Genomic DNA, 61,858 nt, shown 5'->3' with positions numbered 1-61,858 from the left:
TGGGGTGAAAATTGAGGGGCAGAATGTACTGGAAAGGCTGACCTTGCTTAGGAGTGGATAAGTCACCTGGTCAAGGTGGCTTGCATCCCAAATTGCTAAAGGAACTGGTGGTGGAGACAGTGAAAGGCCATTCAGTTTAACATCAGTGGTGGGTAAGGTTTTAAGCAACAATAATTAAGAAAAAAATTAGCAGGCACTTGGTTAGGATTGAGTTAATTAAGGAGAGCCAGCATGGATTTGTAAAAGTTCAATTGTGCTTGAGCAATCTAACTGGATGAGGGGAATGCAATGGATGTTGTCTATATTGATTTTAAGAAAGTACTTCACAAAATACTACAGGAAAGGCTAGTTAACAAAATAGTAGTTCATGGAATAAGCAGCTCAGTGTCAACTTGGATAAAAAAATTGGCTTAAGGACAAAAACAGTGAGTCTTGGTAAATGGTTATTTTTCAAACTTGAGGATGGTAGACAGTGGTGCTGGGACCATGATTTGGATATTGGAAGAGAGAGTAAAATTTCAACATTTGCCAATGATACCAAACATAGTGTGGCAAACTGTGGGAACCAATCAACTGTGCCAGGACATAGGCTAGAAGAATGGACAGACAAATGGCAGATGGAATTGATTAGAGAAGCAGGAGTTGACACCTTTCTTATCTCCTACCAAAATGTAATAACAATGGCAGAGTTCTAAAGAGTGCACAAGGAGAGGGGAACTTGGGGGTTCATGTGCATCAATTTTTGAAGGCAGGGCATATTGAAAAAGTGATTAACAAAACATAAGAGACTTTGGGTTTCATGAAGAGGTATGGAGTATAAAAGCAAAGAAGTTACGCTGAACCTTTATAAATCTCTGATCAGGCCAGAAGTGAAGTATTGTGTCCAGTTCTGGTCACCATACTTAGGAAGGATGCTAGGGTCCTTGAGAAGGTACAGAATAGATGTACAGAATGGCTCCAGAGATGATTCCAAGGTTAGATTGGGAAAGCTGGGGCTGTTTTGCTTGGAACAAAGGAGATTGAGGGAAGATTTGATAGAGGTGCACAACCTTAGGCCAGATTCTGGTAAAGGAGACAAAGCTGTTCCCAATGGCTGACGGTACAAGGACTAGGGGACACAGATTTAAGATTTTGGCAAAAGATGCAGGGGATTGAGGAAGAACATTTTCTACACAGCAAGTGGTAATGACCTGAAATTCACTGCCTACAAATGTGGTGGAAGCAGAAACAATGAATGATTTCAAAAGGAAACTGGATGGGCACTTGAGGTAAATAAACTTGCAGGGCCAGGGGGATAGAATGAGGGAGTGGGACTGACTAGATTGCTCTACAGACAGCCAGCTTGGACTCAATGGGCTGATTGGCCTCCTGGTGTAATGACTCTATACCATGTCCACTTCTGGTCTGACCCAACATGAGCACTTATACTTTCTGATCAGAGACAAGTGAAACATTCAAGCACCAGAGGCTGTGTAGGAAGAGCCACAAGGTTAATTCGCACAATTGGAGAAATGAAGATGGATTGGAGAAACCTGTGATTTTCAGCCTGAAAAGACAGTGTCAGGTCAGGAGACTGGAACAAGTAAGAAAAGAGAGTAAGACAAGTAAAAGGCAAACCTGATATCAAAAGGTCACTACATGGAATGGACTCCTCAGAAGAATAATGGAGGCATCTTTTAAAAATAATGAGGCCTTAGAGTATATTGAGGATAAAAGATGATTGGCTAAACGCCTTCCTCCAACATAATTTTTTTGTCATCCTGTGAAACCGAGAACATGTTTTGATTAGGAAACTTCCAATATCACATTGCAACTTAAAGATGATATGTTTCACAAGTTCAGCAAACAACAGCTTTCTCCTATTTATCCGAACTCAACACCAAAGGGTTACAACCCGAGAAGAAAGTGATTGAATTGGAATGCCAATGCTCAAGGCTTTCACAGTGAGCTGAGCGCTGCCAACTTTCAAAGAGACAGGAGGGCTGATAAATACACCATACAACAGAGGGCAGCCACACACACCACAATTATCTCCACAAGACTCTGAATTAGCTGATCTGAGTCAGGGAGTGACCTTAGCAAGATTGAGGGGGAAACCATGCAGGGCTCATGTTCCAAATCACTCACACAACCACTGCTGCTGAGAACGTGGTTATACAATCATCTGGCAAGTTGAGGACCAAGTCCAATTGTGGTGTCCCTTGATAGAATGCTCTGCTCATTCACTCCTGGACCGATGCATCAAGCACGCAAGAGCTAGATTACTGGAGAATTGTACCTGAACAACACTTAGTGGCTCCTTCCTAATGTCTGCACTGGAGAAGGTAATTGGCTAGTGTTTCTGCTGATTAACAAACATTCACAGCCTCAAAAGTTAAAGGAACACTTTTTAATTTTTCTGCAACATCCAAGTAAATGATCCCTTGATTCCAGCACCCAGCTGTTATCCAACAAATTCCAGCCAGTGTCCTGTGCATTTAAAATAACGCAGGAATACACAAGTCTGTCACGCACAGCCCAGTGCAGCCTTTAAATCAGGAAGTGGGGCAGTCAGATGACTTATATAAAAGTGCGAGGTTTGGCATGCGCCTGTTCACACCCCACTACCAGGCGAATGCTCTATTGAAATTTCTCTTCATGCCTCTGCCGTTCTGACCCCTGTTGAATCCTCCTCCTCTGTTGAAGGAATGCTTCCTGAACTTGGACCCTCCATCTCGTCTATCCTCCTCCAGCTCTGGTAACTTAGTTGCGACAGTGAGCTGCCAGCGACGACTGTCCTGCCAGCTTGCCTGTGAAAGACACCACAACCCTGTTAATATACAGCAAGTTCACTCAGAATATGAAGGATACCCTGCTTGGGACAGCGGTCAGGAATACTGGGAAACCCCAACTCATACCAGATACCATGAAAACCCAACGCACACTGGATACTTGGACTATCTTCAATGGGAGAGTTACAGTACTAGAGGGATTGGCTTCAATGAGAGAGTTAAGGTATGAGAGAAATGAGTTTTGACCGGCTGAATGGCCTTATCCTGTTATGTTGTAAGACACATTGGTTTTCACAATAAATAGTCTTTGATTAAATGATAACTGTGCCAGCAAAAAGCTGACATGTTGTCAAGAATTAACAGGTGAACATACCTTCAAGACTTCCAGAGAATCTTCGGGAATATCGAAACACACACCCTGAACAAGGAGATACATAAGGAGTTAGTCCATTCCAGCACACTGAGGAAGTGGGGCACTTATGCAAGATCACAATTTAGGTTTGGCTTCTTCTGCCAGGAATGCCCCATTCCAAAAAAATCTCAGATCCCAGTAAGTTTTTCCATTGAACTTGCACCTGAAATTAATATTACACTATTTTGTTTTTTAATGGTTGAGTTTTATTTGAAAGGTTGAACATACAACACAAATGCCCACAGGGAAAGAAAACCACCCAAATCACAGCACTGGTAATACAAGGGCAGAAAGGGCAAATACCACTGGGATCTGATTGATAAATCTTTGAGATACACTGACAGGAAGCTCTGTGTGCAGTTGCCATCCTAGAAAGGTCCCGTTTGAGCCCTGGTGTGGGAAACATGCTAAAATCATCAGCAATAAGCAGTCATCTGGGCAGTGTACTGGGCCCATGTCCGAGATCCACCTTAAAGAGTGCTCCACCACAACATGGCCAAGACACCATTTTTTATTTGCCAACCACAATACCAACTCCTAGCTTTCCCCTTTCCTCAAGAAATATGCAGAATGTCAGATTCTGCTTGACACCACAAACACAGCATTGTGTAACCATCCTGTGCACTGCCTACAAGTATCTGACATTTGCAGACTGTGAAAGTGAGCACCATGGAACTGCACAAAGTGTAAACCCCTGTTCTTGTTAACACCCCCCACCATTAAACCTATGTGTTCTCATTTAGGAATTATCCACCAATGCCATACTCGAAACAAACCTTTCCAAACCTCCAAGCCCCCGAAATTAAAACAGGACAGATTGCTTAGGTACTAGAAATGAGAGCTGAACTGAGCTGCTTGGTCATTCTTCCAGGGATCATAGACTGCATACAGCTCCGGCTTATAGCTACAGACTTGTCTGATTTGAAGGCTTTAAATGCTGCAGCACATTACCTGCACATTTCCAACGTACCATTTTACCCTTTAGGAATCTCATCCTCTTCACTTTGCTTTCCACTGTCTCGCCCAGCTGTTCCTTCAGCCCTCGCCATGCATAGCCGATATTGTGCATCTCGGTTGAACAAGCCAACACCATTGTTGTATACCCCTGAGACAGAATGTGTGTGTTAATCTCCAAGTTAATTAAGGCAAACAAACAGATCCACACATATCTAATAAGAGCAATCAATCATTTTTGGTTAGAACATGTTAGATCTGAAAGAAATAGCTTTGGCATGCTCATGAACTGCACAGGAAATTTTATTCAAGATAGTTCCTCATTTTGGATTTGCAAAAGGCCTTTGATAAGGTCTCATGACTAAGGTCAGAGCACATGGAATCACGGGGCAGGTAGCAGAATGGATAGCAAACTGGCTAAAACTAATCCAGAAACTGGGGTTAAAGGGTGGGAAGTGGTGTTTTACAAGGATTGGTACTGAGACCACTGTTGTTCATCATTTACAAAAATGATTTGGACTCAGGAATCAGAAGTGTGGACGAGACCAACATTGGGTTAGGGTACAGTTAATATTGAAGAAAACCATGACAAAATACAAGACATGAACAAACTTGCAGAATGGATACGAAATGGCAAATTAATTTTAATATAGGTTAAGTATGAGGTGGTATCAATAGGAGGAATAAGGAGCCATATACAATTTGCTAGGGGGTTGGAATCTAAAAATAGGGAAGCCCTATTACAACTGTACAGGGTATTGGTGAGGCCGCACCTGGAATACTGTGTACAGTATTGATCCCCGTATTTAAGAAAGGCTAGACTGGGATCACAGGCTGTTCAAAAGAGATTTACTGGGCTGATTCTGGGATGAAGAGATTGACTTATCAAGAACAGCTAAACAGGTTAGGCCTTTATTCATTAGAGTTTAGAAGAATGAGGGGTGATCTTATTGAAACATACAAGATTCTGAGGGGGCTTGACAGGGTCAATGTTGAGAAGATGTTTCCACTAGTGGGGGAATCTCGAACTAGGAGACATAATTACAGAATAAGGGGGCACTCATTTAAAACTGAACTGCGAAGGAATTTCTTCTCTCAGAGGGTAGTGAATGTCTCGAATTCTCCATCCCAGAGAGCTGTGGAGGCTAGATCACTGAAAGTATTTAAAGAGGAGGAAGGTAGGTTTTTGAAATTTCAAGGATTTGAGGGCTATGAGGAGCTGGCACGAAAAAGGAGTGGGACAGATCAGCCATGATCTTACTGAGTGGTGAGGCAGGCTTGAGGGGCCAAATGACCCACTCCTGCTCCTATTTCTTATGTTCTTATGGTGACTAAATGTCTAAGTGGGGTATAGAAGCAGAGGGATCTGATAACACAGTCAGTAATGATGCAAGTTACTAAGGCCAGAAAAAATAAAAAACATGGTGTTGGGGTTCATTTCCAGAGGGACAGAAATTAAAAGCAAAATACTGCAGATGCTGGAGATCTGAAATAAAAACCAAATGCTGAAAAACTCAGCAGGACTGACAGCATCTGTGCAGAGAGAAACAGAATTAACGTTTTGAGTCCAATATGACTTCTTCAGAACTGAACTTGAAACATTAACTCTGTTAGGGTGGTTAGAATGTGGAACTCACTACTACAAGGAATAGTTGAGGAGAATCACATTGATGTATTTAAGGATAAGCACATGAGGGAGAAAAGAAAGATATGCTGATAGGGCAAGATGAAATAAGATGGCAGGAGGGTTGACATTGAGAACAAACAGCAGCATGGATCAGCTGGGCCAGGTGTTGTATAATTTTCTGTTTCAAAGTCCATGTGTGAACCTCCCAATACTGCAAGTAGCCTTAATGAGCCAGGGTCAGCCAGAGGTGGTCCTCCTACCTCTGCAGGGTCATAGCTAGAGTGGTACGGTTTGCAATTGATACAGGGCAATGGCGAGAGAGAAGGGATTAGTTTACAGGAGAGCAGTGGGATTGATATGTTTGAAGGGGGGGGGAGGGGGGGCAGGCGGCAATGGGATTGGTTTGGGACTGATACAGGGAGCAGTGGGATTGGTTTGGGACTGATACAGGGAGCAGTGGTATTGGTTTGGGACTGATACAGGGAGCAGTGGGATTGGTTTGGGACTGATACAGGGAGCAGTGGTATTGGTTTGGGACTGATACAGGGAGCAGTGGGATTGGTTTGGGACTGATACAGGGAGCAGTGGGATTGGTTTGGGACTGATACAGAGAGGAGTGGGATTGGTTTGGGACTGATACAGGGAGCAGTGGGATTGGTTTGGGACTGATACAGGGAGCAGAGGGATTGGTTTGGGACTGATACAGGGAGCAGTGGGATTGGTTTGGGACTGATACAGGGAGCAGTGGGATTGGTTTGGGACTAATACAGGGAGCAGTGGGATTGGTTTGGGACTGATACAGGGAGCAGTGGGATTGGTTTGGGACTGATACAGGGCTATGTGGAGACAGCAGTGCAGTGCAATTGGTTTTAGATCACTGTGGCAAAAGGCTGGCACAGATATAATGGGATGAATGGTTCAGTGGGTGTGCTGTAAACTCTATGGCAGTGTCTCTCTGTTGCAGCATGCCTGGCAGGTGGTGGTGGCAGGCTGGAGTCCACACCTGTCCAGCAGGGTCTCTGGCAGTACAAGCTTTAAAGTGCAGGTTGTCAATAGGTTACAGAGTCTGTAATATCCTGCGAGATTGTGCACGTGAAGGACAGGGCAAGAGACTGGATCTTGATTACCACCAGGATACAGTTCCCCAGTGCTGGCAGCTCTCCAGTACCCTGAAAACTGCCCATTCATTTGTGTGGCCCTGTTCAGTGAGGATTGAGACTCTTCACCAGTGGACAGATCAAAATTGAGATATATATTTTGGTGAGGGACAGGAGTTGAAATCTGGTTCATATTCTTCTTTCCCAGTCTTGTGGTGGGGTGGAGGTAATGATCAGACACTTTCAGTGCAGGCTGCTATATCCGATGTAATACTGCATCACTAATGAAACTGCTCCCCATGCCCTGAAGGGGCTCTGTGCCACAATAAGGAATGAGCTTCATTCGGGTGCAGCCATGCTTACCGCATCTGAGTTAAGGAGGGAGCGCTGTTCAATGCTCTTTGCCCCCGAGATAAGTGCCAATGCAGCAGCTAAAGCCTCCAGTGCTCCTCGCTGCTCAATCAGGTTTTCTGCAGCTGGACGGAATCGTTCGATTGCTGCTGCCGGAATGGAATCCAAAGATCTTTTAAACACAAATGCAAAAGTGATTAGCTGGTGAAATTGACTGATTCTCCCACCAGCTTTATCACTCATTTACTTGTCAATATTTCTCATACTAACCTAATCTCTACCCCACCCAATCTCCACTCCCCCACCACCCACTTAAAACCCAACTCCCTAAAAATGTGAATTATTTTTTGTTCATTTATTCTTTGACATTTGGGCATTGCTGGCTAGACAGCATTTATTGTCCATCCCCAACTGCCCTTGAGAAGGTGGTGGTGAGCTACTTTCTTGAACCGCTGCAGTCCATGTGGTGTAGGTACAGGTGGTTAGGGAGGGAGTTCCAGGACTTTGACCCAGCGACAGTGAAGGAAGAGTGATATATTTCCAAGTCAGGATGGTGAGTGGCTTGGAGGGGAACTTCCAGGTGGTGGTATTCCCATGTCTCTGCTGCCCTTGTCCTTCTAAGGGGTCGTGGGTTTAGAAGGTGCTGTTGAAGGAGCCTTGTGGAGAGTATTACATCACACCCCTGACTTGTGCCTTGTTGATGGAGGAGAGGCTTTGGGGAGTCAGGAGGTAAGTTACTCTCCACAGAATTCCCAGCCTCTGACCTGATCTTGCAGCCACAGTACCATAGAAAAGTTATGGCACAGAAAGAGGCCAGTTCAGTTTAGTTTCTGGTCAATGGTAACCCCCCCCTCACCCCCAGGATGGTGATAGTGGGGGATTCAGTGACGGTAATGCCATTGAATGTCAAAGGGTGATGGTTAGATTCTCTCTTGTTGGAGATGGTCATTTCCTGGAACTTGTGTGGCACAAGTGTTACCTGCCACTTATCAGCCCAAGCCTGAAGACTGTCCAGCACTTGCTGCAAATTGACATGTTTCAGTGTCTGAGGAGTCATGAAAGATGAGCACTGTGCAATCATCAGCGAACATCCCCACTGCTGACCTTATGACAGAGGGAAAGTATTTTGGTGTGGCTCAATGGGAAACTATGATCACTTGGTATACCAAGTGTAGTGTACCTTTAAGAATAATACTTGTTAGGAGAGATCACATGGTCTGTAGTAACCAATAGGAGAGTAGCACGGGCTACCACAGCAGACAGTGCAGAGATGGAGTTGGAGTTGAAAGCACACATGTAGGTGCTGCTGAGTATATTGTAAATAAACTTAAAGTTTCCACCCAAGAAGTGTCTGTGGATCAACCCTATCATTGATAGTACAACGCAGCCACCCTACAACACTAAGCATGAACAGTCAACACCTACTGGTTATTCAGCTTGGCTACCAACCCGGATTCTGTCAAGCAGGGAAAGCCATCACAGATCACGGATTCTGAAAACCTACTTAAACTATAAGTGCCTAGCTGTAGCCTTGCCTTGCACTAATCACATTTTAAGCAACACTTTGGTTACCCTCCTTGCCAGGCTACAAACCTCTTTCCACCCTTACGACTGCCATGTTCAGCCTCCCAGCATTAGGACCCATTTATCCTCATCAGATCCCATTGATTCCCTCATTTCAAATACTGAACTCAAATCCTTGCCCAACTCAAGCTCTGGCCCCCTTTGGAACCCCTCCCTCTGACTGCCCATGTTGAGCTTCAGATCATTACAAAGGCAGGCATTGGCAGCCAGGATTCAGGAGCCCTGCAGGTATTAAGCTGAAATCCCATGTTACCGGATGGCATCCTTGTAGGAAGCTTCGACAATGTCAGTGGCCGTCGGAACTCCAACATGTTTGAATGTCAAACCCTTCAAGGACAAAGCACAAAATGGAATTATGTAAAAAAGCAACAAATCTCAAATGCTACAGTTTCCCTTCTTAATTAGATTAGTTTTTGCAAGAAATTTTTATCCACCTTGCTTACTTCAGAGAAGGGAAATGAAGTCAATCTCGTTTGCTGCGAATATTGAAAAATATCACAGCAGAAATTATGCCGGTAAAGGGGAAGTAGCGAAACTGTGGATTAGACACTTGCCTCTCAACTCTGACATCCAGGCTCAACTCCAGGCCAGCTCCATCAGGGAGGAATTCAATCTGCTGCCCATGACCCTGCACTGAACAAGTGGGTCATCTCAATCCAGCTCTTGGATGTCTGTAGTACAGAACTGCCTTGATTCACACACCAAAGCTGCAATCTGATTCAGAGAGGAAACAGGATGGCTGGTGATGGAAAGCAGGCAGAGTACAGGAAGACAGACTCTGTATCCAAGTTCTGCTGCATCTGATCCCACAGTTCACAACAATGAAATATCAACTTGCAGCTTGAAGGTCGCTCACCAAGACTCATGAACAACTCTACATATGTATAAATAGTGGGGGCAGATGTTTAGGGAAAACATCATATATCAGGTAACAAACATAATATTCAACTAAAAACAACAATGCTGAAGCATTACTTCACTATGACAAAAAAGGTCTTTGGTAAACTCACTATGCCAACCAGTCAGTAGCTGAGCTGTATAATCAGGAACGTGCCATGTCTAATGCCCCTCAGTCAGTGCAGATGTAACTGGACACGCTCAGGGCAGAGGTGTCACATTTACCCAATGCTCCAGGGTTACCCAGTCATCCTTCCTGGAAAGTGCAACCTGGGCATTAGATGAGAATGGGAGTAGGGAGGTTGGTATTGGCATTTGGGTGAGGCAATGAAGGAGAAGTAGCAGGCAGGGCACTGAACCTGAGTGATAAACACCTGAGAGGAAAGAGCGATGTTCAATTACTAAACTTGAGTGGGGGAGCATTCAGCAAGCATCTGGCTTTAATCAGGAACAGAAAAGGCTGGAACATTCACAAAATCAGACAAGTTCTCATGGTTGAAATCAATATTATTGTTTCTGTTCGCTGCTGGTTAAGGACAACTTCACATTCGCTGGGACAAAGCTTTCATTATCATCACTTATCTAAAGCACACTGTACAACACACTTCACATTAAAATGTACTTACAGCTTGCTGTTCCACAAATCTCAGATGGTCCTCCTCCTTACGCTGATAAAAACAGATGCAGACCCCTGTGCGCCCAGCTCTACCTGTACGACCAGACCGATGAATATAGGAATCCACATCCTAAATCAGAGATTGATCAAATTAGAACGAAGAAAAACTTCTTCCAAGAACTTAATTATAGCAAATCACATCAACCAACAAAATGTTTAACAATTCATTTGGGGGAATATAGAATGGGTGGGGTGCCTAAGCAACCCTCTCACCATTCAACTCACTACAAAGTCTGGAGCTTGTCACAAAAGATCTCGAACATTAAGCTCCAAGTTTAGGTCAATTACCACAAATACTTGAGTAATGGTCGATCTCATGTATAAGTTGACCATCGACTTAGGCCAAAAAATCCAAACTCTTTCTACTTACCACCCACTCGCCACTGAAGTCAAAATCGCCCTGGTGCAAATCTACTCACATCATTAAAGGAAGCTGCCCCCCAACTGTGGTCGACAGGGCCCTGAACTGTATCCGATCCGTTTCCCACTCTTCTGCTCTCACTCCTTTCCTTCCCTCTCAAGAGTTCCTCTTGTCCTCACTTTCCACCCCACCAGCCCCCAAACTCAAAGTTTCACCCTTGGCCATTTCTGCCAACTCCTGCATGATGCCACCGCCAATCATTTTCCCCTCACTGCCCCCCCCACCCTCGGTCAGCATTCCAAAGGGAATGTTCCCTCTGTGACACCCTGGTCCATTCCTCCATCAACCCCAAATCCTCACACCCTTCCCATACAATCGCAGGTGGTGTAACGCATGCTCCTTTAACTCACCAGGCCCCAAACACTCCTTCCAGGTGAAGCAATTCACTTGCACTTCTTTCAATTTGGTCTACTGTATTCGCTGCTCACAATGCAGTCTCTTCTACATTGGGGAGACTAAACAAAGCAAAACCGCTTTGACGAACATCTTCGCTCTGTGCGCAAGCATGACCCAGACCTTCCTAGCGCGTGCCATTTCAACACACCACCCTGCTCTCACACCCACATGTCTGTCATTGCCTGCTGCAATGTTCCAGTGAAGCCCAATGCAAACTGGAGGAACAGCACCTCATCTTCCCATCAGGCACTTTACAGCCTTCTGGACTTATAGCGGGGAGGCAGTGGCGTAGTGGTATTTTCACCAGACTAATAATCTAGGGGCTCAGGGTAACGCTGTGAGGACCTAGGTTCGAATCCCATCATAGTGGAATTTGGATTCAATAAAAACATCTGGAATTACAAGTCTAATGATGTCCATAGAACCATTGTTGATTGTTGTAAAAACCCATCTGGTTCACTAATGTCCTTTAGGGAAGGAAACCTGTCATCCTTACCTGGTTTGGCCTACATGTGACTCCAGACCCATAGCAATGTGGTTGACTCTTAAATGTCCACATTTGCCATCATTAAATGCCATCACATTTCTACCTCTCTGCAGTTCTGAAGAGTCATATTGGACCAAAACGTTAACTTGGTTTCTCTCTCCACAGATGCTACCAGACCTGATTTCCAGCATTTTGTGTTTTTAATTCAGATTTCCAGCATCCACAATATTTTGTTTTTTATCAAACTTAAAATTGTTGAGATTGCAGAGCAGACAAATAATTGTGCAGCAGCGAGAGAATTCAAGATATCGGAGAAGAACGTTAAAGATTGACAGAAGCTCTCTACACAGTTTAGGCAGATGCCTAAGATTAAATGTGTAAACAGCGGAAAGCCTAGCATGTGGCTGCACTTGGAAATTATATTGCATAGTACATCAATGAAAATCGCTAAAGTGGACACTCAGTTTCTTGCAGAGCTATCCAAATCTTCACTCTGAAACAAGAAAATTAGCCATTGCAAGACAGCCCTGGGTGGTGCACCAAGTTTATGGAAGAAAAACGATTTGGTACAGCAACAGAAGGCCAAGATTTAACAGCATCTCCCAGCAGAATTTGATGATAGGCTTATTGCATTTCATTGGTTTGTAATCAAACATCGACAAAAGAATGGGTACAGATGGGCCTGTATTGGGAACATGGATGAGACGCCCATGAATTTTAACATGACAGCCAGTCAAATGGTTAGCAAAGTTGGAGGGAAAACAGTGTTAGTGAAGACAACTGGCCATGAAAAGGGTAGATTCACCGTTGTGCTGCTGTGTATGTCCGACGGGACAATGCTTAAGCCACTGGTGATATTCAAGCGAAAAACCCTCCCAAAACAGTAATTCCCAAATTGTCCACGTTCGCGATAAAGGATTCATGGATGAAGATGGCTTGAAATATGGCTGAGGAAAGTTTGAACCAGGAGGAAGTCTTCTCACATGGGACATGTTTAGTTCACTCCTTGTCAATGATGCTGTTGAAATCAGATTGCAAAACGGTGATATTGCAGTGATTCCCAGGGGTCTAACTAGCCTTGCTCAACCACTGGATGCCTCTCTAAACAAGCCCTTCAAGGATTGCGTGAGAAAAAAGTGGAATGGCTGGTGATCAGGTGAGAGAAGACATTCACCAAGGAAGGTAGCACACGGACTCCAATGTGGCAACCCTCTAAATGGTTGTTTAGGCCTGGGGTGAAATCAGAATGGAGATTGTCGACAATTCATTCAAGAAACATGGGATATCCAATGCACTTGATGGCACAGATGATGATTACTTGGGGAATGACATGGCCGAAGACCATGTAATTGTTGATGAAGATGATGTCGATGATCCACATGATGCTGCCATTCAAAAAGCAGACTGGGACATGTTATTAGATTCTGAAGACAAGGAGGAGGGTGATTTTTATAGATTTTAATATATACTCAGTACATGCTCGGCTGATTAGTATTCTTTTCTGTGCTGTGAAAAAGCTGATTGAAATTGTATAAATTTGCATGTATGGCTTTGTTTTTGATGAATTTGATAAATTTAATGTATATAAATTAACACCTGTCACTATGGAAGTTATTATTTTATAAATAAAAATTCAATAATATAAATACTTCTTGACTCCTATTGAGGACCGGGTTGGTGGGGACACTCTCCAACTTGGCAACTCTGCGATAGCGAGACAACGGGAGAGGGTAGATTTCAACCCCTTGAAAATATTTCTCACATAAAAGTCAACCCCCTACTTTTTGACTAAAAATTTAGTCTCAGAAGTTCGATTTTTACACAATGCTCAGACAAACTAATACCGTTTAAAGAATGCTTGTAGAAATCAGTAGGAGAATTCACAAACCAATTTAGAAGTGAGTGGTCCACAGGCTTTGGGTCAAATTTCTGGAGCTCTCTCCCTAACAGCACTGTGGGTGTACCTACACCACAGGGACTACAGCAGTTCAAGAAGGCAGCTCACCACCAACCTCTCAACATTAATTAGGGATGGGCAATAAACGCTGGCCTAGCCAGCGATGCCCACATCCCGTTAATTAAAAAAAAATTCCACCCGACTAACTTACCTTTGGTGGGCAGCCCTGTATTACCAGGTCTACTTCTGGAATGTCCAAGCCACGGGCAGCCACATTGGTGGCAACCAGCACCTCGAAGGAGCCATCCCGGAATCCCTTCAGCGTGATCTCTCTCTGTTTCTGTGGAATGTCCCCGTGTAAGCACTGAGCATCCTGCAGAAAGTACCACAAACTTAGTTAAGTGAAATGAAGGTGTGGAGTAACCCAACAAAATGTTATTTCAATGATTTGGATGCGGGGATTAAACGTAATATTTCTAAGTTTGCAGACGACACAAAACTAGGTGGAAGTGTGAGTTGTGAGGAGGGCGCAAAGATGCTTCAAGGGGATTAGGAGAGGCTAGGTGAGTGGGCAAAAATTTGGCAGATGGAATACAATGTGGAGAAATATCAGGTTGGAAAAACAGAAATAGAGTATTTCTTAAATGTGAGAGGCTGGAAAGTATTGAACTTCAAAGGGACTTGGGTATCTTGCTCATGAGTCACTGAAAGCTAACATTCAGGTACAGCTGGCAATTAGGAAGGCAAATGGTATGTTGACCTTTATTACAAGAGGATTTGAGTATAGGAGTAAAGAGGTCTTACTACAATTATATAGAGCCTTGGTGAGGCCGTACCTGGAGTATGGTGTACAGTTTTGGTCTCCTTACCTAAGACAAGATATACTTGCCATAGAGGGAGTGCAACAAAGGTGTACTAAGCTAATTCCTGTGATGGAGGGATTGTCCTATAAGGAACGATTAAATAGCCTTGGCCTTTATTCTCTGGGGTTTAGAAGAATGAGAGGTGATCTCATTCAAATATACAAAATTCTGACAACACTCGACAAGGGTCGACATAGGAAGGACGTTTCTCCTGGCTGGGGGGTTCTAGAACCAAAGACACAGTCTCAGAATAAGGGGCAGGCCATTCAGGATTGAGATGAGGAGGATTTTTTTCACTCAGAGGGTGGTGAATCTTTGGAGTTCTCTGCCCCAGGGGGACATGCAGGCTGATGTTGAGAGTGTTCAAGGCTAAGATTGATAGATTTCTACATATTAAAAATATCAAGGAATACGGGGATAGTGCAGGAAAATAGTGTTGAAGTAGATCAGCCATGATCTCATGAATGGCTCCTATTTCTTACGTTCTTAAAAGCAGTGTTATCACAGGAACCCTGGGAGAAAGTTGATTACATGGTTAACTGTGTGAACACCCAGCAATGGTGGGTACAGATCTGTCACTGTATTATACTGGGGTACAGTACCAGTAAGAACAGATCTATTGCTATATAACATGGTATAAGATTGGGAGAGAGTTCAGTCAAGCTCAGAAAGGATGCAGTACCTGTTTTATTGAGGTGTTCATCACCAACTCATTTACTTCCTTCTTTGTTTCACAGAAGATGATAGTTCGCCCATGACTGCCGCTGTATACCTGGATGACATCACCGATGACTGCTGCTCGCTGTGTCCAATGGCATTCTATGGCCAAATGCTGGCAGAAAGAGAAAATAAAATGAGTTTAAGGACTTTGGCTACGGGTTCTACTCCTCAATTCAGACCTGAATCCAAGAATGTGAACAGATATTGAAGCCAGTGACCAAAGACCTAATTCAGTAAATGCAACAACTGACCAACCCTGGTATGGTGTGTAGGGTTTTCAGTAAAACTAATTACAAGCCTTTGCAAGTTTCATACTGTGTATTAGAGCAAAACAGCAAGTGTGTCCAAACAATGTGGGAAGTGTCTGCAAAAGGCAGGCTGAGCTGTGACACCATGGTTAAAAATAGGGATCAAAAAACAAATGTACTGCATAACACTGAAGCACAATGGTCTTGCGTATGCTCACTAGAGTGACCTGGTACAAATCAGCTAAACAACACTTGGACAGCACTGTTGTAAACACTGTCAGTCTAAGGAATGGGTATTTTCATGCAGCACCAGAGAGAGCAGAGGGGAAAGGGCTAAAGTCTGATCATATTTTTTCCTTTGGTGGCACTTTATTACATGATACTTAACGTTCCACTTACAACTAATTTCCACCAATTGCTTTTCATTCGATAAATCAAGCATATAGATCTTCAGTCAATGCAACAACTGCCCAACCCTGGAAAACTGGACCGGGCTTATCCGAATCCCCAAATTCCTGGTCAACCTTTCTCCTGCAGTTTTAAATTTGCCGATCCTAATCCCAGACCCTCCAATTGCACTAACCATAGTAAATGCTGGCCAGGGTTTTTCTAGTAATCCTGTGCCCTTCAGTATTCCCTTCCCTGGGCAATACCCACTCAATGTGGCAGGAACACAAATCTAAAAAAGGCTTCAGCACACAACAATCATCCAGAGGCAACAAACTGAAACCCAGTTGTTTAATACTCTCCTTCAGGTTGATGCTTTTGAGTGATATTAGGCAGAGTAATGGGTTTGGCTCCTCAGTGTCAGCATTAAATACACCTGGGCCAGGTATAACAATTTCTGAACTGCGTTCAGAATTTTCTAGATCAGTATGTTTCCAGCCTAACAGGAAGCTAGTTATTGATGGATCTGGTTCTGGGGAACGAAGTGGATCAAGAGGGGAACATTTAGGCAACAGTAATCGTAGTTTAAGGTTTAAGTTGCCGGTGGAAAAGGACAATGACCAATCCAGAGTAAAAATGAATGATGGAGCAGACTCAAGGGGCCAAATGGTCTACTTCTCCTATTTTGTATGTTCGTATGGAGGGGATGCTGATTAAGCTGGCTGCTTTGCCCTGGATGGTGGCACACTTCTAGAGTCTTGTTGGAGTCGTACTGTTCCAGGTAAGTGAAACTCCTGAGTTATGCCTTGTAGATGGTGGACAGGCTTTGGGAATCAGGTCCGAGTTACTCACCCAGACTCCCATAAAGGCTCTGCGCGTAGCAATCCAGTCAGCCCCACTCCCCAGTTCGATCCCTGTAGCCCTGCAGGTTTATTTCCTTCAAGTGCCAATCCAATTTCCTTTTGAAATCATTGATTGTTTCTGCTTCCACTATCCCCGTGGACAGCGAGTTCCAGGTCATTACCACTCGATGAGTAAAAAGGTTCTTCCTCACATTCCCCTGCATCTCTTGCCCAAAACTTTAAATCTGTGTTTCCACCATTAAATCTCCCTTTCATCTCCTTTGCTCCAAGGAGAACGACCCCATCTGCCACTTACCTGCCCATTCTGCTAGCCTATATCATGGTGCAGCCAATTCTTATCATCCTCACTATTTGCCACTTCTCCAAGTTTGGTATAATCAGCAAATTTTGAAATTCTACTCTGTATTCCAAGATCCAAATCATTTATTGCAAAAAAAAAAGTTATCCTTGGGGAAGACTATCCCCCCCAGTCTGAAAAATAATCATTCAGCACATTTCGATGTTCTCTGTCCTAAAGCCAACTTTTTATCCAATTGGACACTGACCCTCCTATTCCAGGAGCCTCAATTTTGTTAACCAGCCTTTTATGTGGCACTTTATCAAAGGTTTTCTTAAAATCCTTATAGACAACATCCACCATATACCTTTCATCAGCCTTCCCTGTTACCTCATCAAAAATTCAACATTAGCATAGTCTGAAGCATAATCTACCTTTTACAAATCCATACTGGCTCTCCTTAATTACATCAAACCTCTCTAAGTGCCGATTAATTCTTTTCCCCCAATTCTTGTTTCTAAAACCTTGTATGGTATTTATATGGCTGGTCCTTTCCAATCCATGGTAACCCGCAGGATGTTGATGGTGGGGAATTCAGTGATGGTAATGCTACTGAATGTCAAGGAGGAGGATTGGATTCCCGTTGGCTCCAGTTTTGCTCTGGCTCCTTGATGCCACACTCGCTAAATGCTATCTCGATGTCAAGGGCATTCACTCTCACCTCACCTCTTGAATTCATGTTTGAACAAGGCTGTAATGAGGTCAGGAGCTGAGTGGCCCTGGCAGAAACCAAACTGAGCGTCAGTGAGCAGGTTACTGCTGTGCAAGTGCTGCTTGATAACACTGTTGATGACACTTTCCATCACTTTACTAATTATATCATTTTGCTGATGATCAAGGCTGGGCTGATGGAGCAGTAATTGGCTGGATAGGATTTGCCCTGCTTTTTGTGGATAGGACATATCTGGGCAATTTTCCACATAATAGCTGTACTGGAACCATTTGGCTACAGGTGTGGTTAGTTCTGGAGCACAAGTTTCCAGTATTATTGCCTATCTATATTAATGCCCTAGAGCTCGGTGTATAGGGACGATTTCAAAGTTTGCATTTGAGGCAATACTTGAGTATTGTGAACTGTGAAGAGGATAGTGTTAAACTTGAAGAGGACATTGACAGGCTGGTGGAATGGGCATATGTGTGGCAGATGAGATTTAATGCAGAGAAGTGTGAAGTGATACATTTTGGTAGGAAGAATAACAAAAGGCAATATAAAAGATACAATTCCAAAGAAGGTGCAGGAAGAGAGAGACCTGGGGGTACATGTGCATAAATTAATGAAGGTGGTGCAGCAGGTTGAGGAAGTGATTGCCATTCCCCCACCCTCTCCCCACATCCCTGCATATTCCTCCTTTTCTGATATTTAGAAAATTTAGAAAAATTTAGGGCAAAGGAGGCCACTTCACCCATCATGTTCACGCCAGCAGAAAAATGAGCCACCCAGCCTAATCCCATTTTCAAGCACTTGGCCCGTAGCCCTTGGTTACAGGACTTCAGGTGCATATCCAGTCACCTTTTAAACGAGTTGAGGGCTTCTGAGGAAGCATTTTCCTATGAAGCATTTTAGCTACATTGTCATGTTCAACTATAATCTTCTAAATCCCTTAAAGGTCCCAACAGAGGTGAAAAAACTATTTCATTGCAACACCTGTCTAAAATCTGTGTTCTTTTTTTTTCATTCATTCATGAGATGTGGGTGTGGCTGGCTAGGCCAGCATTTATTGCCCATCCCTAAGTGCCCTTGTTCAGAGGGCATTTAAGAGTCAACCACATTGCTGTGGGTCTGGAATCACATGTAGGCCAGACCATGTAAGGACGGCAGATTTCCTTCCCTAAAGGGCATTAGTGAACCAGATGGGTTTTTACAACAATCGACAATGGTTTCATGGTCATCATTAGACTTAATTCCAGATTTTTATTGAATTTAAATTCCACCATCTGCTGTGGTGGGATTTGAACCCGTATCCCCAGTGCATTACCCTGGGTCTCTGGGTTACTAGTCTAGCGACAATACTACTACGCCATCACCTCCCCATCTTAAAGATTTTTTAGCATTTAGTTTTCTTCAGTTGTTGCCTTATTATACCCATCCCTACTCTTTCACTCAATAATTAGCTTTATACTTAGAAAAACACTCATCTTAAATACTTTTCTTACAATGCTTCTAGTTCAGCCATTTAGGTTTACTTTTGCAACCTTTTTAACAAAGAGACCCAGACATAGATTTGAATGCTGCCGAAAAGCATTCCCCAGTTGATTATTCCAAATCTATCGACATCAGTGAACTGAGTTTCAGTTGAAACTCATTTCCCCCATGTTCAAACTTACCTCAACAGTTGTAGCTGCCCTCTGAGTCCGTTTTCCGATGAGATCAACCTGTTTGTGCTGTACTTTCATGTACTTCTTTGCAACTTGGTAAACCCAGGGAGGGCAGGTTGCAGAGAAGAGGAGTGTTTGAGGATTGTCTTTGGAATCTTATTGCGAGGGAAAAACAGAAATTACATTTCATCAACAAGAAGCACTTTTCATCAAAATCAATGAAAATCACAAGTGAGAAGCATCATTGAGTTATAGAAGGATCACAAGCAGCAGGGTTCACACCTGATGCCCGACCCATTAATGAACCTCCTGTGTCATATGCCAAGTTAGATGTAGGATCATCAGGCAGGATGCAAGAATCAACAAAAATGATGGCACAAGGATTTCAAAAGCTTATCTAATGAACTGATGGTCAAGTTAACACAAGGTCTTATAGGAGAGGCGTGTGCATAAAACAACAAAAGACCCTGACGAGCAGCACATTTCCCCATCTTACATAAGAATATAAGCAATAGGAACAGGAGTAGGCCATTCAGCCCTTCAAGCCCGAGCCGCCATTCTATTAGATCATGGCTGATCATCTACTTCGACACCATTTTCCTGCACCGTCCCCATATCCCTTGATGTTTTCAATACGTAGAAATCCATCAATCTCAGCCTTGAATATACTCAACAATTGAGCTTCCACAGCCCTCTGCGTCAGAGAATTCCAAAGATTCACCACCCTGTGTGTGAAGAAATTCCTCCTCATCTCAGTCCTAAATGGCCTGCCCCTTATTCTGAGACTGTGTCCCTTGGTTCTAGACCTTACCACCCACCCCCCACAAAGCCAGGAGAAACGTCCTTCCTACATCTACCCTGTCGAGCGTTGTCAGAATTTTGTATGTTTGAATGCGATCACCTCTCATTCTTCTAAACTCGAGAATAAAGGCCCAGGCTATTTAATCCTTCCTCAGAGGACAATCCCTCCATCCCAGGAATTAACTTAGTGAACATTCGTTGCACTCCCTCTGTGGCAAGTATATCTTTCTTTAGGTAAGGAGACCAAAGTTGTACACAATATTCCAGGTGCAGTCTCACCAAGGCTGTATATAATTGCAGTAAGACATCTTTATTCTTATAGAAACTAGGAGCAGGAGTAGGCCATTCAGCCCTTTGAGCCTGCTTCGCCATTCATTATGATGGCTGATCATCCAACTCAATAGCCTGCTCCCACTTTCTCCCCACACCCTTTGATCCCTTTTGCCCCAAGAGCTATATCTAACTCCTTCTTGAAAACATACAATGTTTTGGTCTCAACTACTTTCTGTGGTAACCAATTCCACAGGCTCACCACTCTCTGGGTGAAGAAATTTCTCCTCATCTCAGTCCTAAATGGTCTACCCCATATCCTCAGACTGTGACCCCTGGTTCTGGATTCCCCCACCATTGGGAACATCGTTCCTGCATTTACCCTGTCTAGTCCTGTTAGAATTTTAAAGGTTTCTATGAGATCCCCCCTCATTCTTCTGAACTCCAGCAAATATAATCCTAATCGACTCAATCTCTCCTCATATGTCAGTCCCACCACCCCATTCAATTGCTCCAGTCTTTTTAGAGACCGCAATTAATATTGACTTAAGTCTTCTAGGATTTCTCCCATATTGTAAACTTCATTGAAGGCGAGTCACTTTGTCTATTCCAAAGTCTTCTAAACTTTTAATTTGTTCAATTATTATTTCATCTGGGCCTTTGGCTTTATTGTTTTTCATCTTATTTATTGCTGTTCTTACTTCATCTTTCATGATCTTTGGGCCATCTATATTTTTCTTAATTGTTAGCTGGCTGTTGTCCTCAAATAAGTCTTGTAACTATTCAGTTCATCTTGCAAGCACTTGGGGAAATTATCATGGAAAGGGACCATGTTTCCCTTTTATATATCCGCCAGATGTACACCCAACTTTTCCTGTGATTTCCCTCATGTCTTTATGCACTGTTCCCAAGTCTGTGCTTTTACCGTTTTCTATTCCTTCACATTTTTTGTTCATCTGCTTTCCCTCCTCTTCAACACATTGTTTAAGCTTTTTATTCAATTCCTGGTATTTCTGATCATCTATTTGCTTTAGCTTCTTTCTTATCCTCCATCAGGTCCAATATTTCATGTCATCCATTTTTGTTTCTTTCTCTTTTAATTGGGAGTGGTGATTTTTAATGATTCTAAAGCTGATGTTTTGAATCTCATCCATGCCATTTTCTACTTATTGTCTTGAGTGAACCAAAGCTCTTCTGGTCAGCCTCCCCTCTTCTGGTCAGCCTCCCACCTTGGTTCCTCCATAAACTTCATCTTATCCAAAATTCTGTCGTCTGTATCCCACCAAGTCTCTCTCTACCACCATAATCTCTTCCACCCCGACAACTTTCCAAAATCTCTGCACTCCTCCAATTCTTTCACATCCCCAATTTCTTTGTTCCAGCTATCTGGGATTCCCTCCCTAAACCTGTCCTCTGACAGACCCATCCTAATATTTCTTTAAGCAGCTCAGTACCAAACTTTCTCAGTTAATCACTCCTATGAAGTGCCTTGGACAGTTTGAAAATATTAAAGATGCTATCTGAATGCAATTTATTGGTCTACACTGTTCCAGAGCAGGTTGGCAGCACAAAACTCTGTCCCAACAAGGTGCTATGGTACAGGCTCAGATTGTTTCAGAAGTAAACTCTAACAACCAAATAACAGAAGCTAAAAACAGAGAGGAAAGAAAAAGAACGACCCACCTTTTTTGTATGCAACTTTCAGAATATCCTCCACCTGCTCGGCAAAGCCCATGTCCAGCATCTGATCCACTTCATCCAGGACCACGTGCTTCAGTTTAGACAGGTCAATTTTCATGTTCTGGAGATGGTCCCTGATCCTCCCGGGTGTCCCCACCAGAATATCGATGCCATTACGAATGCTGTCCACTAAAAGACAATTCAACTGTAACTCCCTCTGTGCATCCCATCTGAACGAAGCACATTTCTCATATAACCAGGTTTAGTCATGAAACAATGCCCATTACTTCACCAGGAATCAAACAATTAACTACCTTAAAAGGACTTTCTAACAGCACTGTGGATGTACCTACACCAGATGAGCTGCAGTGGTTCAAGAAAGTGGCCCTCTATCACCTTCTCAAGGGCAACTAGAGATGAGCAACAAATGCTGGCCTTGCCAGCGACACTCATCACATGAAAGAATGAAAAAAAGAAACAAGTTGGCACACAACAAAATGGCCGTTTACTGCCAGTACTGAGTTGAATTCGAGCCCTGGCCGATGACACAGTATTCCCTGTCAATTTGTTCTAAGGAATCAATGTCGGCACTAGAATAGGTGCACCTTCCCAGAGCACCAGTTTGGGGATAATCTTGGCAGTCTCCTGGCTGAGGGGCAATGGTACCTTTTCCCTAAATTAAGTCTCCCACCTGGCCATACCTTGTCCCATGAAGACCACTGTGGTGCTGGTTTGACTCTGATCACTAAACAACAACTTAATTTCTCTCCTTACTCCTCGGGCATATTACTCTCCTTTTGAGCATCTCACTCTGTTCTATCCCTCTTGCCGCTCATTCAGAATTCCCAGTTTCTACGACCCTTCCAAGTACAATAAAAATTTTACCAATGAGCTATCTTCATTGTTTTCCTCCCTCATCCTCTGGAATGTATAACACATCTCGATGATTCCAATCTACAGCTCAACTCATCATGTTCTCTCTTCTGAGTTCACTGCCCTCTGATCCTCACTTAATCTTACCCTCCATGTAAATTCCCCAACTCCTATTTAGGGCCACCAACTTGACCTTGTCATTTCACACGCCCTCACTATTCTTATTGTATACATGTAAGGCAATCACTGATCAATTTCATGTATTACTCTCTGCCCACAACCCCAATTTCTCCTGTATCTGACCTTGAAAAAAATTCTCCCCAAATTGAAATGGGGCTAAGACCTCACTCTGGCTGTGACCTTCGAACAATTAGAATTAACCTGGCAGTATCGAAGAAATCTGCACCTCGTTATCTCTGAAGGGGTGCTAACAAGCCCTGACGGCTGCAGAGACCAAATTCAAAGGGAATCAAACAAAGGTCATTTACATTTCATAAAGCAAACCTAGCCAATCAGAGTCTGACAGTCTGCTAGGACAAAGAGCCCTGCAACCTTCCTTTCAAGTTCTTAATGGTTATAGCGTTAACAATCTCAGGAACCCACAGAAAGGGATATACACCCTTTGTCAAAACCCAAGTGGAGAGGTGAGAGTCATGTGACATGGCCCCCTTTGCTGGCAAAACCAGTTACACTGTCTTGCTGTATTGCAAATCAGTCTGCCATCTTCCATCTATTGAGCAGCAGCACAGAAAAAGGGCTCTGTCCAGGTTTGAATGCCTGGCCCCCATCTACACTGTTTCTACTTTGTACCATCACCTACAAGACTGATTCATCTCGTCATGGAAGAGTGAAATATCCAGCATCAGTTTTCAACCTACAGAACTCTGTGAAGGAATATAACATTGGACATTTGATTCTTGACTCACGTGAAACAATAATTGTTTGCTCTGTGGTCTATGCCCTGTGAATCTTTTTTTTCTATCCTTCCATTATGCTATGAATACACTGGGGACTACATAGCGACCACGTTTCGAGTATGTGCGAGTAAACTAACCCTCCGAGTTTACCCGATCGCAAGTTTGCTGTGGATCACACCAAAATAGAGGGGTTGGGAAATACGCCACCACTTATAAAGTGTGAAGTAAATCAAAATACCTTTCTGTTTACGGACAGGTGGTGAGAGAAGAAATCAGGGCTCTTTAAATCAAATAACCACACTGTCCATAACACAAAATTCATTTACAACTGCACTTTCAAAACCCCACTACTTAGCCTTTGGCCCTCCTTGAATAACATTATTTATCGAATTGCGACTATAATTTTAAAAATTATTTATTCATGGGATGCAGGGGTCACTGGCTAGGCCATCATTCATTGCCCATCCCTAATTGCCCTTGAGAAGGTGGTGGTGAGCTGTCTTCTTGAACTGCCGCAGTCCATGTGGTGTAGGTACACCCACAGTGCTGTTAGGGAGGGATTTCCAGGATTTTGACCCAGCAACTGTGAAGGAACGGAGATATAGTTACAAGTCAGGGCCGTGTGTGACTTGGAGGGGAACTTTCAGGTGGTAGTGTTTCCATGTGTCTGCTGTCCTTGTTCTTCTAGATGGTAGAGGTCACAAGTTTGGAATTTGATTGAGTTCAACATAGTGTTTGAAATGAGACACAAAAACTACTAGGAGTCTGAATTTAAGTAATTTGATAAGGGAACATAAGGGAATGACAGACATGTTCAATAATTAAGTAAGTGTCAGTATTCACAATAAAGGATGAAGACAACATGCCAGAGATCCCAAAGAAACATATATTGAATCAGGGAAAAGGATTAACCACTAGGTTTAACATTACCAAAATAACGGGAATGAAGAAATTAATAGCACTAAAGAGTGACAAATCCCCAGGGCCAGATAGGTCCATCCCAGGATTTTAAGGAAGCAGATGAGAACATTGCAGGTGTCTAAAGTTCCCTCCATTCAAGAAATGTTCCTTTAGATTGGAAGACTGAGCCCATCACTCTTGTATTTAAGAAAGATGAGAGAGGTGTAAAGAATGTATCTTTTTATTTCTGTTGGACTGTGGATTAAAATTACAATGGCTGCAGTTTGAAAGACATGTATATACAATATTGCTGTCCTGGAACAGAGTGTACCATGAAAGACAGGATGGTGCCGAGGAGGAGTCCGGTCTAATGGGGAACTGCCTGGCAACAACATTTTTAATTGGCTCCTGACCAGGTGACTAGGTTTGAGAGAGAGCAGTGCAGCAGAAAAGCTCCTAGCCTGAAAAGAGAAAAGACCTCGAACCTCTTTCTCCTGTGTATAAGACCCCAGTAGTTCTACAATAATAGCTAGCTGTTTTTTACCCCTTTTCCTCCAATCTCTATAACCTTTCTCTCTGAAAAACCCCTGTCAAGAGGAAAAGGGGAAAATCACCATTCGAGACATTGAAAGCAATTGCTCAACCAGTGAACTAAATACTGAAAGTGCTGGAAGAGCACCTCGTGTCATAAACAAAGGACTGAAAGGAATTTGGAAGACATCGATCAAAATCAACCCATCGACTCCTGCACTCTGGAATTGATGCTATTGAACTGTTTTATCCCACCCTTAAAATCCATGTTTTCGTGTGTCTTGTATGTGTGTGTATGGGGATTTAAAGAGGGGTAGAGTTTAAGTTATAGAGTTAGAAATTAGCAGTTCATATTTTTTTTCTTTTGCCACTGGCTAAAGACAATTTGTTTAATAAACAGTTATTTACTTATTAAGTTTACAAACCTGCTGCTCGTATTGTTAACCTAAATTGGACAATTAGGTGGTTTGATCAAACTTTTCACATTTGTCATGGCTCGGGGAGTAGTGGGGCTTGATACTGCAGCACACTATCCCCAGTGAGTCGTGACAGAGGGAAATCAAGGAACCATAGCCAGATAGCATCTGCTGTTGGGAATTTTCTAGTCTGCAAATTAAGGATAGTGTGACTGAACACCTTAAAAATTTTCACTGATCCAGATGGCATGAATTTGTAAAAGGCAGATCATGCCTGACAAACCTGATTGAATTTTTTGAAGAGTTGACTGTAGTGGGTAGGGGAATATCGATGGGTGTTATTTATATGGGCTTTCAGAAGGTATTTGATAAAGTCCCTCATAAGAAACTTAGCTAAAATCGAAGCTCATGGAACTCAAGGCAAATTATTGACATGGTTTGAAAATTGGTTGAGCAACAGAGGGTTCCACTGGCAAACTTCCCTTCAAGGATCTCTGTTCACCATATTTATTCACAACTTAGGTGATGGGATAGAAAGCCACATATCTACGTTTTCTGATGATACAAGGACAGGCAGTAATGTAGGTGAAATCATAACATTTAACAAAAACTTAAGTGAATGGGCAAAAACTGCAGCAAATAGTTCACAATGTAGAAAAATGTGAGGTCATCCACTTTGGAGCGAAAAGGGATAAAGCAGGATACTTTCTAACTGGTGAACAGAAGAAACAGTGGATGTCCAAAGAGACTTAGGAAATGCCAGCCTTTATATCTAGAAGACTAGAATCCAAGGGGGTAGAGGTCATACTTCAGCTGTACAAAGGCCTGGCTAGACCACACCTGGAGTTACTGTGAACAGTTCTGGGTAGCAGACCTTAGGAAAGATGTTTGGGCCTTGGAGGGGTACAACTCCAAAGGTTAAATTACAAGGAAAGATTACACAAACTAAGGTTATATTTCCTAGAATTTAGAAGATAAGGGGTGATTTGATTAAAGTTTTGAAGGTCTCAACAGGAACAGCTCAGCTAAATAGAGACACACTATTTGGACTGATTGGGGACTCTATAACTGGGGGATAGTCTAAAAATTAGTGGTTGGCCTCTCAGGCATGAAATTAGGGAAAACATTTACATACAAGGAGTGGCAAAAGATTGAAATTCTCTTCCGTAAACAGCAACTGATGCAAAATTAATTCTTAATTTTAAATTTAAGATTGATAAGATTTTTGTTGACTAAAACCATTAAGGAATACGGGCAAGGTGGTAAATATCTGGAGTGAGGTCAGAGATCAGCTATGATCGCACTCAATGGTGTTACAGGCTCGAGGGGCTAAATGGTCCACTCTACTCCTATCTTTGCCTCTCTTTCCTCCTTTAAGATGATCCTTAAGACCTACCTTCGATTGTCTGTACCAAAATGTCCTTATGTGGATCAATGTCAAATTTTAATCCCCAATTAGGGTTGTGCAATAAATGCTGGCCTAGACAGCAATGCCCACATCCCAAGAACAAATAAAAGAAATGCTTCTGTGAAGCAACTTGGGCCATTTTCCTACGTTAAATGCACAATACAAGTATAAATTGTTATTATATCTCCATTTCTTCACGAGATGGCTTTGCAGAAGAGATGCTGGTGTCAGTTTGTACCCCCAACCCCTCAGAGAAGAAATACACACCATATTTATCATTAGATAGCAGAAGCAAATCATTGTCAATACTTTTGAATTCTGAACACTTACTCTGTCCAACATATGGTGTTCCACCATAAAAACAAGAGACAGAGAGCTTCTTGGTTATATCCTTGATATCCTTCGCCACTTGAATTGCCAGTTCCCTTGTTGGAGTAAGCACGAGAACCTGGTGGGGAAAATGGAGAGAGAGAGAATGTAGAAAACTGTTAGGTAAGACTCTATAGGGGGCTGTAACTAGACCAGTAATTGAGAGGTTTAGATTTATCTAGAGAATTGAATCCCACAATGGCAGTTTGAGAATTTGACCAGTTTAAAAAAAAAACGGGAAAAAAGAATATAAAGTTGGTACCAATAAAACTGACCATCGATCTGCAAGATCGTCAGTAAAATCCATCTGGCTCAGGGAAGGAACCCCATCCCCCCACCCTTCCCGATCAACATCCTGATCCAGTTAGACCTGTGAGAGGTTCCAGCCCCACTCTAGCATGACAAACTTGGACTATAAATGCCAGCCATGCCCACATCGTCAGAATGAACTAAACATTGAGTCTCTGCCTGTAACCTGGGAGGGGCCTGCTGTAATGGGGCATAATGAACCAGACACAGGCAGGCCTCTCAAACTTCAGCCCAGGTGGTTAGTCTTCACACAATAGCCCACTCAGAGATGTCAGAGAAGGGGTGAGAATCAGGCCATTTTTTTGATTTCACCATCCTACCTCAAGTCTAAAGTCCCCATTACCAGCCTCCACTGATGACTCTTTGAAGTATCTTACTTGCTTTAACGTGAAAATTAGAAACTCTTGTTATAATAATACGAAGGACAGAGGAGCAGAAGTAGGCCATTCAGCCCATCGAGCCTGCTCCACCATTCAATACGATCATGGCTGATTATTAATTTCAATTACTTTTCCCCTCCACACTATCCCATATCCCTTTGTCAATCTCTGCTTTAAACATGCTCAATGACTGAGCTTCCACAGCCCTATGGGGTAGAGAATTCCAAAGATTCACAACCCTCTGAGTAAAAAAAATTTCTCCTCATCTTTGTCGAGTGGCTTCCCCCTTATTTCTAGACTCCTCAACCAGGGGAAACATCTTACCTGCACCTACCTTGTCTGTCCCTTTAAGTATTTTGTACGTTTCATTGAGCTCACCTCTCATTCTTCAAAACTCTAGAGAACACACACCCAGCTTCCCCAATCTCTCTTCACAGGACAGTTCTGCCATCCCCAGAACAAGTCTGGTGAACCTTCACTGCACTCCCTCTATGGCAATAATATCCCTTCTGAAGTAAGGGGGCGAAAACCACACACAGTACTCCAGGTGCGGTCTGACCAAGCTTCTATACAATTGAAGCAAGACTTCACTACTCCTGTACTCAAATCCTCTTGTGATAAAGGCTAACATTCCATTAGCCTTCCTAATTGCCTGCTGCACCTGCATCTTAGCTTCCAGTGACTTATGGACAAGACACCCAGGTTCCTTTGTACATCTACACTTTCTAATCTCTCACCATTTAGGAAATACTCTGCACATCTGTTCCTCCTACCAAAGTGGGTAATCTCTCATTTTTCCACGTTATATTCCATCTGCCATGTTCTTGCCCACTCACTAAGTCTGTCCAATTCCTCTTGAAACCACTTTGCATCTTCCTCACAACACATCCCCGCCCAGCTTTGTGTCATCCGCAAATGGAAATGTTACATTTGGTCCCCGCATCCAAATCATTGACATATGTTGTGAACAGCTGGGGCCCAAGTACTGATCCTTGCAGTACCCCACTAGTCACAGCCTGTCAATGTGAGAATGACCTGTTTATTCCTTCTCTCTGCTTTCTGCCTGTTAGCCTATCCTTAATCCATGCAAGTATATTACCTCCTATCCCATGTGCTTTTATTTTGCTAATCAACCTCCTGTGGGGGATTTTATTAAAAACCTTCAGAAAATCGAAATATACTACGTCCACCAACTCTCCTTTATCAATTCTGTAACATCCTCAAAAAATTCCAATGGGAACATGATTTCCCATTCATAAACCCATGTTGACTATGCCCAATCAGATTATTATCTAAATATCCTTTTATCACATCCTTTAGAATAGATGCTAGCATTTTCCCTACTACCGATGTAAGCTAACAGTTTTGTACTATCCTGTTTTTCTCTCTCCCTCCCTTCTTAAACAGTGAGGTGACAATTGCTAATCCCCAATCTGCAAGAACCATTCCAGAATCTGTAGAATTTTGGAAAATGATCACCAATGCATCCACTATCTCCAGAGCTACCTCTCTCAACACTCGGACGTGGAATATCAGACCCCGGGACTTATCAGCCTCCAGCCCCATTAATTTCACCAATACAACCTTCTTATTTATACTAATTTCCTTCAATTCCTCATTCTGCCTAGTCCCTTTGATCTCTAAATCTGGGAAATTTCTTGCACCTTCCTCAGTGAAAAGAGACACAAAGTAGTCATTTAGCTTCTCTACCATTTCTCCATTACCTATTATAAATTCTCCTGACTCTGCATGTAATGGTTGTCTTAGCCAAATGTTTCCTTTGTACATACCTGTAGAAGCTTTTACAGTTTATGTTTTTTGCTAGTTTACATTCATACTCTATTCTTTCTTTATCACTTTCTTGGTCCTCCTTTGCTATATTCTAAAATCCTCCCAATTCTCAGGTTTACTATTTTTGGCAACTTTATAGGCCTTTTCACTTAACCTTATATGATCCTTAACTTCCTTTGTTAGCCACAGTTGACTGGCTTTTCTTTTCAGGTTCAGGTTCAGCTCTTTTGCCCATGTTTGAACCAAGGCTGTAAGGAGGTCAGGAGCCGAGTGGCCCTGGCAGAACCCAAACTGGGCATCAGTGAGCAGGTTATTGCTAAGCAAGTGCCGCTTGATAGCACTTTTGATCACCCCTTCCATTACTTTACTGATGATCGAGAGTAGACTGATGGGGTGGTAATTGGCTGGGTTGGATTTGTCCTGCTTTTTGCATACAGGACATACCTGGGCAATTTTCCACATAGCCGGGTAGATGCCAGTGTTGTAGCTGTACTGGAACAGCTTGGCTAGGGGCACAGCAAGTTCTAGAGCACAAGTCTTCACCACTATTGCTGGAATGTTGTCAGGGCCCATAGCCTTTACAGTATCCAGTGCCTTCAGCCCTTTCTTGATATTACAGGGAGTGAACTGAATTGACTGAAGACTGGCATCTGTGATGTTGGGGACCTCCAGAGGAGGCTGGGATGGATCATCCACTCAGCACTTCTGGCTGAAGATTGTAGCTAATACTTCAGCCTTATCTTTTGCACTGATTTGCTGGGTTCCCCCATCATTGAGGATGGGGATATTTGTGGCGCCTTCTCCTCCAGTGAGTTGTTTAATTGTCCAACACCGTTCACGACTGCATGTGGCAGGACTGTAGAGCTTAGATTTGATCCATTGGTTGTGAGGTCGCTTAGCCCTGTCTATCACTTGCTGCTTATGCTGTTTGGCACGCAAGTAGTCCTGTGGTATAGCTTCACCAGGTTGTCACCCCATTTTTAGGTATGCCTGGTGGTGCTCCTGGCATGCCCTCCTGCACTGGTCATTGAACCAGGCTTGATGGTAATGGTAGAGTGGGGGATATGCCAGGCCATGAGATTACAGATTGTGTTCGAGTACAACTCTCGTGCTGCTGATGGCCCACAGCGCCTCATGGATGCCCAGTCTCGAGTTGCAAGATCTGTTCGAAATCTATCCCATTTAACACAGTGATTGTGCCACACAACACGATGGAGGGAATCCTCAATGTGAAGGCGGGACTTCGTCTCCACAACGACTGTGCGCTGGTCACTCCTACCGATACTGTCCTGGACAGATGCATCTGCAACAGGTAGGTTGGTGGGGATGAGGTCAGTCAAGTATGTTTTTCACTCTCGTTGGTTCCCTCACCACCTGCCGCAGACCCAGTCTAGCAGCTATGTCATTTAGGACTCGACCAGCTCGGTCAGTAGTGGTGCTACTGAGCCACTCTTGCTGATGGGCATTGAAGTCCCCCACTCAGAGTACATTCTGCGCCCTTGCCACCCTCAGTGCTTCCTCCAAGTGGTGTTCAGCATGGAGGAGCACTGATTCATCAGCTGAGGGAGGACATTATGTAGTAATCAGCAAGGGGTTTCCTTGCCCATGTTTGACCTGATGCCATGAGACTTCATGGGGTCCAGAGTCGATGTTGAGGACGCCCAGGGCAACTTGCTCCCTACTGTATACCACTGCCACCACCTCTACTGGATCTGACCTGCCGGGTGAGGGATGGTGATGGTGGTATTTGAGACGTTATCTGTAAGGTATGATTCCCTGAGGATGGCTATGTCAGGCTGTTGCTTAACTAGTCTGTGAGACAACTCTCCCAATTTTGGCACTAGCCCCTGGATGTTAGTAAGGAGGACTTGGCAGGGTCGACAGGGCTGAGATTGCCGCTGTCGTTTCCGATGCCTAGGTTGATGCCAGGTGGTCCGAACAGTTTCATTTCTTTTTTTTGTGGCTTGTTAGGCCATTTCAGAGGGCATTTAAGAGCCAACCACATTGCTGTGGGTCTCGAGTACGTGAAGGCGAGGTCAGGTAATGATGACAGGTTTCCTTCCCTGAATGACATTAGTGAACCAGATAGGTTTTTACAATAATCAACAATGGTTTCATGGTCATCATTAGACTTTTAATTCCAGAATTTTATTGAATTCAAATTCCACCATATGCTGTGGCGGGTTCAAACCCGGGTCCCCAGAGCATTACCCTGGGTCCCTGGATCACTAGTCCGGTGACAATACCACTACGCCCCCTAATTACTGCCCCTGAGGTCCTGTTTTTTAATTTCCTTCCTAACTCCCTAAATTTTGCTTTCAGGGCCTCATCCCTCTTCCTACCTATGTCATTGGTACCATTGTGGACCAAGACCTCTGACTATTCACCTACCCCCAGAAGAATGTCCTGCAGCCGCTCCGTGACATCCTTGACCCTAGCACCAGGGAGGCAACACACCATCCTGGAGTCACTAACTGCCACAGAAACACCCGTCTGTTCCCCTGACTACCGAACCCCCTATCAGTATTGCTCTTCTCTTCTTCCTCCCGTCCTGTGTTGCTGAGACATTCGTGGTACAACCAACTTGGCTCTGGCTGCACTCCCGAGAAACCATTGTCCTCACCAGTGCCCAAAATGGAAAACCCATTTGCAAGCAAAATAGACTAGGGGACTCCAGGCTGGTTATCTTAGACTGCCTGCCGATCACCCATTCCCCCTCTGCCTGTACATTCCTAACCTACGGTGTGACCACTTCCCTAAACATGCTATCCACGTAGTTCTCTGGCTCATGGATGCACCACAGCAACTCCAGCCGCCGCTCGAGTTCTGAAACTCAGAGCTCAAGCTTCTGCAGCCGGTGATACTTCCTGCAAATGTGTTCGTCTAGGGCATATGAGTCCATGCCTTCCCACATGCCACAGAATGTACATTCTACTCGGCCAAGCTGACCTGCCATACTGAAACTTTAAAAACTATTTATTACCAGTAGAATAACAAGTAGCTTCTTCCGCTATGCCTAAGTAAGAGCCAACTACTGGAGACTGAAAAAGGTAGGAAAAAAAATAGGAGCACCTCCCTTACCAAACTCCTAGCTTGACACTCCGTGCACTCAAAGCAGCACTGAATGCAGACATGAGGCGGGGGAAAAAAGAGAAATCAAACGAGTAAGTTCACAGCCTAAACACATGACAAACGGCCACAAGCATCAGCAACCTCGGAGAGTGGGACAGAAACTTCACTCTCTAAACTTGAGCCTGGTGAGCCTCTATCCTGGTGCTCACTATGTGCTTAGTAGGAGAACTCCATCTCTGTACAAAAGAAAGCAGCTTTGGCTGCCTTTCAATCTCAAGGTCCTCCAGCAGTCTGACTGGAGGTCATTTACCTTGGGAGGTCGATTCCTACTCCGATCAGCAGGCTCTGACTGCAACTTTTCCACCAGTGGGATGGCAAAGGAGAAGGTTTTGCCGGTGCCAGTCCTGGCCTGTGCCACGCAGTCATTCCCGTCATAGATGTAGTTGAACGTCTGTGCTTGTATTGGAAACAAGTAGGTCACCCCTCGGCCTACAGAGCAGTAATCAGAGAAATGCAGGATTAGAAAGAACAAATTGGCAACACTCGCACTTCAAAATCGGCAAAGCAAAGCACACCAGAAGTAACCCATTCTGAGCCAACGGGTTTCATTATTTACCTTGGTTGGTGATTGAAGCTTGGCTCATTGCAGACTGCAGCCTTTCAAAACAAAGTCCGCTTCCCCCAAAGGCATGCTGGCAAAGTATACTTTGTATACAGCAGAAACCAACTAGCTGTGAAACTGTGGGAAGCTGTGTGTCTCCCTCGAGACTCAGTCACTCGCTCTGGGGCTCTGTGTTAAATCTCCTGGGATTCACATTTTGTCTCTTGGAGGCCTTTAAGGAATTTTGGATCATATGGAGCAGCTGTTGCCTCATTGGTGGACAGAAACATTAGGAATTGGAGGTCACTCAGCCTCTCAAATCTGAGGGATTTCCATAATCCTGTGTGTGTAAAAGTGCTTCCTCACATGAACCAGAATGCATGAGCTCTAATTCCAACATTGTACCCTTATACCCTTACTGCTCTGGATTCCTCTGCCTGAGGAATAAGCTTCTAGCAACACTCCAGGTAAGGAGCTTGGACACACTAAACTAAAGGATAACAAAACTTTCCAAGGAATACAGTTACAGAACAGGACTGTAAAAGAATATTTAAAGTGAAATGAACTGCTATTAAAAATGAGTAAGAGTCTGTAAAGCAATGCACACTGGGTCTGGAATAAAACAAGGGAATTGGAGGCAATAATACTGTGGAGAACCAGCTATAGTCAGGATTACTGAGACATGGCTATAGACAAATCAGAACTGGGAATTAAAACATTACAGGGTGTAAGATATTTAAAAATAAAAGTGGGAAAAGGGGAAGTGAAATAGTTGTACTTCGGAAAAATCTAATGGCAGCAGAAAAGGGGGCACAGCTATCAGCAAGACAGAAAGAGAACCTGCATTGGAGAGATAAAAGATAATCTGGGATCATTCACACTAGCAGTCTGCTAAATAGTGGGAGGGAGGTGAACTAAATGGTACAAATGTATCAGGGCTGTGTGAACAAAGGCTTGTGGGTGTATGCATACAAATCTTTGAAGATGGCAGGACAAGTTGAGAATTCTGTTAAAAGGGCATACACGGCATCCTATGGTTAGGAATAGAAACTTGGGTGTATAAACACAATAAAGGTTAGGCCCCAGGTGTGTTGTGCCAATTCTGGATACCACACTTTAGGAAGGATATGAAAGCCTAGAAAAAGTGAAGGGGTTTATTACAGTGGCACCAGGTGCTGTTTCAGTTTGCCAGAGCCAACCAGACTGTTCAAAGGGAACAGAGAAAGGAGTCTCTGGGGAATCTGTGCCAACAAGACTGTTGGAAACCCCGCTAAGCAGGGGTGTGTTTTTTTTAGGTGTCAACCATATCCAGGAACCTCAGATAGAACACAGCTGCTGTGTTCGATCAACTCAAGGGCCAATCCATTGAGTGGGAAATGAGAGATCCTACACACCAGAGGCCAAGTTGGAAACGCTGCAAGACTGCACAAGTTGCCGCATTTGTGCAGGTGATACAAGTACTTATTTTTCATTCATTCATGGAACGTGGATGTCACTTACTAGGCCAGTATTTATTGCCCATCCTTAATTACCCTTGAGAAGGCGATGGTGAGCTGCCTTTTTGAACCACTACAGTGCATGTCGTGTAGGTGCGAGTGTTGTTAGGGAGGGAGTTCCAGGATTTTGACCCAGCAACAGCGAAGGAACAGCAATGTGTTTCCAAGTCAGGCTGGTGAGTGACTTGGAGGGAAACTTCCAGATGGTGGTGTTCCCATGTGCCTGCTGCCCTTGTCCTTCAAGATGATAATGGTCATGGGTTTGGAAGGTGCTGTCTAACAAGCCTTGGTGAGTTGCTGCAGTGCATCTTGTAGATGGTACACACTGCTGTTACTGTGCATCAGTGGTGAAGGGAGTGAATGTTTATGGATGTAGTGCCAATCAAACAGGCTTTGTCCTGGATGGTGTCAAGCTTCTTGAGTGCTGTTGGAGCTGCACTCATCCAGACAAGTGGAGAGTATTCCATCACTCAATTGGCTTGTGCCTTGTAGATAGTGGACAGGCCTTGGGGAGTCAGGGGGTGAGTTGCTTGCCACAGGATTCCTAGCCTCTGACCTGTGCTTGTAGCCACAGTACTGATATGGCTGATCAATGGTAACGCCCCCCAGGATGTTGACAGTAAGAGATTCAGCAATGGTAATGCCACTGAATGTCATGGGGCAATGGTTAGATTCTATCTTGTTGGAGACGGTCATTGCCTGGCACGAATGTTACTTGTTGCTTGTCAGCCAAGTCTGGATATTGCCCAGGTCTTGATGCGTTTGGACATGGACTGCTTCAGTATCTAAGGAGTTGTGAATGGTGCTGAACATTGTGCAATCACCAGTGAACATCCCCACTTCTGACCTTATGATGAAAGATCATTGATGAAGCAGCTGAAGATGGTTGTGCCTAGGACACTACCCTGAGGAACTCCTGCAGTGATAGAGTCATGTAGCACAGAAACAGGCCCTTCTGCCCATTGTATACATGCCAGCCATCAAGAACCTATCTATTCTAATCCCATTTTCATAGCACTTGGCCTGTAGCCCTGTATACGATGGCGTTTCAAGTGCTCATCTAAATACTTCTTAAATGTTGTGAGGGTTCCTGCCTCTCCCTGAGGCAGTGTATTCCAGCTTCCAACCATCCTCTGGGTGAAAAATTTATTCCTCAGATACCCCCTAAACCTCCTGTCCCTTACCTTAAAATCTACGCCCCCTGGTTATGGACACCTTTGCTAAGGTGAAAAGCTTCTCCCTATCTACGCCCCTCAGTTTTGCATACCTCTATCAAGTCCTCCATTAGACTTCTCTGCTCTAAGGAAAACAACCCGGGCCTATCCAGTCTCTCTTCATAACTGAAACACTCCAGCCCAGGCAGCACCCTGGTGAATCTCCTCTACACCCTCTCCAGTACAATCACATCCTTCCTATAGTGTGGGACCAGAACTGAACACAGTACTCCAGCTGTGGCCTAACTAGCATTTTATACAACTCCATCATAACCTCCCTGCTCTTATATTCTATGTCACAGCTAATAAGGGCAAGTATCCCTTATGCCTTTTTAGCCACCTTATCTACCTGTGCTGATGTCCTGGAACTGAGGTGATTGACCTCCAACAACTACAAGCAAACTTCCCTTGTGCTAGGTATGACTCCAACCAGTGAAGAGTTTTCCCCCTGATTCCCATTGACTCCAGCTTTGCTAGGGCCCCTTGAATCCACACTCAGTCAAATGCAGCCTTGATGTCAAGGGCAGTCACTCTCACCTCACCTCAGGAGTTCAGCTCTTTTGTCCACGTTAGAACCAAGGCTGTAATGAGGTTAGGGGCTGAGTGGCCCTGGCAGAACCCAAACTGAACGTCAGTGAGCAGGTTATTGCTAAGCAAGTGCCGCTTGATAGCGCTGTTGATGATCCCTTCCATCACTTTACTGATGAAGAGTAGATTGATGAGGTGGTAATTGCCTGGGTTGGATTTGTTTTGCTTATTGTGTAGAGGACATATCTGGGCAATTTTCCACATAGCTGGGTAGATGCCAGTGTTGTAGCTGTACTGGAACAGCTTGGCTAGGGGCACGGCAAGTTCTGGAGCACAAGTTTTCAGTGCTATTGCTGGAATATTGTCAGGGCCCATAGCCTTTGCAGTATCCAGTGCCTTCAGCCTTTTCTTCAGAGGAGGCTGACATGGATCATCCACTTGGCACTTCTGGCTGAAGATTGTAGCAAATGCTTCAGCCTTATCTTTGCACTGAGGATGGGGATATTTATGGAGCCTCCTCCTCCAGTGAGTTGTCTTCGTTGTCCACCACCATTCACGGCCGGATATGACTGGACTGCAGGGCTTAGATCTGACCCGCTGGTTGTGGGGTGGCTTAGCCCTGTCTATCACTTGCTGCTTATGATGTTTGGCACATAAGTGGCCTCCTGTTATAGCTTCACCAGGTTGTCACCTCATTTTCAGGTATGCCTGGTGCTGCTCCTGGCATGCCCTCCTGCACTTTTCACTGAACCAAGGTTGATCCCCTGGCTTGATGGTAATGTTAGAGTGGGGAATATGCTGGTTACAGATTGTGTTCGAGTACAATTTGGCTGCTGCTGATGGCCCACAGTGCCTCATAGATGCCCAGTCTTGAGTTGCTAGATCTGATCGAAATCTATCCCAATTAGCACGGTGATTGTGCCACACAACACGATAAACGGTATCCTCAATGTGAAGATGGGACTTCTGAAAGTACTGTGCGGTTGTCACTCCTACCAATACTGTCAAGGGCAGACGCATGTGCAACAGGCAGGCTGGTGAGGATGAGGTCACGCAGTTTCTCTCTCTTGTTGGTTCCCTCGCCACCTGCCACAGATCCAGTCCAGCAGCTATGTCCTTTTGGGCTCAGCCAATAGTGATGCTAGACATTCAAGACCCCCACCCAGAGTACAGTGGCTTCTCCCAGTCTGAAAATTTAAACACCCAATCATAGCCACATTTCCCCAACGACATCCTCCTGTCACACTGCGCCCCCCCACCCAACCACATCCTCCTGTCACACCGCCCCCCCACCCAACCACATCCTCCTGTCACACCACCCCCCCACCCAACCACATCCTCCTGTCACACCGCTCCCCCACCCAACCACATCCTCCTGTCACACCGCCCCCCCACCCAACCACATCCTCCTGTCACACCACCCCCCCCCACTCAACCACATCCTCCTGTCACACCGCCCCCCCACCCAACCACATCCTCCTGTCACACCGCTCCCCCACCCAACCACATCCTCCTGTCACACCACCCCCCCCCACTCAACCACATCCTCCTGTCACACCGCCCCCCCACCCAACCACATCCTCCTGTCACACCGCTCCCCCACCCAACCACATCCTCCTGTCACACCGCCCCCCCACCCAACCACATCCTCCTGTCACACCGCCCCCCCACCCAACCACATCCTCCTGTCACACCGCCCCCCCACCCAACCACATCCTCCTGTCACACCGCCCCCCCCCCCCACTCAACCACATCTTCCTGTCACACCACCCCCCCCCCCACTCAACCACATCTTCCTGTCACACCGCCCCCCCACGCAACCACATCCTCCTGTCACACCGCCCCCCCCACTCAACCACATCTTCCTGTCACACCGCGCCCCCCCACCCAACCACATCCTCCTGTCACACCGTCCCCCCACCCAATCACATCTTCCTGTCACACCGACCCCCCACCCAACCACATCCTCCTGTCACACCGCCCCCCCCACCCAACCACATCCTCCTGTCACACCGCCCCCCCCACCCAATCACATCTTCCTGTCACACCGCCCCCCCACCCAACCACATCCTCCTGTCACACCGCCCCTCCACCCCACATCCTCCTGTCACACCGACCCCCCCACCCAACCACATCCTCCTGTCACACCGCCCCCCCACCCAACTACACCCCCCCCGCCACCGCCCCCCCACCCAACCACATCCTCCTGTCACACCGCCTCCCCACCCAACCACATCCTCCTGTCACACCGCCCCCCCCACCCAACCACATCCTCCTGTCACACCGCCCCCCCACCCAACTACACCCCACCCGCCACCGCCCCCCCACCCAACCACATCCTCCTGTCACACCGCCTCCCCACCCAACCACATCCTCCTGTCACACCGCCCCCCCACCCAACCACATCCTCCTGTCACACCGCCCCCCCCCACCCAACTACACCCCCCCCGCCACCGCCCCCCCACCCAACCACATCCTCCTGTCAGACCGCCTCCCCACCCAACCACATCCTCCTGTCACACCGCCCCCCCACCCAACCACATCCTCCTGTCACACCGCCCCCCCACCCAACTACACCCCCCTGCCACCGCTCCCCCACCCAACTACACCCCCTGCCACCGCTCCCCCACCCAACTACACCCCCCTGCCACCGCCCCCCACTCAACTACACCCCCCTGCCACTGCGCCCCCACTCAACTACACCCCCCCTGCCACCCCCCCCCCTCAACTACACCCCCCTGCCACCGCCCCCCCACTCAACTACACCCCCTGCCACTTTGCCAGCTCACAATAACTGCTCCACATTTATAAATCTAGACACTACAACCGTAATGTCCCTTCCAGGTTCAGAAATAGCAGGAATTGGCAACAGGCTATCCACCGGCCCAGTCTGGTGCAGTACCGATCCATCCTGAGCAAAAAGGCCCTGTTTCTACGCTCTACGTTCTACGTGAAAAGGCCCAGTCTACGCTCTTCACTGGTCCCAGCCACGCTGACACACAGAAGTTGCCAGGGCTGCTGATCGTCAGCGAACCTTGATTTTAAAGCAGATACCTGACAAAGGTAGTGCTGGGCTCAGTCCCCAAACCCTAGACACTGTCGGATTCTGGACCCTGAGAACCCGATGCCAGTGAGTTAGCAACTCATTGGGATGGGGCGAAAGCCAAGTTTCAAATGCCCAACAAGATTTCAGGTTCTGAGTCTGCAACACCAGCACCAAGGAAGGGATTTCAAGTAGCAGAAACCGTTGGAAATGGAGACAGTAACATAGCGGAAAATAAAGACTGAACAGCTTGAAATAAATAAACGGCCATCCTGGGTGACTGTGGAATTCAAAGTCTTTTCTAGAAGATGCTGCCAGCAGTCAGGGAGGTCACAAACAGCGTCAATCTCCAAAGAAAGAAAATACAAACAGTAAACACACACATACCCTTCAGCAGATCAATCGTCTCTTGAGAAATCTTGAAGTTCGCGAAGGCCCCTTCTTTCTGTTCTGGAGGTAGCTCCTATAAAGCAAGATTAAAAGTACTGGAAGGATTTCACCATTGTTGTTTAAAACATATTCTATATTCTTTATCTTAACACACAAACATCCATTCTGGAAAGATCAAAGAGAAACCAGGACTGTTTGAACAAAGTCATTTTCCTCACACCCAGGTCCATTCTCTGACACCACTCTCCCTATCCCAGGTACACTGGCACAATCAGGGCGAGATGCCATAGAAAACACTTCCAGCTCACCTGGAACACGCAAATGTTCCCAGCTCACCGTTAACTGATGCTAACAGGAAATAAGTGACAGGAAGACAAATGGATAAGAGAGAGCAACACGTGCTGCTCAAAACCAGTCTCCCACCAAATGCACGGTTCACAGAATTGTTAAGAGTGCGGGAGGAGGCCATTCAGCCCATCATGTCCACACCGGCTCGCCGAATAAGCAATGATTTCGTGCCATTCTCTCGCTTCTCCCCGTAACCCTGCACATTCTTCCTTTTCAGATAACAGTCTAATTCCCTCTTGAATGCTTCAACTGAACCTGCCTGCACCACACCCTCTGACAATGCATTCCAGGTCCTAACCACTTGCTGCGTGAAAACGCTTTTTCTCATATCACTTTTGCTTCTTTTGTCAATGACTTCAATTCTCTGCCCTCTCATTCTCAATCCTTTCACAAGTAGGAACAGCTTTTCCCTATTTACTCTGTTCAGGCCCCTCATGATTTTGAATACAATCTCCTCTCAGCCTTTTTTTCTGCAAGGAAAACAGTTCCAACTTCTCCAATCTTTCCATCTAACTGAAGTTTCTCATCCCTAGAACCATTCTCATGAATCTTTTCTGCACTCTCTCCAATGTCTTCACATCTTTCCTAAAGTGTGGTTCTCAGAACTGGATGCAGTACTCCAGCTGAGACTGAACTAGAGTCTTACACAAGTTCAACATAACCTCCTTGCTTTTTACTCCATGCCCCTATTAATAAAGCCCAGGATACTGTTTGCTTTATTAGCCACACTCTCAACCTGTCCTGCCAGCTTCAATGACTTATGCACATATACACCCAGGACCCTCTGCTCTTGCATTCCCTTTGGATTGTATCCTTTATATTGTTTCTCCATGTTCTTCCTAGCAAAGCCAATCACTTCATACTTCTCTACATTGAACTTCATCTGCTACCCTTCATTTGTGGCCTACTCCACCAACTTGTCTATGTCCTTTTGAAGTTCTACACTAACCTCCTTATAGTGGGCAACCATTTTGGATATAGGTTGGATATAGTGACCATAGTACAGTTAGACTTAGCATCATTATCGAAAACAACAAAGAAGAGGAGTAAAAGTTCTAAACTGGGGAAAGACAACTTTTACAAAGCTGAGAGGTGATCTGGCCCTGGTGGACTGGTGACAGCGACTTGAAAGAAATCAGTGACAGACCAATGGGAGGTATTGAAAAGCAAGATTCTACAGGCACAATGTAGACATGTCCCCACAAAGAAAAAGGGTGGTACTGCCAAATCTAGAGCCCCCTGGTTATCTAGAAATGTACAGGGTAAGATAAAGCAGAAAAAGAAAGCTTATGACAGCACAAAAAACTTAATACATTAGAAAGCCTAGTACAGAAAATACAGGGGTGAAGTAAAAAGGATCAGGAAAGCAAAGAGAGGATATGAAAAAATATTGGCAGGTAAAATCAAGGAAAACCCAAAGATGTTTTACCAGCACATTAAGAGGAATATAATAACTAGGGAAAGGGTAGGGCCTATCGGGGATGTACATGGTAACATATGCGTTGATGCAGATGATGTGGGCAGGATTCTCAATGAGTACTTTGTCTCTGTCTTCACTAAGGAGAGGGATGATGCAGGCATTCTAGTTAAACAGGAGAAGTGTGAAACATTAGATACAATAAGCGTAGTGAGAGAGAAAGTACTGGAGGGACTGACATTCTTGAAAGTGGATAAATCACCAGGACTGGATAGCCAGAGAGGGAATAGTGGATGCTCTGAGGATCATTTTTCAATCCTCACTAGATACAGGCGCGGTACCAGAGGATTGGAGGTCTGCAAACATTGTACCATTATTTAAAAAGGATGCGAGGGATAGGTCAGAAAATTATAGGCCAGTCAGTCTGACTTCAGTGGTGGGCAAATTATCATAATCAATTCTGAGACAGGATGAACTGTCACTTAGAAAGGGACAAATTAATCAGGGATAGTCAACATGGTTTTGTTAGGGGAAAGTCATGTCTTACTAACTTAATTACATTTTTTGAGGAAGTAACAAGGAGGATTGATGAGAGTAGTGCAGTGGATGTTGTTGACATGGATTTTAGTAAGGCATTTAGCAAGGTCCCACATGGCAGACTGGTCAGGAAAGTGAGATCTCATGGGATACAGGGGAATGTGGCAAGTTGGATCCAAAATTGGCTCAGCGACAGGAAACAAAAGGGTAATGGTCGATGGATGTTTTTGAGGATGGAAAACGGTTTCCAGTGCTGTTCCACAGGGCTCAGTATTGGAGCCCTTGCTGTTTGCTGTACATATTAATGATTTAGACTTAAGTGTGGGAGGCATGACCGGGAAATTTGCAGACGACACAAAAACTGGCTGTTCAGTCGACAGTGAAGAGGATAGCTGTCGACTCCAGAATGATCAGTGGTTTGGTTAAGTGGGCGGAGAAGTGGCAAATCGAATTCAGTCTGGAAAGGTGTGAGGTAATGCATTTGGGAAGGCAAACAAAGCAAGGGAATATTCAATAAACAGGAAGTTATTGAGCAGGGTTGAGGAAGTGAGACACCTTGGAGTGCATGTCCACAAGTACTTGAAGGTGGCAGGACAGGTGGATGAGATGGTAAAAAAAGCATATAGAATGCTTTCCTTTATTGGGAAAAAGTATAGAATACTAAAGCAGGGAGGTAATTATGGAACTGTATAAAGCACTGGTTAGGCCACAGCTGGAATTTTGTGTACAGTTCTGGTCACCACATTACAGGAAGGACATAATTGTTCTGGAGAGAGAGTACAGAGGAGATTTACAAGAATGTTGCCAGGGATTGCAAATTGCAGCTATGAGGAGAGATTGGGTAAACTAGCGTGGCTTAGCGGGGAGGTCAATTACCAGCAGGCAGATTTAAGGGGTTTGGTCGAAGGATTAGAGGGGACATGTGGAAAAACCTTTCTGCCCAGAGGGTGGTAGGTGTCTGGTATTCACTGCCCAACCTTTTAAATGAGTTAACGCAGAAACCCTCAACTCATTTAAAAGGTACTTGGATCTGCACCTAAAGTGCTGTAACCTGCACGGCTACAGACCGGGTGCTGGAAGGTGGGATGAGAACAGGCAGCTACTTTACTTTTCAACCAGTGCAGACACATGGGCTTAATGGCCTTTTCAATGGTTCCGGTTCCCAATACTTCCAAGCTTCGGATAATCAGGTTTGATTGTGTCTGAAATGTTAACTGAGATTCTCACCTCCTCTATTTCACCCTCTGAATACTGACTGGAATCATCACTCGAGCGTGGGGTGATCTCAGCTTTTGACTCTTTTATCAATCCGTTTCTTTCTGCCTTTTTACTTTTTCTTTCAGCCTTTTCGTCACAATCCTCGGCCTTGTGTTTTTTTGATTTTGGAGGTTTCACTTCACTTTCATCAGCCGAATATTCTTCCAATTTGCCATTTTCCCGGTGCTTTGGCTTTTTGTCAGAGATCTCGTTTTTTTCTGAGTGTTTCCTCTTCTCTCGGTCTCTCTGTAATTAAACAGTGAAATACAGCAGCGGCCCCGGGACACTGACACTTCCCCCCGGGTCCCCCCCCCCCGACTCCCCCCCCCCCCCCCCCCCCCCGGTTCCCCCCCCCCCCCCCCCCCCACCCCCCCGCTCCCCCACCCCCCGGTTTCCCCCCCCCCCCCCAACCCCCCGGTTTCCCCCCCCCCCCCCCCCCCAACCCCCCGGTTTCCCCCCCCCCCCCCCCCCAACCCCCCGGTTTCCCCCCCCCCCCCAACCCCCCGGTTTCCCCCCCCCCCCCAACCCCCCGGTTTCCCCCCCCCCCCCCCCCCGGTTTCCCCCCCCCCGACTCCCCGTTTCCACCCCCCCCCCCCCCCCCCCGACTCCCCGTTTCCACCCCCCCCCCCCCCCGACTCCCCGTTTCCACCCCCCCCCCCGACTCCCCGTTTCCACCCCCCCCCCCCGGCTCCCCGTTTCCCCCCTCCCCCCCCGGCTCCCCGTTTCCCCCCTCCCCCCCCGGCTCCCCGTTTCCCCCCTCCCCCCCCCGGCTCCCAGCCCCCAGCTCCAATAAAACCGAGCTCACTCCCGGGAACAGGGCATCTTCCCCGGCTGCAGCGCTGCCCTGAAGCCGAGGCTGTGGCCCTCACCCAGGGCCCGATTCCGCCCTCACCCAGGGCCCGATTCCGCCCTCACCCTGCGGGGCCGCCGCCCTCACCTTGCTTTTTTTGTGCGCCTTCTTGCTCACGGACTCTGGTTCCATCGTGGGCTCCGGGTCCTCGGGGTCACAGCTGAGTCGAGCCGGCATTTCTCGAACAGCGAGCGGGACACGCGGCTACCAGAGACCGGACCGCGGCCGGAAAGAGGGGGCGGCAGCTGCGCACAACCTCCAGAGACAACGCCGCTCCGGCTCACTCCGGTACTGCAGGCCCACGCCGGCTAATTCCTCCAAGGACAGCGCCGCTCCGGCTCACTCCGGTACTGCAGGCCCGCACCGGTTAATTCCTCCAGGGACAGCGCCGCTCCGGCTCACTCCGGTACTGCAGGCCCGCACCGGTTAATTCCTCCAGGGACAGCGCCGCTCCAGCTCACTCCGGTACTACAGGGCCACACAGGCTAATTCCTCCAGGGACAGCGCCGCTCCAGCTCACTCCGGTACTGCAGGCCCGCACCGGCGAATTCCTCCAGGGAATCATCTGCAAACTTTGAAATTGTTCCCTGTACACCAAGGTCTAGATCATTAATATATCGCAGGAAAAGCAAGGGTCCCAATACTGACCCCTGGAGAACTCCACTATAAACCTTCCTCCAGCCCAAAAAACATCCATTAACCATTAAGATAAAAGCAAAATACTGTGGATGCTGGAAATCTGAAACAAAAATTGCTGGAAAAACTCAGCAGGTCTGACAGCATCTGTAGAGAGGAAGACAGAGTTAATGTTTCAAGTCTGTATGACTCTTCATCAGAACTAAAGAGAAGTAAAAATGTGGTGAAATATACACTGTTAAAGCGAGTGGGACAGGTGAAGCTGGATAGAAGGCCAGTGATAGGTGGAGGCAAAGGAGAGATTGCCAAAGATGTCATAAACAAAAGGACAACAGGGTGTTGACGGTGGTGATATTAGCTAAAGGATGGGCTAATGGTGACCTTAAGGGTAGAAAGCAGGACGAGCAAGTGACAGATGGCCCTAGTGGGGGTGGGGTGGGCTGGGGGGAAGGGATCGAAATAGGCTAAAAGGTGGAGATAAAACAATGAATGGGAATACATTTTAAAAATAATAATGGAAATAGGCAGGAAAAGAAAAAAAATATATAAAAATATATACATAATTATTAGAAAAAAGGGGGATCAAAAAGGGGGTGAGGATGGAGGAGAGAGTTCATGATCTGAATCACAGAATCACACAGTGCAAAAGAGGCCCTTCGGCCCATCGAGTCTGCACCGACACATAAGAAACACCTGACCTACCTACCTAATCCCATTTACCAGCACTTGGACCATAGCCTTGAATGTTATGACATGCCATGTGCTCATCCAGGTACTTTTTAAAGGATGTGAGGCAGCCCGCCGCCACCACCCTCCCAGGCAGCACATTCCAGACTGTCACCACCCTCTAGGTAAAAAAGTTTTTCCTCACATCCCCCCTAAACCTCCTGCCCCTCACCTTGAACTTATGCCCCCTTGTGACTGACCCTTCAACTAAGGGGAACAGCTGCTCTCTATCCACTCTGTCCATGCCCCTCATAATCTTGTACACCTGAAGCCGTTGAACTCAATGATAAGTCTGGAAGGCTGTAAAGTGCCTGATTGGAAGATGAGGTGCTGTTCCTCCAGTTTGCGTTGAGCTTCACTGGAATATTGCACCAGGCCAAGGACGGACATGTGGGCATGAGAGCAGGGTGGTGTGTTGAAATGGCAAGCGACAGGAACGTCTGGGTCATGCTTGTGGACAGACAGAAGGTGCCTTGCCCCTTTATTGTTTTTGTTTCAGATTTCCAGCATCCACAGTATTTTGCTTTTATCTTAATGGTTAATGGATGTTTTTTGGGCTGGAGGAAGGTTTATAGTGGAGTTCCCCAGGGGTCAGTATTGGGACCCTTGCTTTTCCTGCGATATATTAATGATCTAGACCTTGGTGTACAGGGAACAATTTCAAAGTTTGCAGATGATTCCCTGGAGGAATTGCACTTCCCTCAATTTAGTCCACTGCATTCGCTGCTCCCAATGTGGTTTCCTCTACATTGGAGAGACCAAACGCAGACTGGGTGACCGCTTTGCGGAACACCTTCGGTCTGTCCGCAAGCATGGTTCTAGGTCCTTCTGCCAATGGGAACAGTTTCTCCTTATCTATTCTGTCTAGACCCCTCATGATTTTGAACAAATCTATCAATTCTCCTCTCAGCCTTCTTATCTCCAAGGAAAACAGTCCCAGCTTCTCCAATCTTTCTATGTAACTGAAGTTACTTATCACTGGAATCATTCTCATGAACCTTTTCTGCACTCTCTCTAATGCCTTCACAGCTTTAGGAATAAATTGTGGCACCAGTTGAGGCCGATCCAGTTATACAAGCTTAATATAACCTCCTTGCTCTTGTACTCTCTGCCCCCTATTAATAAAGCCCAGGGTGCCTTATGTTTTATTAACTGTTCTCTCAACCTGTCCTGCCACCTTCAAAGATTTATGCACGTATACACCCAGGTCCCACCTGTTCTTGCACCACCTTTTAAAATTGTACCCTTTATTTTATATTTTCTCTCCACATTCTTCCTACCAGAATGAGTCACTTCACATTTCTCTGCATTAACTTTCATCTGCCACTTGTCTGCCCATTCCACCAACCTGCGTATTTTCTTTTGAAGTTCTACACTATACTCCTTAAAATTCAAAATACTTCCAAGTTTACTGTCATCTGCAAATTTTGTAATTGTAATCTGTACATCAAGGTCTAAGTCATTAATATACAAACAGGAAGAGCAGGGGTTCTAACATCAATCCCTGGGGAACTCCACTATAAACCTTCTTCTAGTCCAAAAGATAACCATTAACCACTACTTTCTGTTTTCTGTCACTCAACTAAATTCATGTCCATGTTACTACCGTCTCTTTTATTCCATGATCTCTAACTTTGCTCACAAGTCTGCTGTGTAGCACTTTTGCAAATACTTTTTGGAAGTCTATGTACACCACATCAACAACATTACCCTCATTAAACCTCTCTGTTGCTCATCATAAAACTCCAGCAAGTTAGTTAAACATGATTTTCCCTTAACAAACCGAAACTGGCTTTCCTTAAATAATCAACATTTGTCCAAGAGACAGTTAATTTTGTCCCAAATTATCATTTCTAGAAGTTTCCCCAGAACTCAGTGGCCTGTAGTTGCTGGGTTTTACACCCTTTTTTGAACAAGGGTGTAACATTTGCAATTCTCCAATCCTCTGGCACTGCCCCTGAGTCTAAGGAAGCATCTTCTCAGGACACATGGGAATGGGCCAGAAATGTAGCCTGGACAGTGGTGTCCACATCCTGGGAATGAATATATTTGTATATAAATACTGTATTCCACGTTTTTCTTTCTTGATTCACTTATTAGAATATCCTAGAAGCAGACAGTTAAAGAAACCATTCAGACCAGTATACCTTGAGCGGGGTCTTGGAAAGAACTAATGATTCCAGCTCTCGCTCTGGAAATATTTCCCTGTCAAGTGTTTATCTAATTCCCTTTTGCAAGTGGCTGTTGATTTTAGTAGTTTCAGTTGCTATAAATGTGCCAACAGGCATCCAGCTCAGAAAAGTTACTTTTTTCTGGGTAAATATTCAAGATGGTGGTATAAGCTAACTCCACTAAACTTTTGAATTTGTTTTGTCACTCTCTAATTAACAGTTTGGGATTGGTAACATTTCCATATCTACTGAATGATTTGACAGATCAGTATTCTGTTACTTACTCTTCCTTCAATGGTAACTTTCTCTCCTTCATAAATGTGAAATTTGAGCCAATGAGCTCTAAGAAATGTGTGTGATAGCTCAAGTATGACACAGGGAAAGTGACACAAAGGACAGAACTCAAATACTGTCATATTTTTGTCCTGAATGCTGGATATTTCACCATGTTCAGCCTCAGCAACTATTCCTGTCAATTGACTTAATATTCCCTATGTGATGGGAGTGCACCCTTTTCTGCACAGGATCCATTTAAATGATCGTGTGGCCCAGGGATCATAATGGAGGAAGCTTAATCTATGACAAAAACAAAAATACCTGGAAAAACTCAGCAGGTCTGGCAGCATCTGTGGAAGGGAGCACAGTCAACGTTTCGAGTCCGCATGACTCTTCAACAGAATTTAATCTATGCATTGGCTATTGGAATGATGTTGTTACATGATTCTCCTCTATTTACAGATGGCCGGCTGGGTAGGCACCCTTATGCAAAAACTTTTGAAATAGTATAAATGTATTGACATCAAACAATGAACAAGTGGTACAATTTTCCACACAGGTGAGCCATATTGTTTTCTTACACTCCTCAATTTACAGAACATGCGCATACAAACAAAAAAAACTTTTATAACTCTCCATGACAAAGCTGGTTTAAGCTTTTAAAAAACATAAAGATTTTTGATTGCTCATGTCTCACGTCTTTCTGATAATGACCAATATCAGGTCCATTTTACCTGTGTATACAGACAGAAAGTCATTGGAGCATGGCTAAATCTATTGACACCAAACACTATTGGTTGTTAAGAACTTAACTAGTTCACTTTAAAATTCCATTGTAATCTTGCACCTGAATTCATACTGTTCATGTGATCCAGGAAGTGTGTCAGCATTTGCAGGTAGTGTGTGTTATTATTAGCAAGGAGTCCTGTGACTGTCTCAATATTAGTAGGGAGTGTCTGGGACTGTGTCAATTACATTTGCCGAGGATTCTCAGTAGTGTGTCAATGTTAGCAGTGGGTCCCCAGAAATGTGTAAATATTAGCAGGAAATATGTCAATATTAGCAAGGAATGTCTGAAAGTTTGACTAAATGAGCAGGAGTCCACAGGGAGTGTGTCAATACAAGCAGGGAGCCCTTGTGAATGTATCAATATTCAGGAGGGTGCCCCCAGGAGTGTATAAATATTAGCGTGGGTACCTGGGAGCATGTTAATATATGTGTGGGGTCCTTGTGGGGGTGGCATTAACAAGGGTTCCCCAAGAATGTGTCATTACCAGCACAGCATCCCTGGGAATTTGTCTTTTTTGGCAGGGGCTCCCTGGAAATGTATCAATTTTTTAAATGATCTGCTCATGGGATGTGAGCATCCCTCATAATGCCAGCATTTATTGCCCTTAAGAAGGTGGTGGTGAGCTACCTTCTTGAACTGCTGCAGTCCCACTGGAGTAGTTACACCAACAGTGCTGTTCGGGAGGGAGTTCTGGGCTTTTGATCCAGCGACATATTTACAAGCCAGGATGATGAGCAACTTGGAGGGAAACTTGCAGGTGGTGTTTGTAGGAGGATGGAAATATGTTAGGGATAAAGACTTGAGGGAAGATGTAAAGCATTAACATCACAACCATACATGATGCTAATGTAATAATGCTGTCTGATCACATGACTGAGAAGGAAGCAAGATCTTGAAGAGAGCAGAAGCTCCAACCTCATGTGGATATCCAAATGTGTAAATTTTTACTGCAAATAAATAGTTCAGCTTAAAAAACGATAGACTTGAGCAGCATACTTTTTGGGACACTAGACAATCCCCAAACTGTGCCTAAACCCCTATCAAACAAAACATGGTGGCAGTGAGTGAAAGACCCAGCAAAGACTGAAAGAAGCTACAGGGCTGGCAAGAAAAGAGAATCTCAAAACGAGGTTTAAAATAAAATACTTTGCAGACTCACCAAGACATTGGAACATTGCGGGAGTAGCAGAGGCAAACTGTGACACAGACCCAGAGAACAGACAACAGTGAGTACAGGCCCAAAACAGCAAGCAACAGCAGAGAAGCAGGATCAATGCAGAAACAATTCCAGGGCTCAGCAGAAACATGGTATTCACCCTACAGCTCCCAGAGCCATTTCAAAGTGCAGAAGACCCACAGCCGGCCCAGAAGTGGGGGAACTGGAGAACAAGGGTCACATTGTTTAGAACTACTTCAGGATTACATAGAAAAGACCAGGTCGTCACTTTACTTTATGCTGTAGGAACTATCACTGATGACATGATAACAAGGCAAGGGGTTGATGAGATTTTAGCTTCTTGTATGAGGAAGTCAGTGCAAGCTTTCAACTCTTACTTCAGTGACCATCGAAACTTAATAACTGAGAGGACTAAATTTAACAGAAGTAAACAAAGGCCAGATTAAATCATTCATTTGTTTATCAATCATCTCAATAGGCTAGCCGGGAACTGTACTTATGGAATTTTAAAAGATGAGTTGATTCATGACAGGATTGTTGTAGGGGTGTTAGATGAGGTATTATAAGATCTCCTCCAGATAAGGGAGGATTTAATACTAGTGAAAGCAGTGCAGATCACAAGATAAACAGAACTTAGAAAACAGAAGTGTGAGTTCATTTGTGGGGAAGCAGAGGTCCCAGGGAGAAGATTGAGCGAAACCATTCAATTCATAGGCCATAAGATGGAAAGTATGACAAAGTCTAAGCCGACCTAAATAGAGAAAAGGTCGCCAGCTCGTCATTTTAAAACACCTTCGGTGTGGCAGGAATAAACTGTACCATTGAGAAGAACATCCAGCAGGGAAGCAGAGTGCCACAACCATGGAAAAAATAGGTGGTGGCATAGTGGTATTGTCACTGGACTGGTATTCCAGCGTAAAGCTCTGGGGACCTGGGTTCAAATCCCACCAAAGGAAATGGCAGAATTTGAATTCAATAAAAAGGTGTAATTAAAAGTCTAATGATGACCATGAAACCATTGTCGATTGTAAAAACCCATCTGGTTCACTAATGTCCTTCAGGGAAGGAAATCTGTCATCCTCATCTGGTCTGGCCTACATGTGACTCCAGACCCATAATGTGGTTGACTCTTAACTGCCCTCTGAAATGGCTGAGCAAGCCACTCAGTTGTATCAATCCACTAAAAGGTCAGTAAAAAGGAATTAAACTGGATGGAGCATCTGGCATCGACCTAGGCACCAGAAACAACAATGGCAAACTCAGCCCTGTTGACCCTGTAAATTCCCCCTTACTGACATCTGGGGGCTTGTGCCAAGTCACAGGCTAGTCAAGCAACAGCCTGACATAGTCATCCTCGTGGAATCATACCTGACAGATAATGTCCCAGACACCACCATCAGTGGTATACCGTCGGGAGGGGATTGCACTGGGAGTCCTCAACATTGACTTATGGCATCTGGTCAAACATGGGCAAAGAAACCTCTTGCTGACTACCACAAACTATCCACCCCGCACCCCACCTCACCTCCACCCCCTCCCCCAACGCCCTGCACCACCCCCCGCCCCAGCTGATGAATCAGTGCTCCTCCATGTTGAACACCACTTGGAGGAAGCACTGAGGGTGGCAAGGACGCAGAAGGTACTCAGTGTGGGGGACTTCAATGTCCATTACCAAGAGTGGCTCGGTAGCACTGCTACTGACCGAGCTGACCGAGTCCTAAATGATATAGCTGCTAGGCTGGGTCTGCGGGAGGTGGTGAGGGAAAAACATACTTGACCTCATCCTCACCAACCTGCCTGCAGCAGATGCATCTGTCAATGACAGTATGAGTAGGAGTGACCACCACACAGTCACTATGGAGACAAAGTCCCATCTTCACATTGAGGATACCCTCCATCGTGTTGTGTGACACGGCCACCGTGCTAAATGGGAAAGGTTTCGAACAGATATAGCAACTCAAGACTGGGCATCCATGAGGTGCTGTGGGCCATCAGCAGCAGCAGAATTGTAATCGAACACAATCTGTAACCTCATGTCCCAGCATATGGGGGATATGCTCTACCATTACGACCAAGCTAGGGATCAACCCTGGTTCAATGAAGAGTGCAGGAGGGCATGCCAGGAGCAGCACCAGGCATACCTAAAAATGAGGTGACAACCTGGTGAAGCTTGCATGCCAAACAGCATAAGCAGTAAGTGATAGACAGGGCTAAGCGAACCAACAACCAACGGATCAGATCTAAGCTCTGCAGTCCTGCCTTATCCTGTCATGAATGGCGATGGACAATTAAACAACTCACTGGAGGAGAAGGCTCCACAAATTCCCCATCCTCAATGATGGGGGAACCCAGCAAATCAGTGCAAAAGGTAAGGCTGAAGCATTTGCTACAATCTTCAGCTGGAAATGATCCATCTCGGCCTCCTCCAGAGGTCCTCAGCATCACAGATGCCAGTCTTCAGCCATTTCGATTCATTCCACGTGATATCAAGAAATGGCTGAAGGCACTAGATAGTGCAAAGGCTATGGGCCCTGACAATATTCCAGTACAGCTACAACATTGGCATCTACCTGGCTATGTGGAAATTTGCCCAGGTATATCCTGTACACAAAAAGCAGGACAAATCTCACCTGGCCAATTACTGCCCCATCAGTCTACTGTCCATCTACTCATCAGTAAAGTAATGGAAGGGGTTATTAACAATGCTATCAAGCTGCACATTCCTTAACAATAACTTGCTCGCTGACGCCCAGTTTGGGATCCGTCAGGGCCACTCAGCTCCTGACCTCATTACAGCCTTGGTTCAAACATGGACAAAAGAGCTGAATTCCAGAGATGAGGTGAGAGTGACTGCCCTTGGCATCAAGGCCACATTTGACTGAGTGTAGCATCAAGGAGCCCGAGAAAAACTGGAGTCAATGGGAATCAGGGGGAAAACTCTCCACTGGTTGGGCGTCATACCTAGCACAAAGAAAGATGGTTGTGGTTGTTGCAGGTCAGTCATCTCAGCTCCAGGACATCACTGCAGGAGTTCCTCAGGATGGTGTCCTCGGCCCAACTGCCTTCAGCTGCTTCATCAATGACCTGCCCTCCATCATAAGGTCAGAAGTGGGGATGTTCGCTGATGATTGTACAATGTTCAGCACCATTCTCGACTCCTCAGATACTGAAGCAGTCCATGTCCAAATGCAGCAAGACCTGGACAACATCCAGGCTTGGACTGACAAGTGGCAAGTAACATTCGTGTCATACAAGTGTCAGGCAATGACCATCTCCAACAAGAGAGAATCTAACCATCGCCCCTTGATGTTCAGTGGCATTACCATCACTGAATCACCCAATATTAACATCCTGGGGGTTACCATTGACCAGAAACTGAACTGGACTAGCCATATAAATACTGTGGCTACAATAGCAGATCAGAGACTAGGAATCCTGCAGCAAGTAACTCACCTCCTGACTCCCCAAAGCCTGTCCACTATCTACAAGGCACAAGTCAGAAATGTGATGGAATACTCTCCACTTGTCTGGATGAATGTAGCTCCCACAACACTCAAGAAGCTTGATTGGCGCCACATCCACAAACATTCACTCCCTCCACCACCGACGCACAGTAGCAGCAGTGTGTACCATCTACAAGATGCACCGAGGAGCTCACCAAGGCTCCTTAGACAGCACCTTCCAAACCCAATGATCACTACCATCTCAAAGGACAAGGGCAGCAGATAGATGGGAACATCACCATCTAGAAGTTCTCTTCCAAGTAGGTCACCATCCTGACTTGGAAATATATCACTGTTCCTTCAGCGTCACTGGGTCTGAATCCTGGAACTCCCTCCCTAATAGCATTGTGGGTGTACCTACACCACAGGGACTGCAGCGGTTCAAGAAAGCAGCTCACCACCACCTTCTCAAGGGCAATTAGGGATGGCCAATAAATGCTGGCCCAGCCAGCGACACCCACATCCCATAAATGAATTTAAAAAACTTCAAAACTGTCTGTCGCTCAAAAGCACTGACAACCTGTAAATAGAGGGAAAAAGTTTTAAGACAGAGCCACATACAAGAAGTGAAAGAACCACAAACAAAGGAAGTGACCTTCCTAGGGGAGGTAAATGACACTGAAAACAAATACTGTGGTGTTAAAGTCAAAGTGGATGAATAGCCCACAGAGTCTGTTTTATCAGACAAAGTCAAATGGCTCAAACAGATTATATTGCAACCTAATCCATCAAATTACAGAGTCTGGGGGACTACAATGAAAATGGAAGGCCAACTCATACAAAGTGTAGATATAAAGATAGAGAAATCTTCAAACGTCTTAATGTCATTCAAAATCAAGAATGTTCTCTACTAAACAGAAAAGATTTGCTGAAACAGAAATTAATCTGCAAGGTGCATGAAGTTGCTAATGAGAATTACAGCACTGCATTCCGAAATTCTCCAGGAATGGGAAAATTAAACAGCGAGTACCGTAACACCCCACGAGCTGATGCTAAACCAACTCGCCTATTTACATCCAGGAAAGTCCCTCACCCTGAACAAAGTTAAGGTTGAAATTGAAAAGATGCAGCAGCAAGGGGTTATCTCACCATGCCAAAAAAAGTGCTGTTCAGGGATGGTCATGGTCCTAAAGCCAAACAGCTTTATAAGAATCTGCCTGGATTTAACTCAACAAAACAAATCAGTGGAACCTGAGATCCACCCAATGGCCTCAGTAGACGAGAGTCTTGCCAAACCAGGCAAGAGCACTTTATTTACCAAACTGGATGTGAACAATGGATTTTGGCAGGTGTCTCTGGACAAAGAATCCTGATTGCTGACCACATTTATAATGCAATCCAGTCGTTATTGTTTCAATAGATTGCTCTTTGAGATTGTGTCTGCTCCAGAAATTTTCCAAATTTTAGAAGGCATGGAAGGAGTAATATCCCATTGATGATAGACTCATACATGGCTCCATGAGAGAGGACATGATCACAGAATCACAGAATTGTTACAGCGCAGAAGGAGGCCATTCGGCCCACCGTGTCTGCACCGGCTCTCTAAATGAGCATTATGACTCATTGCCATTCTCCTGCCTTTTCCCCGTAACCCTGCACATTGTTTCTATTTAAATAATCATCCACTATCCCCTTGAATGCCTCTATTGAACCTGCCTCCACCACACTTCCAGACAGTACATTCCAGACTTGAACCACTCGCTGTGTGAAAGTTTTTTCTCACATCATATTTGCCTCTTTTGCAAATCACTTTAAATCTGTGCCTTCTCATTTTTTGATCCTTTCTCCCTATCCACTCTCTTCAGCCCCCTCATGATTTTGAACACCTCCATCAAATCTCCTCTTAGCCTTCTCCTTTCCAAGGAGAACAGTCCCAACCTCTCCAATCTATCTTCAGAACCCAAGTTTCTCATCTCTGACACCATTCTTGTAAACCTCCCCTGCACTCTCTCCAATGCGTTCACATCCTTCCAATAGTGTGGTGTTCAGAACTGTACACAATACTCCAGCTGAAGTCTAACTAGGGTCTTATATAAGCTCAACATAACCTCCCTGCTCTTGTACTCTATACCCCTGTTAATAAAGCCAAGGATACTGTATGCTTTATTAACTGCTCTCTAAATGATCACAGAGTCAGAGCGGTCCTGAGAGCTTTATGGGATGCAGACCTAACACTAAATGAAAAATAGGTCAAATCCATGGTGCAGAATTTTTTGTCCTGCAGGCACCTGAATGGGAGTGAAATAGCGCGTGATGACGATGGGTGGGTGTCCTAACGTCATCATGCACTCTCGCGATAATTTGGTTCGTGGACGCACGAGAGAGTTGGCAGCATACCCACCGACAATTAAGAGGCCTATTAAGGCCCTTAAATAAGTAATTAATTTGTATTTTTCGCTGTCTACTCAACTGTTCGGTTGGCTAGCGGGCGAATAGGCCTGGAGGCCTTTGCATTTTTTACCATGGGCAAGATGAGGTTTCCAACGGTTACTAAAAAAACAATAAAAATTTTTCAACATGTTCCTCTTCATGTGATTGGGTTACATTTGGGGACATGTTTATATAATTTGTAAAATGTTTATTTTTAATTTTAAAATCCTTCAGCTCCCTGAAGCAGCTCTGTGCCTCCAGAGAGCTGTCAGTACGTGCTCCCCTGCACATGCACACACTTCAGTACTCGCACTCCTCCTGCCCCCACGCCGGCAGCACTGAGGCTCTTAGTGTGCCTTTCACGCTGGCTGGCCGTTAACTGACCAAACAGCGTGAAACCGCAGTCAGAGCTTGATCACGGGTGGTCTCGTAGCAGTTCCTGGACCCACCCGATGAGGGGAAAATCCTCCCCATGATTAAGTTTTTAGGTCACTCGTACAAACCACTGCAATCACAGTTGACCTGCAACAAATGAAAGATATCAGAGAAATTCCACAACCCAGGAACATAACCAACATCAAACATTCCTCAGGAAGGTGAACCGTGGGAAAGTTCCTACCCAATTTAACAGAGGTCAATGAGCCCTTGAGACAGCTGTTGAAACAGGGTCAACAGTGGTTCTGGAATGTGGATCAGCAAAATGCTTTTGAAAAGATTAAACAACTTTTAATCTCTTCTGAAATATTGGCACAATATGACTCAGAACTACCGACATTAATAATGGCAGATGAATTGTCATCAGGTCTGGGGGTGGTATTATTTCAAGTACAGAGAGATGGCAAGCATAGACCAGTTTACTATGCCTCTAGGTCAGTGGCAGAAATGGAACAGTCATATACCATGACAAAATGAATGAAAAAAAGGAAGCTTTTGGAACTCCTTTTCAAAATCAAAACAGACCATAAACCACTTGTAGTATAAGGGTGTTTGGCAATAGCAAGGGTTAATCTGGGACTGGAGAACAGTACCACCCCAGTATGATGCAGAGAGACATATGACAATAGGCAGGAGACAGCGTTGTATGGAGATACTCCAGTAAAAGTCAGCATGAAGTTAGCTTCTTCTCTGGGCTACACTTTGTGTATATGGATATAGTTATGTTACCAACAAACACTATCGTTCAACCTTACATGCCTCTGCACTGCTTCATGAGACCTACTGAACAAACCCTTATGTTTGGAAATAGAGATAGTTTAAGTAAGTTTTATTTGTATTTGTGGGTGTTAGGAATGAGTGTTAGCTTTGAAGTTTAAGTTTGATTTGTATTTTGTATCTGTGTGTTAAGAAAGGTCAGTGGAGTTTTAGTTTCACTTTAAAAGGCTGCTTGCATTTCTAATGAGAAGTTTACGACCCATATAAAGTAAAAGTAAACACACAAGTGGAAAGAATAGTGCTGTTGCCGAGCAACAGAGGGGCTAGATAGGCAGGTTTCTCCCACAGATATACACACAGAACTAAAGAAACAGCAGTTTTAAGTTCAGTTGTAGTCAGGACCCCAGAGAGACTGGACACTAGGAGAGGGAACTGCAGATCTCCCAAAAGAACGAAAGGTCCCAAGCAAAGAAAAACCCCCAAAATCCAGGAGAATGGGAGAGGGGAAAGTCCAAAGGAGACCTCATAGTCAAAGGAAGAACAGGAACCTGGGAATAGGTCCTGTTAAGTGAAAAGTGAGCGGCAGAGAGAAAGGCTCCGAGCTTCAGATTTAAAGTGAGAACAGCTTGCAAGAAGCAAGGAGGTTCAAAGAGACAACTGAAGGTCTGTAATTCTTTGCTATGGGCGTGTGAAGCAGTGGTGTATTGTTAAGGCTGAGTTGGTGAGAGAGAGTGCATGGAAGACAGCTTGAGTGCATGTGGTGACCCAGGGAAGAGGAACATCAGAAGGACAGTTTGAAACCCTGGAGGTGAACGCTTGTGGAAGGCGTCTGAGAGAAAATGTCGGTTTGGGAGAAGATTCCAAGGCAAGGTTTTGGAGAGTGGAGATTGGAATCCCTCGTGTGAAGGACGGAATTCCGTGAGACTGGTTGGTTCATGGTGTGACAAGTGTCTGGGGGGAGTGAAGGAGACATCCATAGCATTTGTTTGAGGTGGCATCTGTCGCTTGGTTTCAGAGTGCGGTGTGTCTGACCACAGGGTGCCATAGGTGTACATGGACTGTGCATTTACTGTAAACATTAAAATATAAGATAGCTTTTGTGATTTATGTTATCCTTAAAATCTGTATATATCTGTAAAGGTATAGTTGTGGGTGAAGGAATATTGTAATATAGTTCATCTTTTCTTGTTGAATAAATGTTGTATTCTTTTGTGTAAAGTTCATCAGCTGACTCCTGTGACTCTGTTCAGTAGCTAGTCTCCATGTATCTACACAAACAAATAAAAGTTAGCATCTAACAAGCTGAGTTCCACCCTGGGATCAGGCTTGTCCAGGGGTAACCTCAGCTTGGATCATAACACTAACAAAATGGTGGTAGCTAATGAATGAACTCAAAGTAGTTGGTGAAGGACCCGGAATCTGAAAGACTAAAGGAACAGCATCCTGACTGACTGGAGTGTACCTGAACCAAAGACACAGCTAGAGATCACCTAAAAGGGTGCTCCATTGCAGATGTGAAGGCTGAAGGGCAGAGGAAAAAATCCACTGTGCAGCTAAGGGACTTCACCAGAAATGTGGGGGTCCATTGTGATTCCCCATCGATTGCAGAGTCAAAGGACCTAGGCAAGCACAAGCAAAAATTCAGCTCTAAGGCTGAACTGGCCTTTAAAAGTCTTCAGGCTATTAATCAGTTAAAACAGCCAGTTTCATTAATCACCGGGTTCAGAGTCAGTGCCAAACCATGTGGCAGCTGATATCCATTGAACAAAGTTTTAAAAACTTAACCAAAGCTGAGAATCACTTTTCAATCGTCCTAACATACTCCAAAAATGCTCTAAAATGTCCAAATCTTTGATTAGAAAATTTGCTGCAAGAAATCAATCCCTTTGAGGTTGGGTCTGCGATCACTGTGGGAACCTGCCAAAACCCAAGAAGCGCATGAAGAAGCATTAAAAAAATGGTTACTGCAGCACAATCTTTAAGAGTGAAACAGCATTTAATCTTGTACTCCCCTGAGCTAAAAAGCAACCATGGAGAATAAATCAACCCTACCAGATCAATTTGGGCTGATACAAGGGCCAGACCAGGTGCTGAATTGGGGGTTTTGACAAAAAACATTTTCAAGATACATGATAGCTTCCTGATTAGATAAGAAGACAGATGCTGAACAAATGAATATATTACAGTACTCAGTAGGTCTGATGCTGATGACATCATTATGAGGCAAGGAATAAATGCATCTTCAGGTAAGTTTGACAATGTTCTGAAATCCTTCAATGCCTATTTTAATTTAAGAAATAATAAAATCTTAGAGCATGCAAAACTCAACAAGCAAGAACAATAGCCTGGAGAAGCCATTGGCACTTTCATAAATGAATTATACAGATTTGCTAAAGGCTGTGACTATGACAACCTTAAGTTAGAGCTCATATGAGACCAAATAGGAGTCAAAGTGGCTGATGATGCCTCACCGGACATACTACAAAAGAAGATCTGACTTTAGAAAAGGCAATCCAAATAGTCAGGCAGCCTGAAATCCACCAACAATACTGGTCCATTTAACAAGGTGAGGTTAAACCATGGTATACAGTAACCCGAACTGCCCAGCTCATAAAGCAACAAAAGAGCAGGGAGACTCCAGGCTGAGGAACACAATACCCAAACAGACCACATGATAGTGGGAGACCATGTCAACACTGTGGAGCCAAAAGACCTCACAGGCAAGATCAATGTCCAGCAACCTCTGTGCAATGTTTCAACCCAGCTGGGACAATTTGGAAAGCTATGCAAGTCTAGGACCTCGAGACATGTGGAGGATCCCAAAGCAGTCCAAGAGATTGAGGTATCACACCAGGGATAAGTCCAACCATGCTTCTTGGACGAGACCAAGGATCCTGGGTTCTCCTTTTGGAATGCTGACATCTCTGTAAACAGTCACCTCACCAATTTCAAATGAGACGTGGGAGCCAGTGTTACGGTCCTCTCTGATAAGGAACAGTGGCTGAAAGATCTCTGGCTGTGGATGACAGACACACCACCAGTCCTGGAGGAATCTGACTTCCAGTCGTAGGCATGATTCTAGAACCACTCTGCTTTGGCGACAAGCAAATATTCGAAATTTTGTACATCATCCAAAACCAATCCTTTTCTCTTTTGAGCAAGGAGGCCTAAGTTGCTCTTAACCTCCTCAAAATGGCAGATGTCAAAACAACTTCTGTCATCAACTACAAAGAACTGCAAGTTCCTGAGAGGTCCACCAGTGAAGATTCTCTCGACTGAGGCCTCATTCTGAATTGTCTTCACTCTGTGCAGAGCCGGTTTGTACAAATCCCCTGCAGGTGGTAGAAGCTCCTCTTTGGTCAGACCAGCCCAACCTTCAGATAAACACCACACTTTGAGCAGAAGACACACAGAAACAGAATGATGAGCCCCAACCTCAGGCTCCAATGATTGCTGTCACACAACCAGCGAACACCATGGCAATGAAACTGCAATTTCCAGCGACCATTAACTCACCAGAGTAAGGTACAAGGGTGCAGGAATGAACACAATGTGGCGAGGAAAGCCAAACTGCAGATTGAGCTCATGGATGAGGAACATTCAAATGGAATGGAGATAGACCTTCAACTCACAGAAAGTTCATGATGGACACCACAGAAAAAGACACCCCATGTTCGTCCTATGAAGGAAGGAGTGAACGCTCCCTCAGGAAGACACATGGCAAGTCTATGGTGTCCAAACAAAGCAAATGGGTTGTTGATAAGGAAAAGTTCAACTCCAAGGAGCACAAAAGGCAAATCAGATAGAGACAACCAAGTACCGGAAACACAAAATACTACAATTTCAACTCCAAGCCAACAAAGCTTGCCCAAAGCAAGTTAGCCTACCACTTCTCCAAGTGTGACCAGAATGAGATCTGGAAGAATTGTCAAGCCTCCAGATGATCTGAATCTATAAAGTCAGAGACTTGAGGGAGGGAGAAGGGTTAGCAAGTAAAGTAAAGATTGTACTGTAAATATGTTGGGTAAAGACTTAGAGGGAGGTGTATTATAAGGGTAGTCAACATACCAAAGGTTAATGTGGAACTGGAGAACAGTACCACCCACAGTATGATGTAGAGAGTCACATGACAGTAGACATGAGTTGTTGAGTCTGTCAAGTTGTATGGAGAGACTCAAGCAGAAGTCAGCATGAAGTTAGCTCCTCATCTGGGCTATACTTTGTACATATGTATATAATTATGTGTTACCAATAAACACTACTGTTCAACCTTAAAAGCCTCTGAACCTCTGTGTGAGGCCTAGTGAACAAACCCTTACAAAACTAGTCACCCTTCTGAACTGGAAAGAAATTGC

At 44.9% G+C, this 61,858-nt stretch overlaps 1 protein-coding gene across 1 annotated transcript; it reads right to left on the bottom strand.

The window, feature by feature from the left end:
- Nucleotides 1-2,374: 2,374 nt before the first annotated feature.
- On the bottom strand, nt 2,375-44,982 carry ddx21 (DEAD (Asp-Glu-Ala-Asp) box helicase 21). Its single transcript, XM_078565810.1, has 15 exons — nt 44,790-44,982; nt 43,823-44,098; nt 40,291-40,366; nt 33,332-33,510; nt 27,431-27,548; nt 22,059-22,244; nt 19,314-19,459; nt 15,116-15,265; nt 13,782-13,943; nt 10,320-10,439; nt 9,050-9,123; nt 7,225-7,384; nt 4,154-4,288; nt 3,145-3,189; nt 2,375-2,789 (listed from the first exon to the last, which is right to left on the bottom strand). The coding sequence occupies exons 1-15, from the start codon at nt 44,877-44,879 to the stop codon at nt 2,604-2,606; spliced, it is 2,103 nt and encodes a 700-aa protein (XP_078421936.1). The 5' UTR covers nt 44,880-44,982; the 3' UTR covers nt 2,375-2,603.
- Between the last annotated feature and the right edge of the window lie 16,876 nt (nt 44,983-61,858).

Source organism: Cetorhinus maximus, chromosome 20 (assembly GCF_964194155.1).
Source record: "Cetorhinus maximus chromosome 20, sCetMax3.hap1.1, whole genome shotgun sequence".
Taxonomy (NCBI): domain Eukaryota; kingdom Metazoa; phylum Chordata; class Chondrichthyes; order Lamniformes; family Cetorhinidae; genus Cetorhinus; species Cetorhinus maximus.
Note: the sequence above shows the minus strand (reverse complement) of the source record. Positions and strands in the feature narration are given on the sequence as shown.

Bases quoted from the DNA above. Each gene is read 5' to 3' on its own strand.
- ddx21 (XM_078565810.1), bottom strand. From the start codon at position 44,879: ATGCCGGCTCGACTCAGCTGTGACCCCGAGGACCCGGAGCCCACGATG. The intron at 33,511-40,290 runs GTATGTGTGTGT...ACTGCTCTGTAG, and splicing joins GACGATTGATCTGCTGAAGG to GCCGAGGGGTGACCTACTTG. The intron at 7,385-9,049 runs GTAACATGGGAT...TGTGTTTAAAAG, and splicing joins TCCTACAAGGATGCCATCCG to ATCTTTGGATTCCATTCCGG.